Source organism: Amblyomma maculatum, chromosome 3 (genome assembly GCF_055883805.1).
Source record: "Amblyomma maculatum isolate TAMU_Amacu chromosome 3, ASM5588380v1, whole genome shotgun sequence".
NCBI classification, from domain to species: domain Eukaryota; kingdom Metazoa; phylum Arthropoda; class Arachnida; order Ixodida; family Ixodidae; genus Amblyomma; species Amblyomma maculatum.
Window position 1 is genome coordinate 121,861,065 of NC_139346.1, and position 71,918 is coordinate 121,932,982.

The 71,918-nt window shown below is 45.5% G+C and overlaps 2 protein-coding genes, 1 long non-coding RNA gene, 1 other non-coding gene and 1 pseudogene across 4 annotated transcripts; 3 read left to right on the top strand and 2 right to left on the bottom strand.

Annotated features, from left to right (window-relative positions):
* The first annotated feature begins 26,768 nt into the window (after positions 1–26,768).
* Positions 26,769–26,892, top strand: LOC146195884 (U5 spliceosomal RNA). The gene has a single exon (XR_014706250.1). It is a non-coding gene; the product is annotated as a U5 spliceosomal RNA (small nuclear RNA).
* A 1,744-nt stretch (positions 26,893–28,636) lies between these two features.
* Positions 28,637–29,392, top strand: LOC146195885 (uncharacterized; annotated as a pseudogene).
* A 15,814-nt stretch (positions 29,393–45,206) lies between these two features.
* On the bottom strand, positions 45,207–48,391 carry LOC146195886 (uncharacterized). The gene is made up of 3 exons (XR_014706050.1): positions 47,323–48,391; positions 45,352–45,480; positions 45,207–45,261 (listed from the first exon to the last, which is right to left on the bottom strand). It is a non-coding gene; the product is annotated as an uncharacterized LOC146195886 (long non-coding RNA).
* Positions 48,392–55,638: 7,247 nt separating this feature from the next.
* Positions 55,639–60,230, top strand: LOC146195887 (uncharacterized). The gene is made up of 4 exons (XM_084597937.1): positions 55,639–56,190; positions 56,250–56,357; positions 56,442–56,513; positions 57,205–60,230. The coding sequence occupies exons 1-4, from the start codon at positions 55,887–55,889 to the stop codon at positions 58,317–58,319; spliced, it is 1,599 nt and encodes a 532-aa protein (XP_084454063.1). The 5' UTR covers positions 55,639–55,886; the 3' UTR covers positions 58,320–60,230.
* Positions 60,231–63,839: 3,609 nt separating this feature from the next.
* Positions 63,840–66,908, bottom strand: LOC146195888 (uncharacterized). The gene is made up of 2 exons (XM_084597938.1): positions 66,773–66,908; positions 63,840–65,616 (listed from the first exon to the last, which is right to left on the bottom strand). The coding sequence occupies exons 1-2, from the start codon at positions 66,791–66,793 to the stop codon at positions 64,183–64,185; spliced, it is 1,455 nt and encodes a 484-aa protein (XP_084454064.1). The 5' UTR covers positions 66,794–66,908; the 3' UTR covers positions 63,840–64,182.
* Between the last annotated feature and the right edge of the window lie 5,010 nt (positions 66,909–71,918).

The following is a 71,918-nucleotide window of genomic DNA, read 5'->3' on the forward strand; positions in this document are numbered from 1 at the left end:
AATCTTTGAGAAGTTACGCCACGAGTCTGACATCACGGAATAGACTATACATGCAGCCTGAAAGTTAGTCGATGGGTCGCTCATAGTATGGCTTCATTCGTACCACATGCACAATGTCACTGCGCTTGCTGTTGTGCGATGAACGAGCTGGCAAGGCTGGTGCAAATTCATACGTTACGTCGCTGAGGCGGCGGACAACCAGGTAAGGGCCGAAGTAGCGGCGCAGTAACTTTTCAGACAGCCCGACGCAACGAACGGGTGTCCAGATCCACACATAGTGCCCACGGCGACTAATGGGTCTCCAGATCCACGCATAGTCACAGGGGTTGGAGGTAACTTAGCGGCGTCCAAGGTTGTAGCGGTCAGCATCGATCTGCAGCTGACGGTGAGTACGGTGTTTGGCCAGTTGCCGCGCTTCTTCTGCGTACTGAACATGTGTGGCGAGGTCAACGTCAAGTTCAGTCTCACTGTCAGGGGTATCCACGGCTAGCATAACATCCACGGGGGTGGTAACCTGGCGACCGAAGACTAATTCGAACGGAGTGAACCGCGTCGTTTCTTGCTGCGCGGTATTATACACGAATGCTGCGTATGGAAGAACTTGGTCCCATGTTCTGTGCTCGATACCAAGATACATTTAAAGTATGTCGGTCAAGGTACTGTTGAGGCGTTCCACCAAGCCATTTGTTTGCGGCTGTTGTATATCTATGGCTGGTGTGCGTAGCTTGAGCACAGCATGAGTGAAGCGGGCCGTAAATGCCGCTCCACGGTCAGTAACGATATCTGTAGGAGCGGCATGACGCAGAACGATGTTGTGGACAAAGAATTCGGCGACATCAGCAGCAGCTAGTTATGTGGTCTCAGCGTACCGCGTCAAGTAATCTGTCGCGACTACAATCCACCGTTTTCCTGTGGACGACTTCGGAAAAGGGCCAAGGAGGTCTATGCCAATTTACTGAAAATGGGTCTTGGGGTTCCTATGGGCTGCAGAAAGCCGGCTGGTTTCAGAGGAGGAGATTTGCGCCATTGGCAAACGCGGCATGTTGTTACGTATTTACGCACTGATGGTAGCAAACTGGGCCAGTAATACTTCAGCCGAATCTTTGCCAGCGTGCCACTGACTGCCCAGTGCCCGACGGATGGTTCATCGTGACAAGCGCTCAAGATTTCGAAGCGTAACTAGGATGGTACAACAAGCAGAAACGTATCTTTGTTGCTGTCAAAGTTGCGCTTGTAGAGGACTCTACGCCGCAGAATGAAGGACTGCAGTCCACGGCGAAACACACAACAGGTACAATAGTATTAAAGCCCCCCAGATACTTAATGAGTGGCGCGAACTCATGTCAGTCCGTTGAAGCTGCGCCATACGGGAGACGCTAATAGCACAAAGAATAGAACAATCTTTCGGTGATGTCTTGCGTAGCCGGTTCCACGGACGCTCGTGATACACAGTCCGCGTCTTGGTGCTACCGACCCGATTTATACACGACCGTCACATCGCACTCCTGCAAACGGAGGCTCCTCTGGCCAACGGGTGAGAAGGATCATTAATGCTGGCTAGCCGGCATAGCGAGTGATGATCGCTGACAGCACGAAACGGTCATCCGTAGATGTATGGTCGGAACTTACTTAGAGCCCAGATGACGGCAAGACACTTTTTCTGTCGTCGAATACTTCCGTGCCGATCGAGAAAGTGTGCTGCTCGCGAAGGCGATAACTCGTTCTGCGCCGTCCTGCCACTGTATGAGGATCGCTCCGAGGCCGACATTGTTGGCGTCAGTGTGGACATCAGTATCTGCTTTCTCGTCAAAATAAGATAGTATTGGTGGACATTGAAGGCGACAGCAGAGTGCCTCGAAGGCTTCGTCTTGGGCAGTTCCCCTTTATTGTAAACTCTCAAGATGAAAAAAAAAAACAACTAAATAAATGTGAGAGAAAACTAGCACCCAACCAGAAGTTATCGCAAGCAAAAACAAATTCAAATTAAAAGAAAATGGGAAACTCCCAAGAGGAAATTTAAGGAAAGCCAATCAGAAGAAGAAGAAAACTATGGCCCAAATGTCGGCCTGCAAAAGTGGTTTTTAGGGCAGAAATGCCACGCGACAAGTTCACTCAATATAGAGACTAAAAAAACACAAGGCTGGATCCAGCGTGCCAAGAAACGTCCGATGTGCTCGCAAGTGGCCACGATGAAGGAAGATGCGGGGAAATGTGGTAAGGAAGAGAAGTCAAGAAAAGACGAGGGTAATAAAAAAAAGGCAGAGAGAAGGGAAAGGGGGCTGCTCAGTGGGCTAAAGAATGCAGGTCCCAAGAACAGGTAAGATCAAGGGAACTGATGTGTAACTAGTGAAAAAAGAAAGTAAGGGAAAGAGTTCAGCTTACAGTCATTACGGAAGACATCTATGTATTAGAAGAGATAAACAATAAACGAGGACACCTCAGGACAAGCAAACAGGAAGCCACATGTCCACATGGCAGGGGCAGGGCTGCAGCCCACCAATATCGGTCATATGGCGCCCCCGACCACACAAGACATGTTGAAGACTTTGTAATGGCCAGCAGGGCTAGACACCATCGACGCGGAAATGAACACGAACGGCAATACGTATAAGAAGCGCATGAGAACGAGCGGAGGATAATACAAAAGGGAAGCCTTGAGGGGAAACAAACGTCGGATACCCAGGCAACATCTTTGCTATATCCGCGGTGAGTGGACAGGCGCGTATAGGTAATGACTCACGTCACCCTTAGCTTCACCGTATGGACAGGAAGGCGAAGCGAGAAGTGCAAAGCGATGGAAGTACGAAGGAAAGCGGCCGTGGCCGGTTAGTAGAGGAACAGCAGAACGGGACGGAGGAAAAGAGAGGTAGACGCAGAATGGAGGGGACAAAAATAGACAAGGGGGTGTCTGAGTGATCCGCGGTCCAGATGGGTGCTTAGAACAGTTGTGCGCATACGGGTGCGCACAGACAAAGGCGACAGCCACGACGGCCGTAAGAGGCCACGCGTCGAAGCGAGAGAGGCGGCCCTGTCTGCTAGCTCGTTGCCCCAGACAAAACAGTGGGCAGGGACATGGTACAAAAGGGCAGGACGGTGAAGAGAAATGGTGGCAAAGGTGCATTTTATGCCGCGGATGCGGAAAGTGTGGTTGGAAAGAGAATGGATAGCCTGGAGAAGAGAAAGGCAACCAGCGCATATATGCAAGTGTAAAGGAGAAGTTGCGTGCCGGGCATAACAACAAGCCTCGTGAAATACAACCTTTGCGCAGGAGGCACTGGAGGCGGTCTCAAGGCGAAACCGAGCTACTATACGTGGCGCGTCAGAAGATGAAAATGCAACAAAGGCAGCGCCCGCAAAGCGCGATGCATAGGAGCCGTCCGTGAAGATATGGAGGCCGGGAAGGGAGGACTGAGAAGGAAACTTAGAAGGGCGAAGACGGGTGAACGAGAAAGAAAAGGTAAGAGAGGGATAGTCAAACCAGGGCACTTCCAGATACAAAGGTTTTGTCATCTCGAGTCAAGGCAGTCAATGGCTCAGTTAGGCGAGAAAAATCTTTAACAAAGCGGCGGTAATACGAGCATAGGCCCAAAAAACATCGGATGGCCTTCTTGTCGGTTGGGCGTGGAAAACTGGAGACGGCGGAAGTACTATCGGGGTCTGGGAGAACACCTTGTGCGCTGACGTGCCGCAAGAAACGGAGCTCCTCCCAGGCGAAATTACATTTTTCTGGCTTGATAGGTGCGCGGACTAGAGCGCTTGAAGGACAATGCGCAATCACTGCAAGTGGTGTTCTAAGCTAGACGAAAATATGACCACGTCGTACAGGTACACAAGGCACGACTGCCACTTTAGACCTGCTAAAACAGTATACACCATGCGTTGAAACCTGGCCGGCGCGGTGCAAAGCCCAAAGGGGAGCACCTTAAATTCGTACAAAACGTCGGGTGTCGCAAAAGCCGTTTTCTCGCGGTCTCACTCGTCCACTTCCATCTGTCAATATCCGCTTTTCAGATCTAAGGAAGGGAAGAACCTGGCGTCTCGGAGTCGGTCAAGTGCATCATCAAACCGGGGGAGCGGTTATACGACCTGTTTAGTAACATTACTCAGTTTCCTGGAATCAACGCAAAATCGTAGCGTGTTGTCTTTCGTTTTCACCAAGAACACCGGCGACGCCCACGGACTTGTTGACGGCTGTATAATATCGTCCGCAAGCATTTCATCGACTTGCGTTCTAAAAGCCTCCCGCTGTTTAGGCGAAACGCGGTATGGACGCTGACAATCTGGTGGCGTGGCCGAATCGGTCACGATGCGATGCTTGGCTAGTGGCGTGCATCCGACCTTGGAGTTCGTCGCGAAGCAATCTTTGAAATCAACTAGTAGGGACGACAGAAGGTTCTGATGAAATGATAACCCCGGGTTGATTTTAACCTTCTGAAGGGCGTTACGTGGTGCGGCATCGTTGCGAAGATTTATCTCCACATGGCACAGATTCGGCAACCCATCCACGTCGTGGAGGAAGGCAACAGCCGCTCCCTTGCCGAGGTGCTGAATTTCATTTTTGAAATTCGTCAGGAAAACTGTCCCACAGCCGTTATTCCGTTCGACAATACCGCGCGAGATAACCACACCCGTCACGAGCAACAGCGAAGGTTGACTGTCTACAATACCTTTGCAGTCGTGAAACCAGTCGTTCCTCATTAACACCAGCACACTGGACCGTGGTTGCAGCATTACGTAGTTTTCAACAATACGCAGAGCGTTCACTCCTTGGTCTACCTGTGTCACTGTGCGCCACGACATGCTTTGTCGAAAATGTGACTCACGTCTCGTGTAGGTCGATCACAGCACCGTTTGCCTGCAGAAAATCGAAGCCCAGGATCAAATCTCTCGAACAGTCGCGTAAGACGACGAATTCACCGACGTAGACGAAACAGCGGATACCGATTCGGGCTGTGCACTTTCCGGCCGGGCTAATAAGGTGTCCTCCAGCCATGCGAATGCTAGGGCCCAAACATGGCATCAAATCTTTGCTCAATTCCTGAGTGAGGGCGTGGCTCATCATTGAATAGTCTGCACCAGTATCAAGCAAAGCGAAAGTAAAGCAACAGTATAAAGTAAAAGTTCCGTCAATTGTCACACACAAATCAGAGGTAGCGTGTCGGATGCTGTCGCTACTCACCCTTGTGAGATATCAGAGTATCGGTGTATCGGCGGCGGAGGAACTTCAGTTTTCTCGACAGCAGCGGCCTTGCATTCGGAGACCACTCGAATTAGTTTTCCCGGCGTGGTGGTGTGGCGAGGTGGCGTCTCGGCGAGGGCTTGGAGAACGGCCGTACGTCCCAGGTCATCGCGGCCGTATGTCCCAGGCCTCTGACGGGCTGACAGATGAACTTCAATTTGTAGAGGTCGTTCGCCGTTCGATGGGCAAGGGTCGTCGGGTGCGAAACCACGCAGACCGCAGACCGACTCGGTGGTATACGGGGAGGCCATGTAAAAATAACCGGCCTCACAAAAGAGCACAACTCCACCAGATGTGTAACAGTTGTTAGACTAAAGAATTAATGCAGCCGCCGAACCAGGGCACCGAGAGAGCAGAACCAGTAACGCGGGCAACGGGAACGGGCCGACACCAATACGTCCTATACTTCTACCTACTTCTACCTATTCTTCACCTCTAATGCACGTGTCAATGTTGCCTTTGTTGAATCTTCTTGTAAACGGTCAGTTGCAGTCGCGGTAGCAGAGTAGTTTCTAATGTATTGCACCTGCGACTACATTACGCACTCTAGCACTGGTCAGGGACGCCAGCGCGGATCGGGGAAGAGAGGTTTATATCTGATGCCCCTCGACCGCTGCTTAATTGTGATACCTCGATGCGATGCGAATCCGGGCGAAATCCGGGATCGTTCATTTGTGAAGTAACCGAAATGTTCCTGTTCACATGTTCGTTTGTGTTCAAAAGTTCGTGCTTAATACTGCAATTTTGTTATTTTCCACTATCACTAAATTTCGCATACCGAGCGGTGAAGTATGTAAGTTCGTAGTGCGGCCAGGCGCGTACGTGGTTAATTATGAATGGTGCCACATCATCATCACAGACCCCATCTTAGCAGACAAAAAAGGAAACGTATTATAAACTCGAGCTTCTTGAAGAGTACATTTGGAATTCGCATAGACTTGCCGGAAGTAAAAACGTATTTTCTTGCCTAACTCTGCTCGCTGTCATCAAAGATACAAAGCGCCCATACTCCTCAAATCTGACAGAAGCTCAGGCGGCTGCACGGTTCGACATTTTTCATGGATATCAGAGGGGCGTGATATGAAAATGGGAACAGAAAATGCAGGATTTTTGACGACAGCGGCTTTCCAGCCGTATAAATCGAACGAATTGATCACGTTCACAAAGTTGTTCCGCGTCGAAACATTGTTTTCAGCTTATATCGCGCGCACAACTTTATGAATAATAACGAACTGTTTCATAGCTGTTGGGAGAACCTTGCTTTTATAACGTCGTGATTCATTGTATGATTAGAGACACTTGTTCTGTGTTGTTTACCTGCATTTCTTGTTTATTATTACATAATTTGACCACTCCCCTACTTAATGCTTCTGGCCCTGAGAGTAAATAAACATAGCAATGAGAGCTAGGAATTCCGGGAAGAAAAAGGAGGCAGGAGAGAGGGCGGGGGTGTATCTTTTCTTCGTGAAAACGATAAAGAAAATTATGTCCTTTACAACAATCAAAAGGTCTGTTTTCTCTCAAACAGAAAATTCGACGCTAAGGTGAAAATTTTGCAGATTGGAAACATATTTGTTTGTATACTGTTCGCGCATTTTTTGTGTGCACGTGCAGCACGAAAGACGTTAGCGTCGCTATGCCATGGCCCTCAGAGATCGCTATGCGCTGTAGGCTACCGTCACCATCACTACATGGCGATGGCCGCACCCAAAAGCAAAACAAGCGAAAGCAATGTGTGTAGACCATGAAATGCTCCCGTTTCCAAGAACGCGCTAAACCTAGATCCGAATTTATAAAATATTTTCAATATTTTTACTAAAAAAAGAGCAACAGTGGTAATGGTACTTATATTCACAAGGTTCACAAGGGCACAATGTTCTTGGCTGCCTTCGAGCCAGTGGCCCAGGCAGCTAAGATGGCAGCAAGCGGATCGATTACGCTTGCGAACCTGCTTGTTCCTTCAGAACAAATGGGGTCGCCGGTGGTCCACATGACCGTGTATCGCCTGCCACCATGTATCAGCGACTAAGCTCTTGCCGGAGCCCTTGCACCTTACAGAAAATGCCACGGCGTCTGAGACGTCGTTTTCAAGAACAGCTCGGACATTGCTAATCGTACCAGGCTGTTCAAGATAGAAATGGTGAAACCCGCACCCAATTTCATTGTTGTCAATGGCTACCGCGTCATGATTGAGTACAAAGGTATGAAGAGAGTTTGTTCAAGGTGCGGTGTTAAAGGATATTTCAAAGTCACATGCAAGATGGCGAGGTGCGCGCGGAGCACGGTCTAAGGCCACGCAACCAGCGAGTGCAAGGAACCATGCCGACGCTGTAAAGGGAGTCACGCTACAGTCGACTGTGCCCAGCCACGCTCATACGCAGCTGCTGCCACTCCGCTCTCCCAACAGCCTTCATGCGCGCCGCAAGTGAAGGAGTACGGAATCCAGAAGGACCCCTTCAGCGAAACGCAGGAGAAATGAAAATGAAAAGACACAGGAGTCGTCGGTTACCACTCTAAACATAGAAGACGTTTCCTCGGTCGAAAGAAACACACCGACCACGACTGAGACAACGTCCAGTCACAACTACTCTTCCGAGCTGTCGGACTCAAGTTCATAGCAAGACCCGGAAGGAGAAAAACGAATACGTGCTGAAATAAAAAATATCCACAAAAACCCACGCTTTGTCAACCCAATGAGCCAAGTGACAGACAGACGTGCTGGAAGCAGCGCGAAATTCGGGCAGCATTCAATATGGCGCCACCAGCAGCCATGGTTTATTCAGCAGCCACGCCACCTTCACTGGTCATCTTGGCCTCCCTGACGACTTGCATAGTCGCAGTAATGTAACACAGCCATACTTCGGGGCCAAGACACGAAGAAAACACCAGTAGGAATAATGCAAGCACAGGGCGAAGTCGCCCTGAAGTGGAAGACTCAGATAGAAAACTGACCTCCTCGGACGGTAGCGCGGCTGCAAGGGAAGACTTTGCCCCGCTCAAGACGTCGAAAAGGACACCAGGGGAGCGCGCCATGGATTTCACCTCGGATGCGAAAGCACCTTAGATCCAGTTATCTTGCACCGCCGCGTGCGTTTTCTTTCCTTCAATATTTTTCCCCTTTCCTTTCAACAAAACTGAAATGCCCCGGCCAAAGCCCATCCAGTCTCTCCATAAAATATGCAGTTATCTTTACGCAACTGCTCGGATGTGTAACCAACTGGCTGCATCATGGACGCTGCTTCCGTTGCAATGTCTGCCGTCTGACATTTTTTTATTTTTTATTATTTGCACTTCTTCTGTACATGTGTGCATCGCATCATATTTCGCCTGTCAGCCGTTGGGCCCCAGCAACATTTGTTCAAGTCGGCAAGCCAGCTTTTCAATGCCCTTCATATCACTGGAAATGGCATATTTACACATAATGACACCTTAATGCACAAGACTTCACAAACAGAAATAAGTGAAGGGTTATAGTTCAATTAGCAAGAAAAAACAAAGTGGATCTCCTATTCCTGCTGGAATGTAGGCCTGCGTAGCTCTCAAGAAGGAAAAAGTTTCTGCGAGAAGTTCTCCGTTAAAGCCTTTTTTTTTTCTTATAGCCCAACATGGAGCCGTGGAGTGAGCGCAATTGTGTTTCACAAATCATTACTGCACGGTAGTTTTTGTTGATTTGACACGGAAAGCAGCGTGATTGCTTGTGACTTTTCTGGGGTGCCAAAAAAATTACGTGCACTGTACATTTACGCTCCAGTGACGCGGCCTAACTTGAAACATTTCTTCGCTGAGCTTGCTTCTTTCATTTTAGAGAACAATCCGTTTCTATTAGTCTGTGACTTCAACTGCGTCTGGATGCCAGGCGCGACATACGAGGACTTGGCCAGGATGGGGCCGTAGCACACGCAGCCGACCTAGCACGATTCGTTCGTGAATATCGATTGACAGACGTTTATGTGCATATGAAAGGCGACACCTTTGGAGGCACAAGGTACCAAATACGAACACAAACCAGGCTAGACAGCGTGTATCTTCCTCCTGAACTAGTCCCAGGTTTTATCCAGTGCAATGTCCTCGCATTCTCTCCTGACGCTGGTCACATCTCGGACCACCAGCCTTCTTCTGGCATCTTATATTTAGAAAGGAGGACCGGGGATCACGGTGATCTCTGGAGGCTATATGTAGCTTCTTTACGTGATCCCGCGGAATTAGCTGAAATCTGGGCAACACTAGCAGAATCATTCACTCCACAGAAGCGAGGCATCGACAAATCGCACGAATCAAAGCAAAGCTGGAGATGCGCAGCCATAAGAGCAAGCAGGAATAGGAAGAAAGCAGAGACGGAACAGATATGTGAAAGTTTACGACACATTCGCATAGTGAGAATGGGAGGTTCCAAGACACAACTCACGGAGGAATACCTTGAATGCCTGCGAGACCGATACAGCCGCCTTTTGTGCAGAAGCTCCCAGACGCAGGCAAAGATATGAGCCACTAATAGACCAGTTTCGGACCTAGAAGTGTTACGTTTGGCTCGCACACCCAGTTCCGCGCGCAGCGGTTCATCTTTCATAGAAAAGGTATTAGTTGAAAAAGGGAGCGAGAGCGGACTGCATCGTGATATCGAAATGATGTTCTTCAACTGGTTTAGTGGTGTTTTTATGTCGGAATGCACAAAAACTGCAGACAATCTCATGAATGAAGTCACTAAGTTTTGCTATAATCATCCACAATTGGAAGATGAAGAAGGAACTAATTTAACCTCCCCCACTGGCAGGCAACAACTCTGTTTTTTGTCCTGAAAATTATGAACAGCGGAGCAGCTTCCGGGACTGGTGGCCTACCTGTCGAATTTTACCGAGCCTGCTGGTCAGACATTAGCGACAGTTCAGTAGCTGTCTAAATGCAGTGCTGGAATGCAAAGGAATACCTAGATACTTTTCAAGAGGGCGTGTAAACCTGGCGCAGATCATGCAAAACCAGCATCATGGAGACCACTAACCCTTTCGAATGCAGATTACAAAATACTTGCAGCCCTACTAGTTCATCGTCTTAAAGGACCATTAAGCAAAATAGTATTGTCCTCTCCACACTTGCTGCATTCCTGAAAGGAGCATATTTTCCTCCCTCAACCTAACCCGAGAAATCAGAGTACACGAAGGCGCGCGATCAAGCGAAAGCTTTTGACCGACTTGAACATCAGTACCTATTCAAAGTATTGCGTTGTTGTAATTTTCCGAATGTGTTCATTCAAGTCTTGAGCTATTGTATTCGAAGATGACTACGGAACTGTTATTGAAAGGAATCGATCGTAACACCAACATTTAATGTCACAAGAGGTTTCCGGTAAGGATGCCCTCTTTCTCCTGTCCTTTTCGTGTTAGTAATTTAACCATTGTTAAGGCGCTGGAAAAACAACAGAACAATAATGGGTCTCCCAATTCCAAGCTACACCGCGTTTTTCTCTGCTTATGCTGATGACGTTACTTTTTACCTAGACGATGTTGACAGCTTTGTAGGTGTCTGTACAACTTACAATATTTACTCCATTTTGTGGAGTGCCCGAGTGAATATCGATAGTGCAAAGCACTAAATTTGGCAAGTAACAATATCACTTTACCTGATGGAATTACACAGGTAGATCACATGCGTATATTGGGCGCTTTGTCTTGCGCAAGTGGTGCATTCCCGCATATGTGGAGATATATTGTGAACGGGATACGACGGCAGACTGAAGCTGTGTCTGCAGGCTCCTTGGGTATCGAAGGAAAGAGCTTATTTAATTAACAGCGTAATGTGCGGCAAGCTTTGTTGCAGCACAAATGGCTTTAATCACCGTCATCAACAGCACGTGCAGTGAACACTCTTATATTTTCTTGGTTCTGGCTTAGTAAATCCCAGTACCTAACCCAAACGTCCCTCCGTCTTCCCAAGGAAACCGGAGGCTGGAGCCTGTCATGTGTTGCCACTTTCAGCAGAATTCTCTGCACAAAGTGCACTTCTAATTTTCTAGATGAGGAAGCTTACCAAGGAATGGTATGTTAAGACTGTACTGGTTAGGTCAATATAAGCGTACTCTAGTGCCTCGAGGTCTAGGTAACTTAGCACCAGCAGCTGTTGTGCCAGCGCCCCAGTATGCTGCAGCAGCACGTATGTATGCACAACTTGAAGCGCTTCCGAATGTGTTGTGGCGCTCAGCACCATTATCCAGGCTCTGTGAAGCCATGTGTATGTCAGCCCCGCCTTCGAACTCTTTACCAAGTCCCACACACAATTGGTAACCTGTTTCTTCGCGTGACTTGCTATCGACTGTCAGAGATGTCTACTGGCAGTACTCGTGGGGCATCTTGCCAACCAGGGACAGGCTGAATAGATGGGGCATGGGGCCAAATAATAAATGTTTAAATTGTGCTCAAGTAGAGACCAACAATCATTATATAAAAGAATGTGTAGTCGCGTGTACTATGTGGAAGTTTGTTGGAAAGGTTTTCGGTGTCACTTACAGAAGCCCCGTGACCACGGAAGAAATTTGAGTACTTAATTTATTATACGGCGATGTAAGTACTGTGGCGTTTCTGAAATGTGTCCGAGAAGACGAGAAGGCGCAATAGAGCAATGTTTCCTAGGTTGCGAAAATTGCGTACGATTATATATGCTCATTTGGAGGAACGACTGTTTTTTGGGGGAAACCAGAATTCCTCCGCCAATGGTCAATACGATATTTTCTTGTGTCTAAACCCTGAGTGCTTTTAACTGTTGGAAGCTCTGTGCTCGTAACATAACGACCAGTTCGGACCAACACTAGCAGCGGCGTAACCTGTATGGTTAGGTCTTTGTTGTTGCCTTTCGTAACTTTTGGGTACTTGCAACGTGATCATTTGCTGTTTGTCATTTGTTAACAATGTTCATGCTTACAATCAATTTTCGTTTGGAGTGTGGCGTCCTCCTGTAATCCAGCAATAAGCCCTGTTTTCACATGATTGTATTAACCCCATGTCATGGTGTGGACGGGTTTCTTTTCAACCGCTGGTCCTGAAATGTCACCTTCGAGAGTAATAAATAATTTTCTTTCGCCTTTTATTAAAGAATACCGTAGGGACGGACACTGCAATGAGCCAATAGGCCAATATTTGAGGGGCCTTATCCATTTCGGCGAGGCGTAATAACGGAATCTAAAATAAGAATTTATTGCCTTCGTTGAATGTTCTTGTAAACGGTCAGCTGCAGTTGCGGAAGCAGAATAGTTTATAATGTACTGCTCGTGCGGCTACATTACGCACTCTAGCACTGGTCAGGGACGGCAACGCGGATCAGGGAAGAGGTTACGTCTGATGCCGTTCGATCGCTGCTTATTTGTGATGCCTCGATGCAAATTAGGTCCTGGTTTCAGCGTACAATTGTCCCGTCCATCTGTGAAGTGTTCGAAATTTCCCTGTTCTTATATTTGTGTTCAAACGTTCGTGCTTAAATACTACAATTTAGTTATTTTCTACAATCACTAAATTTCGCAAACCGAGCGGTGAAGTCGGTAAGCTTCGTAGTGCGACCTGGTGCTTATACGAAAACAAGACTATATTGCCTTTGTTGAATGTTCTTGTCAACGGGGTCAGCTGCAGTAGCGGTACCAATTCACTGCACGTACGACTAGATTATACACTGTAGCACTGCTCAGGGGCGGCAACGCGGATCGGGGTAGAGAGGGTTACTCCTGATGCCACTCGGCCGCTTCCTAATTGTGATGCCTCGATACGAATTCGGGCGAAATCCGGAATTGCGCGTGAGATTGTTCCGTCCATTTTTCAAGTGTTCGAAATTTCCTTCTTCACATGTTCTTTTGTGTCAAAAGTTTGTGCTTAACTACTACAATTCAGTTACTTTCCACCAAAATTAAATTACGCAAACAGCGGTGAAGTCGGTCAGCTTCGTACTGCGGCCTGTCGCGTACGTGGTTCATTTTGAATGGTGCCACATCGTCATCACTAACCCCTGCTAAGTAGCAAAAAAGGAAAACGTATTATAACTCGTGCTGCTTGAAGTGTACATTAGGAATCCGAATAGATTCGCAGGAAGTAAACATACATTTTCTTGGCTAGCTCTTCTCGCCGGCATCGAAGCTACAAAACGCCCATACTCCTCAAATCTGACAGAAGCTCAGGCGGCTGCACGGTTCGACATTTTTCACGGATTTCAGGAGGGTGCGATATTAAAACGGGAGCATACAGAAAAGGCAGGATTTTGGGCGACAGTGGCTTTCCAGCCGCATAAATCCCGCGCCCTGATCACGTTCACAACGTTAGTCTGGGTCGCTGGAACACAAACTTTTTTCAGCCTTATATCGCGCGTACAACTGTTGAGTGGAACCATACTCCTGCTTAAATTTTATGCATCAATAATAACCAACTGTTTCATAACTAGCTCTTTAGCTAACATTGTATAATTGGGAGAATCTTACTTTTATAACGTCGTGATTCATTTTATGATTAGGAGATACTTGTTCTGTGTTATATGTTAAACGGTATTTCTTCTTTATTATTAGATAATTTGACCACTCCCCTCCTTAATGGCTCGGGCCCTGAGAGTAAATAAATATAGCATTGAGAGCTAAGAGTTCCGGGAAGACAAAGGAGGCAGGAGAGTTGGGGTATCTTTTCTTTGTGAAAACGATGAAGAAAATTGTCCTTTACATCAATCAATCGGGCTGTTTTCTCTCATACAGAAAATTTGACACCAAGGTCGAAATGTTATAGATTGGAAACATTTGTTTTTATACTGTTTGCACATTTTTTTTGTGTACACAAGCAGCGCGAAAAACATTAGCGTCGCTATGCGTTTTATGTTACCGTCACTAGATGGCGATGGCCGCTCCCAAAAACAAAAGAAGCAAAAGCATTGTGCGCAGACCCCCAAATGTTCCCATTTCCAACAACGCGTTGAGCCTAAGATCCGAATTTATACAATATCTGCAATATTTTTTACTAAAAGAGCAACTCTGATAATGGTGATAGCAGTGAAAGCTTCACCTTCTAGAATACGGGACCGCGAGCCATGGTCTCACCCGACAAGTGAACATTCGTCTTTCTTAAAAGATACCGGTTTTTTTTTTTCCGGATCAAGGGAAAAGCACTAAATAAAAAAGAAACAACGTTGGACAAAACTGCGCTGAAAACATGCCCTTGAGGTGCGCGACAATGGACTATCAATAATAAAACGGAACAAGAGTCAGGGCTTTACCGTGGCATCACAGAACACACTGCGGGGCGAATAGGGCGAGTAATACAAAGCCTTAATGATGGTACAAAAATATTGCTTCTCGCGTGGCGAAAACTCACGCTAATACTCATAAGCCAGTCTTGTGGGCACTGCTGCCGTGTTCGTCTGGCGGGACCCCGCTCCGTCGTCCGTGTACATCCAAAGGTATGCAAGTACATCCCGCCGGCCTGCGAAGCTCACTGGCCGCCGTTGTCTGGCCTGCTCTCAGGCGAAAAGCCACAAGCCTTGCTTCCGACGCGCTTATCTACCCTCGGTTTCGCGCCGACACATGCCGCCCCCGCCGCCGCGCCTGGCAGTTCGCTCATGCGTACTCGCGCTGCCCGGGCAAACACCAACACAAACAGGAAAAAGCGCTCGCGGTTTGAAATACTAAAAGGGGCTGTGCGGCCCCACAGCACTTATATTTTGCTTGAAACCCAGTTTGCGCTGTGATTAAACTATACTTTTATCACAGCATGCGCTCTTACCGAGCACATGCATACACAACTGCTGCAATGGAGTGGCGAGCGAAGCGGTTGTGAAATATGGCTCAGGTCTCTCCTCAAATCCACATACTAATCTTTCCCCTTTTGGGAAAATTTGGGGTTAGTGTAGTGCGTCGTCTCGGACGATGGTCAGCGGCATTTGCGGGTCCTAAGTGGTTACAAGGCACCGGCGCAGCGCGCAGCGTAGTTGCTTGGGCGTCACAGAGATGAACCGCCAATCGCCGGTACAGCGCCCGACAAAGGCGCAGTGCTTCTTTTTTAGTGCACCGGAGCATACGCCAGTCGATGTTATCATCGACGCAATCGAAGAAATCGCCGGAGCCGGTGGCCTGATCTACATGCAGCATCACGGTGGCACAAGGTTCTTGGCATGCCGTCTGGTAAGCGGCCCAGGCAATCCAAGATGGCAGCAAGCGGATCGATTACGCTTGCGAACCTGGTTGTTCCTCTAAAACAAATGGGGTCACCAGTGGCTCACGTGGCCGTGTATCGCCTGCGACCGTGTATCGGGGACGAAGCTCTTGTCGCAGCCCTTCCACTCTACGGGAAATGTCACGGCGTCTCAGACGTCGTTTTCGAGCACCGCTCGGACATTGCTAATGGTACCAGGCTTGTCAAGACAGAAATGGTGAAGCCCGCACCCAATTTCACCGTTGTCAATGGCTACCGCGTCATGATTGAGTACAAAGGTATGAAGAGAGTTTGTTCAAGGTGCGGTGTTGAAGGATATTTCAAAGCCGCATGCAATATGGCGAGGTGCGCGCGGAGCGCAGTCTTAGGCCACGCAACCAGCGAGTGCAAGGAACCATGCCGACGCTGTAAGGGAGTCACGCTGCAGTCGACTGTGCCCAGCCACGCTCATACGCAGCTGCTGCCACTCCGCTCTCCCAACAGCCTTCATGCACGCCGCAAGTGAAGGAGTACGGAATCCAGAAGGACCCCTTCAGCGAAACGCAGGAGAAATGAAAATGAAAAGACACAGGAGTCGTCGGTTACCACTCTAAACATAGAAGACGTTTCCTCGGTCGAAGGAAACGCACCGACCACGACTGAGACAGCGTCCACTGACTTACTCTTCCGAGCTGTCGGACTCGAGTTCGCAAGAAGAACCGGAAGTACAAAAACGCCCATGTGCTGAACGAAAGAATGTCCCCAAATACCCACGCCTTGCCAACCCAATAAGCCAAGTGTCAGACGTGCTGGAAGCAGCGCGAAATTCGGGCAGCATTCAACATGGCGCTACCAACAGCCATGGTTTATTCAGCGGTGACGCCCCCTTCAGTGGCCATTTTGGCTTCCCCTACAACTGTCATAGTCCCGTAATGTAACAGAGTCACATCTCGGATCAAGATTGGAAGAAAGCACAAACAGGAATAATGAAAGTACTGGGCGATGTCGACCTCAAACGAAAGCCTAAAAAAGAAAACTCTCCTCCTCGGACAGTAGCGCGGCGGCAAGAAAAGATGCTGTCCCGCTCAAGAAGCCGAAACGGACACCGGATGAGTGTGCCATGGATTTTACCTCGGATAAGAAAGCACCTCAGATACAGTCATCTTGCACCACTGTGCGCGCTTTCTCTTTCTTCATTCCTTTTCCCCCTTTCCTTTCAACAGAACTGGAATGCCCCGGTCAACGCCCACCCAGCCTCGCTATCAGCGACGCAGTTATCTTCACGCAACTGCTCGCACGCGCCACCAACCAGCTGCCTCTTGGACGCTGCTCGCTTTGCCATGTCTGCCGTCTGCCGTTTTTATTTTTTCTTCTCTTTTTTATTCTTTGCACTTTTTCAGCGTGTGTGTGTGCATCGCATCATACTTCGCCGTCAGCCGTTGGGCCCGAGCCACTTTTGTTCGGTCAACCAGCATTTCAATGCCCTTCATATAAATAAAAATTGCATATTTACTCATAGTGACATTCAATGCACAAGGCTTCAGAAACAGAAATAAGCAACCGGTAATAGTTCAATTAGCAAGAAAAATAAAGTGGATCTCCTATTTCTGCAGGAATGTAACATGTGGCGCTCTCAAGAAGGAAAAGGTTTCTGTGAAGAGTTCTCTATTACAACCTTTTTTCCTATAGCCCTTCACGGACCCGTGGAGTGGGCGTAGTTGTGTTTTGGAGATTACTGCATGGTAGTTTTCGTTTATTTGACACGGAATGCCGCGTGATTGCTTTTGATTTCTTCTGGGGTGAAAACAAAACTCGTGCACTGAACATTGCCCCGACGCGGCCTAACTTAAAACGTTTCGTCGCCGAGCTTTCCCCTTTCATTTTAGAGAACCTTCTGTTCTTGGTAGTCGGCTACTTCAACTACGTTCTGGATGCCAGGCGCGACATACCAGGACTTGGCCAGGATGGGTCTGTAGCACACGCGGCCGAACTACCACGATTCGTTCGTGCATATCGATTGACAGACGCTTGAGTGCACATGAAAGGCGACACCTTTGGAGGCGAACACAGATCAGTCCAGACCGCGTGTATCTTCCTCCTGAAGTAGTCCCCCGTCTTATCCAGTGCAATGTCCTCGCATTCTCTCCTGACGCTGGTCACATCTAGGACCGCCGGCCTTTTTTCTGTCATCCTACATTTAGTATTCAGGCCCGGGGATCGCGGTGATCTCTGAAGGCTATATGTAACTTCTTTACGTGATCCCGCGTAATTAGCTGAAATCTGGGCAGCACTAGCAAAATCATTCACTCTACAGAAGCGAGGCATCGACAAATCGTACGAATTAAAGCAAAGCTGGAGATGCGCATGCATAAGAGCAAACAGAAAGCGGAAGAAAGCAGAGACGGAACAGATATGTGAAAGTTTGCGACACATTTGCATAGTGCAAATGGGAGAGTCCAATTGACACAACTTATCATCATTTATAATTCCCTTAAAGATTCCTATCAGGGACATTACATAAGGGGGGGGGGAGCTAAAAACAAAGGAAAAGAATACAAAAATGCATAACATATTGAAAAATTAGAACAGAAAAAAGGAACGTTAAGAGAAGAAGAAAAGCCAGGCAACCGATACAGTTTACACAAAATACAGATAACCATGTAGCAAGGCATAACAAAATAACGATGTGTAGTGAAATGAACTATAGTAAAAAAAGTGACAAAAAGATGAAATACAGAAAATTAGACGTTGACACAACAGTGCACGCAAATCGGATTGCTAATAATAGACCGCAAGAAAAACTGTCTATGGCAGGTCGAAATAATCAGTAAGTAATGGCCTAAATTTGGAGGGATTAGACTCGGTAACAATGCTTTCGGGAAGTATGTTTCATTCCTCTAAGGCGATGGGGAGGAAGGATTTGTCGAAGGCGTTTGTGGAACCATGCAAACGTTGTATGCTACGGGAGTTAAATGCAGGAATACCTTGAATGCCAGCCTGACCGATATAGCCGCCTCTTGTACAGAAGCTCACAGACGTCGGCCAAGGCATGGGCAACTAACCGACCAGTCTCGGATCCAAAAGTGCTACGTTTGGCAACGTATCAAGTTCCACGTGCAGCAGTTCGTCTTTCATGCAACATTTGTTAGTTGAAGACGGGAGCGATAGCGGACTACGGCGTGATATCGAAAGGATGTTCTAGAACTGGTTTAGTAATGCTTTTATGTCGGAATGCACGCAAACTACAGACACACTCATGAATGGTCACTAAGTTTTGTTATAATCATCCACAATTGGAAGATGAAGAAGGAACAAATTTAACTTACCCCACTGACAGGTAAGAACTGTTTTTGTCCTGAAAAATATATGAACAGCGGAGCAGTTCCCGGAACTGATGGCCTACCTGTTGAATTTTACCTAGCCTGCTAGCCAGAAGTTAACGATGTTTTAGTAGCTCTGCTGAATGCAGTGCTGGAATGCAACGGAATACCTAGATCCTTTTCAAGAGAGCGTGTAACCCTCCTGCCTAGACCTGGCACAGACCTTGTAAAACCAGCATCATGAGACCAATAACTATTTTGAATGCAGATTACAAAATACTTGCTGCGCTACTGGTTCATCATCTTAAAAGACTCTTTGGTAAAATAGTCAGTTCTGCCCCGCTTGCTCCATTCCTGGGAGGAGCATATTTTCCTCCCTCAACATTACCCGAGATATCATACAGTACACGAAACGCGGGCAGCACCAGGTCTACTGGTTGCTTTAGATCAAGCGAAAGCTTTTGACCGCCTTGAATCAGTACCTATTCGAAGTTTTGCGTTGTTATAATTTTCCTAAAGAGTTTATCCAAGTTCTTGAGCTGTTGTATTCAAAAATGACTGGGAACCGTTGTTGAATGGATTCGTAACACCAACATTTATTGTCACAAGAGGAGTCCGGCAAGGATGCCCTCTTTCTCCTGTGCTTTTCGTGTTACCAGTTGACTTACAGGTAAGGCGTTGGTCAAACAACATAACAATAAAGGGTCTCCCAATTCCAAGCTCCAGCCGCATTAAAGTCTCTGCTTACGCGGATGATGTTACCATTTTCCTAGATGTTGACAGTCTTGTAGGTGTCTTTACAACTTGCAATGTTTATTCCACTTTGTCGGGCGCCAGAGTGAATATCGGTGTATGCGCCAAGCACTATACTTGGGAAGTAAAAACATCGCTTTACCAAATGTAATTAGACAGGTAGACCACATGCGTATATTGGGCGCTATTGTTTGCGCGAGGGTGTATCCCTGCTCATGTGGAGAGATATTGTGAGCGGGATACGACGAGACTGAAGCTGTGCATGCAGGCTCCCTACCTTTGGTGGAAAGAACTTATTTAATTAAGAACGTAAAGTGCATCAATCTCTGGTTTGCAACAAGCATGGCTTCACCACCATTATCAAAATACGTGCAGTGAACAGTCTTATTCTTTCTTGGTTCTGGCTTGTGAAATCACAGTACGTAACGCAAACAACCCTCCGTCTTCCCAAGGCAATGGGAGGCTGGAGCCTGCCATGTGTAGTCACTTTCAGCAGAATTCTCTGCACAAAGTGCACTTGTGATCTTCTAGATGACGAAGCGTACCAGGGAAGGGTATTGTTACTGTACTGCTAAAGTCATTATAAGCGTCCTCTAGTGCCTCGAGGTATAGGTAAGTTAGCACCAGCAGCTATTGTGCCAGCTCCCCAGTATGCTGCAGCAGCAATTATGTACGCACAACTTGAAGCGGTTGCGAATGTGTCGTGGCGCTCTGCATTAGTATCCAGGCTCTGTGAAGCCATGCGTATATCGGCCTCGCTTTCGAACTCATTGCCAGGACGGACACACAATTGGAAACCTGTTTCTGCGCGTGATCTCTCATCGTCTATCAGAGATGTCTACTGGCAGTACTCGTGGGGTATCTTGCCAACTAGGGACAGGCTGAATAGATGGGGCATGGTGCCAAATAATTATTGTATAAATTGTGCTCAAGTAGAGAGCAACCCATACAACGATGGTCTATGTATAGATAGATAGATGGATTTTGTGAAAGGAAAAGGCAGATAGGTTGGCCCGAATAATTCAAATCTGGCCTGCTACTCTGCACTGGGGAAGGGGAAGGAGAGAAGAAAGAAGGTCATGATGAGTGACGATGTGGGAGAAGGCATATGAAATATATATACAGACACAGCAGCTTGCTTTACAAGCGTGAATCAAGTCCGCTGGCGCTCAAATAACGGCAAAGAGCGCGCACTGCCTGGACGCCCTTCCCCTTGTCCTGCCAAGCGCCCAGCAGCAGTTCCTCCGACAGAGGCCTCTTGTCTAAATGCTTCAAGGAAGCAGCTAGCACATTTCTTTCGTTCGCATACTCTGGGCACACCAATAAGACATGGTCCACAGTCTCTGGGATGCCACAAGTTGAACATTCCGGTGAGTCCATCTGTCCAATTAAATGTAAGTACTTGCGCGTGAAAGCCACGTTTAAACGAAGTCTATGTATCAAGCATGTCTGATGACGCGGAATATCACGCGGAACATTAAATTTAAATGTTCGATCGAGTCTTCTTAGACGGATGTGTCGGGCGTCTGGTTGAGCCCAGTAAGCTGCTGTAGCAATATTCATATAACTATGTATAATTCAATGAAATAGGTTATGGTCAGCCATGTCTATCTGTGGACTTTTATAGTCGGCTATAAAGTGCCATTGAAATATCTATAGGCAGCTATAAAAAATTCGAGACCACTTTGTCTATTGCTTGTGGGCCATACAGAATCTATTCAGCTAACTATAGAAAACCACGTGTTCATAAAATTATGGATTATTAGTTATACAGTTATCTTTAGCTGTCTATAGAAATTTGAATGGCTCTAAAGCTACAGACTGCAAGCCACAGAAACAGTTTTAGCACGCTACAGAACATTTTATGTTCCTGAAGCTATAGTTTATTAGTCATGCAGTTATCTTTAGCTGTCTATAGAATTTTGAATGCATCTGAAGCTACAGACTGCAAGCCATAGAATCAGTTTTAGCAAGCTATAGAAATGTTTATGCTCCTGAAGCTATATATTATTAGTAACACGGATATCTCCACGTGTCTATAGATATTTGAATGTCTTTAAATCTTCAGACTACAAGCCATATAAAGCTGGTTTAGCTGGCTGCGGAAAAGTGTACGCTCCTGGAGCTATACACTAGTAGCCAAACAGTTATCTTTAGCCGTCTATAGAAATGTCAATGCCTCTAAAGCTACAGACTGTAAGCCATATAACCTGTTTTAGCTGACTATAGCATATTGTATATACTAAAAGCTATAGACCTGTAGGTGTACACCCTTATATGCAGGCGCATATATTATCGGTTCGAATCCCTCGTGCAACTTGTCCTCTAACTTGAGTTGTGCTCTGTATCCAACGAGAAACCCTGTGTCATCAACTAAAATTTTGTACGACAAATGGATTGCGTCACAATCATAGAAGTGCGCCTGCGGGGAGTACCTCCGACCCACGATAGATTTAATCGTGGGGACTGGTGGCCAATTTTCAGTTATTTAGGCACCGAATTGAAAATAAACGTCCGAATATATAGAGCATGACACACACGCACATACATACACGCGCTCGCTCGCTAATATTCTATAGCTGACCATAGAAAATGCTAAATATTCCAATATTTACATTCGGCCACCAGTATTAGTCCATAGGCTTATAGACTTCTATAGCAGGCTACAGGTTTTTGGGCTAAATATCTATAGACGACGATACAAGGGATTTTCTATAGCTGGCCATAAAATTTTGCACGTGACCAGAGATAATGTGGAAAAAATGCAGTACATAGAGAGCCATAAGTCTATAGAATAGGTTAAAGACTTCTATAGAACAGATAGAAAAACCTAAACACTACCATAGGAACGGCTATAGGTTTTTGGCCAGATATCAATAGCCGACCATACAAATGATTTTCTATAGCTGACCATAAATGGTTATACCTGACTATAGAAAATCTAAAGACTGCAGTAAATAGGGAGCCATAAGTCCATAGAACAAGTTTAAGACTTCTATAAAACAGACTATAGAAGAACCTAAAGACAGCCATATTAGCGGCTATAGATATTTGGGCCAAATATCTATAGCCCACCATACAAAGGATTTTCTATAGGTGACTATAGGAAATTTTTGTATGGGAATAATCATCCCATAAAAGAATGTGTAGTCGCGCGTAATATGTAAAAGCTTGAAGGGGAGGTTTTCAGTGTGTCTCTTACACAGGTCCCGAGACAGCGGAACAAAGTTGAAAACTATTCATTATACGGTGATGTATGTACTGTGGTATTTCCCAAATATATCTGAAAAAGAAGGCACAATAGAGCAATGTTTCCTAGGTTGCGCAAATTGCGTACAATTATATATGCTCATTTGGAGGAACGACACTTTCTTTTGGGGGAACAAGAATTCCTCCGCCAACGGTCAACGCGATGTTTTCTTACTTCTAAAAGCAGAGTGCTTTTAACTGTTTGAAGCTCTGTGATCGTAACATAACAACCAGTTCGGACCAACACAAGCAGCTGCGTAACCTGCAAGTAAGGTCTTTATTGTTCTCTTTCGTAACTTTCGGGTATGTCCAACGTGATCATTTGCTGTTTTGTTTATAATTTGTTAACAACATTCATGCTTACAGTCAATTTTAATTTGATGGGTGTTGTCCTCTTGTTGTAATCCAGCAATGTATCCTGTGTTCACATGATTGTATTAACCCCGTGCCACAATGTCGACGGGTTTGTTTTGCGCCGCTGGACCAGGCATGTCGCCTTCGTGTGTAGTAAAAAAATTTTCTTTCACCTCTTCTTAAATATTACCGTGAGGAGGGACACTCCAATGAGCCAATTGGCCAATTTTTGTAGAGCCTGGCCCGTTTGGGCGAGGCCTAAAATCTGAATTCAAAATAAGAATATATTGCCTTCATTGAATGTTCGTGTAAACGGTCAGCTGCAGTCACGGTAACAGAGTAATTTCTAATGTACTCCACGTGCAACGTGCACGGGTCAGGGAATACAGGGTTACGCATGATGCCACTCCACCGCTGCTTTATTGTGATGCCTCGATGCGAATTCCGGGGATTGTCCCACCCATTTTTGAAGAGTTCAAAATTTCCCTGTTCGCATATTCTCGTTTGTGTTCAAAATTTTGTGTTTATATATATATACTACAATTTAGTTATTTTCCACTATCACAAAATTTCGCAAACGGGCGGTGAAGTCAGTAAGCTCCGTAGTGCGGCCAGGCGCGTACGTGGTTCAATTTGAATGGTGCCACATCATCATCACAGGTCCCAGCTTAGCAGACAAAAATAACGTATTCTAACTCGTGCTTCTTGAAGTGTACATTTGGCATCCGCATAGACTCGCCGCAAGTAAACATACATTTTCTTGGCTAACTGCTAGTTCGTATCAAACTCTTCAAGTCTAACAGAAGCTCAGGCTGCTGCACGGTTCGACATTTTTCACGGATATCAGGCGATATGAAAACGGGAGCATACAGAAAAGGCAGGAATTTGGGCGACAGTGGCTTTTCAGCCGGATAAATTCAGCGCCCTGATCACGTTCACAAAGTTGGTCTGGGTCGCTGAAACATTAAAACCATTTTTCAGCCTTATATCGCGCGTACAACTCGTGATTGGAGCCATATTCGTGCTTAAATTGTATACATCAATGATAAAGAACTCTTTCATAGCTATTCAGCTAGCATTGTATAATATGAGAACCTTACTTTTATAACGTCGTGATCCATTGTATGATTAGGAGATACTTGTTCTGTGCTATATGTTTAACTGCATTACTTGTTTCTTATTACGTAATTTGACCACTCCCATCCTTTATGCCTCTGGCATTTAGAGTAAGGAAGTATAGAATTGAGAGCAAAGAGGTCCGGGAACAAAAACAAAAAAAAAGGGGGGGAGGGGGGCGTATATTTTCTTCAAGAAATATGGCCTTTATATCAATCAATCAGTCTGTTTTCTCCTAAACAGAAAATGTGAGGCTAAGCTAATGTCAAAATTATTCAGATTAGAAACATATTTGTTTGTAGACTGTGTGCACACTTGTGTGCACATGCAACGTGAGAGACGTTAGTGTCGCTATGCGTTGTATGTTAGCGTCACTAGATGGCGATGGCCGCGCACAAAATCAAAAGAAGCAAAAGCGATGTGCGTAGACCACCAAGTTTTCCCGTTTATAAGAACGCGTTGAGCCTAAGATCCGAATTTATACAATAATTTCAATATTTTTACTAAAAGAGCAACTCTAATGGGGTGATATATGTAGTACTTATACTTTGCTAGAAACCCAGTTTGCCGTGATTAAGCAATAATTTTATTATAGTATGCGCCGTTAACGAGCACATGTAGACACAACTGCTGCAATGGGGTGGCGATGCGAAACGGTTTTGGAGTATGGCTCAGGTCTCTCCTCAAATCCACGTACTAATTATTCGCCGTGGGCAGCACCAGGTCTTCTGGTTGCTTTAGATCAAGCGAAAGCTTTTGACCGCGTCGAACATGAATACCTTTTTGAAGTTTTGCTTTGTTATAATTTTCCCAAAGAGTTCATCCAAGTTCTTGAACTGTTCTATTCAAATATGACTGGGAACTGTTGTTGAACGGGATCGTAACACCAACATTTAATGTCACAAGAGGGTCCGGCAAGGGTGCCCTCTTTCTCCTGTGCTTTTCGTGTTGGCAACTGACCCATTGTTAAGGCGATGGCACACCAATACAACAAGGGGCCTCCCAATGCCAGGTTCAAGCCGCGTTAAAGTCTCTGCTTACGCGGATGATGTTACCCTTTTCCTAGAAGATGTGGACAGCCTCGCCGGTGTCTTTACAGCTTACAATGTTTACTCCTCTTTGTCGGGTGCCAGAGTGAATATCGATAAGTGCGAAACACTAAATTTGGGAAATAATGACATCGCTTTACCAGGTGGAACCAGACAAGTAAATCACATGCGTATAGTAAGCGCTATTTTTTGCTCAAGTGGTGTATCCCCGCACATGTGGAAAGATATTGTGAGCGGGATACGACGGACTGAAGCTATGTCGACAGGATCCTTGTCTTTGGAGAAAAGAGCTAATTTATTTAAGGACGTAATGTGTATCAAGCTTTGGTTTGCAGCACGAGTAGCCCTACCACCGTCATCAATGGTACGCACAGTGAACACTCTTATCTTCCCTTGGTTCTGGCTTGGAAAATAGCAGTACGTAACGCAAACATCCCTTCGTCTTCCTAAGGCAAAGGGAGTCTGGAGCCTACCATGTATAGTCACGTTCAGCAGAATTCTCTGTACAAAGTGCACTTGTGATCTTCTAGATGACGAAACTTACCAAGGAAGGGTATTATTACTGTACTGGTTAGGTCATTACAAGCGTACTCTAGTGCCTCGAGGTCCAGGTAACTTAGCCCCAACAGCTGTTGTGCCAGCGCCCCAGTATGCAGCAGCAGCACGTATGTATGCACAACTTGAAGCGCTTCCGAATGTGTTGTGGCGCTCAGCACCAGTATCCAGGCTGTGTGAAACCATGTGTATGTCGGCCCCGCCTTTGAACTCTTTGCCAAGTCCGACACACAATTGGAAACCTGTTTCTTCGCGTGACTTGCCATCGACTGTCAAAAATGTCTACTGGCAGTACTCGTGGGGCATCTTGCCAACCAGGGACAGGTTGAATAGATGGGGCATGGTGCCAAATAATAAATGCATAAACTGTGCTCAAGTAGAGACCAATAATCATCCTATAAAAGAATGTGTAGTCGCGTGTACTATGAGGAAGTTTGTAGGGAAGGTTTTCGGTGTGTTTCCTACACATGCCCCGAGACAGCGGAATAAATTTGAATACTTGGTGTACTATACAGTGATGTATTTACTGTGGCACTTCCGTAATGTGTGCGAGAGGTCGAGAAGACGAAACAGAGCAATGTTTCATAGGTTGCGCAAATTGCGTTTAATCATACATGCTCATTTATAGGAACGACTGTTTGTTTTGGGGGAACAAGAGTTCCTCCGTCAATGGCCAACACGGTATTTTCTTGTGTCCAAAAACAGTGTTTTTAACTGTTTGAGGGTCTTTGATGTAACATAGCGGCAAGCTCAGACCTTTACCAGCAGCTGTGTAACCTATATGGTTAGGTCTCTATTGTTGTCTGTTGTAACCTTTGGGTATGTGCAAAGTGATCATATGCTCTTTTGATTGTCCTTGTTAACATTAATGCTTACAGTTATTTTTTTGGAGGGTGTTGTCCTCTTGTTATCATCCAGCATCCTGTCATGCTTTCACATGATTGTATTGATCCCGTGCCATGGTGTTGACGGGCATGTTTTGTACTGCTGTACTTGACATGTCACCTTCGGGTGTAATAAAATTTTTCTTTCGCCTTTTACTAAAGATTACCGTGGGGAGGGACACTCCAATGAGCCTATAGGTAATTTTTGCGGGGCCTTGCTCGTTTGGGCGGGGCCTAATCACTGAATCGAAAACAAGACTATATTGCCCTTGTTGAATGTTCTTGTCAACGGGGTCAGCTGCAGTAGCGGTACCAATTCACTGCACGTACGACGATATTATACACTGTAGCACTGCTGAGGGGCGCCAACGCGGATCGGGGTAGAGAGGGTTACTCCTGATGCCGCTCGGCCGCTTCCTAATTCTGATAACTCGATACGAATTCGGGCGAAATCCGGAATTGCGCGCGAGATTGTTCCGTCCATTTTACAAGTGTTCGAAATTTCCCTCTTCACATGTTCGTTTGTGTCAAAAGTTTGTGCTTAAATACTACACTTCAGTTACTTTCCACCAAATTAAATTTCGCAAACAGCGGCGAAGTCGGTCAGCTTCGTACTGCGGCCTGGCGCGTACGTGGTTCATTTTGAATGGTGCCACATCATCATCACAAACCCCTGCTTAGTAGCAAAAAAGGAAAACGTATTATAACTCTTGCTGCTCGAAGTGTACATTAGGAATCCGAATAGACTCGCCGGAAGTAAACATACATTTTCTTGGCTAGCTCTTCTTGCCGGCATCGAAGCTACAAAACGCCCATACTCCTCAAATCTGACAGAAGCTCAGGCGGCTGCACGGTTCGACATTTTTCACGGATTTCAGGAGGGCGTGATATGAAAACGGGAACAAACAGAAAAGGCAGGATTTTGGGCGACAGTGGCTTTCCAGCCGGATAAATCCAGCGCCCTGATCACGTTCACAAAGTTGGTCTGGGTCGCTGGAACACTAAAAATTTTTTCAATCTTCATCGCACCTACAACTTGTGATTGGAACCATATTGCTGCTTAAATTGTATGCATCAATGATAACGAACTCTTTCATTGCTGTTTAGCTAACATTGTATAATTAGGAGCACCTTACTTTTATAACGTCGTGATTCATTGTATGATTATGAGATGCTTGTTCTGTGCGATATCTTTGACTGCATTACTTGTTTTTTATTACTTAAATTGACCACTCCCCTCCTTAATGCCTCTGGCATTTAGAGTAACGAAGTATAGAATTGAGAGCTCAGAGTTCCGGGAACAAAAATAAGGGGGGGGGGGGCGTATATTTTCTTCAAGAAATATGGCCTTGATATCAATCAATCAGTCTGTTTTCTCTCAAACAGAAAATGTGAGGCTAAGCCAATGTCAAAATGTTTCAGATTAGAAACATATTCGTTTGTAGAATTTGTGCACACTAATTGTTGTGTGCACATGCAACGTGAAAGACGTTAGCGTCGCTATGCGTTGTATGTTAGCGACACTAGATGGCGATCGCCGCGCCATAAAGCACAAGAAGCAAAAGCAATGTGCGTAGACCACCAAGTTTTCCCGTTTACAAAAATGCGTTGAGCCTAAGATCCGAATTTATACAATAATTTCAATATTTTTACTAAAAGAGCAACTCTAATGGGGTGATATAGTACTTATACTTTGCTAGGAACCCAGTTTGCGCTGTGATTAAGCAATAATTTTATCACAGTATGCGCCGTTAACGAGCACACGTAGACTTAACTGCTGCAATGGTGTGGCGAGCGAAACGGTTTTGGAGTATCGCTCAGGTCTCTCCTCAAATCCACGTACTAATCTTTCGCCTTTTACTAATTTAGGGTTAGTATAGTGCGTCATCCCGGACGCTGGATAGCGGCATTTGCTAATGAGAAGTGGTGATTAAGGCCCCGGCGCCGCGCGCAGCGTGGTTTCTTGGGCATCGCAGAGATGAACCGCCAATCGCCGGTACAGCGTCCGACATAGGCGCAGCGCTTCTTTTTTAGTGCACCGGAGCATACGGCAGTCGATGTTATCATCCACGCAATCGAAGAAATCGTCGGAGCCGGTGGGCTGATCTATCTGCAGCACCACGGGGGCACACGGTTCTTGGCTGCCGTGTGGTCAGCGGCCCAGGCAGCTAAGATGGCAGCAAGCGGATCTATTACACTTGCGAACAAGGTTGTTCCTCTGGAACAGATGGGTTCACCTGTGGTCTACGCGACCGTGTATCGCCTGCCATCGTGTATCAGCGATGAGGCTCTTGTAGCAGCCCTTGCTCCCTACGGGAAATGTCACGGCGTCTCAGGCGTCGTTTTCAAGGACCGCTCGGATATTTCCAATGGTACCAGGCTTGTCAAGTTAGAAATGGTGAAGCCGGCACCCAACTTCATCGGTGTGACTGGCTACCGCGTCATGATTGAGTGTAAAGGAATGAAGAGAGTGTGTTCCAGGTGTGGTGTCGAAGGACACTTCAAAGCCGCGTGAAAGACGGCGAGGTGCGCGCGGTGCGCGGTTTACGGCCACGCAACCAGCGAGTGTAAAGAGCCATACCGGCGCTATAAAGGAAGTCACGCTATAGTCGACTGTGCCCTGCCACGCTCATACGCTGCTGCCGCCACTCCGCTCTCCCAGCAACCCCCCACGCCCGCCGCAAGTGAAGGAATACAGAATCCCGAAGAACCCCTTCAGCGAGACGCAGGATAAGACACAACTGAGAAGACACAGGTCACGTCGCTCACCACTGGAAACACAGAAGGCGTTTCCTCTGTCGAAAGAAACACGCCGACCACGACTGAGACTATACGTCCACTGACTACGCTTCCGAGCTGTCAGACTCAAGTTCTCAGCAAGACCAGGAAGGAGAAAGACGCCTAAACACTGAAAGACAGAACATCCCCAAAGATCCTCGCCTTGTTAACCCAATAAGCCAAGTGTCAGACCTCCTGGAAGCAGCTCGAAAGTCGGGCAGCATTCAAAATGGCGCTACCAGCAGCCATGGTTTATACAGCGGCCTCGGCCCCTTCAGCAGCCATCTTGGCCTCTCCAACGACTCACACGGTCCCAGTAATATAACAGAGCCACACCTCGGGCCCAGACTGGAAGAAAACACCAGCAGGAGAAATGCAAGCACAGGGCAAAGTCGACCGTAAGCGGAAGATTCTAAAAGACAACTGTCCTCCTCAGACAGCAGCATGATGGCAAGAAAAGATATTGCCCCGCTCAAGAAATCGAAAAAGACACCGGACGAAAGCGCCATGAATTTCACTTCGGATACGGAATCGCCTTAGATTCAGTCATCTCGCACCGTTGGGCGCATTTTTTTTTCTTTCTCTCCTTTTTTCCCCCCTCTCCTTTCAACAGAACTGGAATGCCTCGTCGACACCCACCCAGCCTTGCTATCAACTGATTACCTTGTCAACGGCGCAGTCATCTTCCGGCAACCGCTCGGACGTGTCGCCAACCGTCTGCCACATCTGCCGTCTGCAGTTACTCCTCTATTTTTCTGTGCACTTCTTTCAGCGCGCGTGTGTGTATATGCATCGCATTATTCTCGCCTGTCAACCGTTGGGCCGCAGAAACTTGTGTTCAAGTCGATAAGTCAGCGTTTCAATGCCCTTGATATCAATAGAAATGGCATATTTACACATAGTGACTCTTAATGCACAAGGCTTCAGAAACAGAAACAAGCAAAGAGAAATAATTCATTTTGCAAAAGAAAACAAAGTGAATCTCCTGTTCTTGCAGGAATGTAACGTGCGGAACTCTCAAGAAGTCAAAAGATTCTGTGAAGAGTTCTCCGTTAAAGCTTTTTTTTCCTATAGCCCTTCACGGAGCCGTGGAGTGGGCGTAGTTGTTTTTTGGAGACCATTACTGCATGGCAGTTTTCGTTTGTTTGACAAGGAAGGCCAAGTGATTGCTTTTGATTTTTTCTGGGGTGAAAAAAAAAGTTTCATGCACTGAACATTTATGCTCCAGCGACGCGACCTAACTTGAAACGTTTCTTCAACGAGCTGGCCCCTTTCATTTTAGAAAACCATCCGTTTTTGTACTAGGTGACTTCAACTGCGTTCTGGATGCTAGGCGCGACATACGAGATCCCGGCCAGGATGGGTCCATATCACACGCGGCCGAATTAGCGCGATTCGTTCGCGAATATCGACTGACCGACGCTTGGGTGCATATGAAAGGCGACACTTTTGGTGGCACATGGCGACAAAGGCGAACACAGACCAGGCTAGACCGCGTGTATCTTCCTCCTGAACTAGTCCCCCGTCTTGTACAATGCAATGTCCTATCGTCCTCTCCTGACGCTGGTCACATCTCGGACCACCAGCCGTTTTCTGTCATCCTGCATTTCGAAGGGAGACCCGGGGATTGTGGAGATCTCTGGAGGCTAGACGTAGCTTCTTTACGTGATCCCGCGGCATTAGCTGAATTCAAGGCAGCAGTAGCAGAATCGCTTACTCCGCAGAAGCGAGACATTGACAAATGGGACGATTTAAAACAAAGCTGGAGATCCTCATGCATAAGAGCAAGCAGGAAGAGGAAGAAAGCAGAGACGGAGCAGATCTGTGAAAGTTTGCGAGGCATTCGCATAGAGCGAATGGGAGGTTCAAAGTCTCAACTTTTCCAGGAATACCTCGAATGCCAGCGCGACCGATACAGCCGCCTTTTGTGCAGAAGCTCACAGATGTCGGCAAAGGCATGGGAAACAAATCGACCAGTCTCTGATCCAGAGGTGCTACGATTGGCACGCACGTCAAGTTCCGCTCGCAGTAGTTCATCGTTTATAGAAAAAGTATTAGCTGAAGATGGGAGCGAGAGCGGACTGCGTCGTGACATCGAAAGGATGTTCTACAACTGGTTTAGTGATGCTTTTATGTCGAAATGCACGCAAACTGCAGAAACACTCAAGTATGAAGTCACTAAATTTCGTTGTAATCTTCCACAATTAGATGATGCAGAAGGACCAAATTTAACCTCCTCCACTGACAAGCAAGAACTGTTTTTTGTCCTGAAGACTATGAACAGTGGAGCAGCTCCCGGAACGGATGGCCAGCTAGTCGAATTTTACCGAGTCTGCTGGTAAGAATGTAGTGACGCTTTAGTAGCCCTATTAAATGAAGTGCTGGAATGCAAAGGAATGCCTAGATCTTTTTCATGAGGGCTTGTAACCCTCCTGCCTAAACCCGGGGCAGATCCTCCAAAACCAGCATCATGAAGACCAATAACTCTTTTGAATGCAGATTACATATTATTTGCAGCCCTACTCGTCCAGCGTCTTAAAGGACTATTAAGTAAAATAGTTAGTCCTCTCCAGATCTGCTCCAATCCTGGGAGGAGCATATTTTCCTCTCTCAACCTTACTCGAGACATGATACAATACACGAAAGCGCGGGCAGCACCAGGTCTTCTGGTTGCTTTAGATCATGTTAAAGATTTTGACCGCCTCAAACATCAATACCTTTTCGAAGTTTTGCGCTATAATTTTTCCAGAGAGTTCATCCAAGTTCTTGAACTGTTGTATTCAAATATGACTGGGGAACTGTTGTTGAACGGAATCGTAACACCAACATTTAATGTCACAAGAGGGGTCCGGCAAGGATGCCCTCTTTCTCCTGTGTTCTTGGTGTTGGAAATTGACCCATTTTTAAGTCGTTGGCACAACAATACAACAATAAGGGGCCTCTCAATGCCAGGTTCCAGCCGCGATAAAGTATGTGCTTACGCGGATGATGTTACCCTTTTCCTAGAAGATGTTGACAGCCTTGTAGGTGTCTGTACAATTTTCAATGTTTACTCCTCTTTGTCGGGTGCCAGAGTGAATATCGATAAGTACAAAGCACTGAATTTGCAAAACAATGACATCGCTTTACCAGGTGGAATCAGACAGGTAGATCACATGCGTATATTGGGCGCTATTTGTTGCGGAAATGGTGTATCCCCACACATGTGGAAAGATTTTGTGAGCGGGATATGACGACAGACTGAAGCTGTGTCGGTAGGATCCTTGTCTTTGGAGGAAAGAGCTTATATTATTAAGAACGTAATGTGTAGCAAGCTTTGATTTGCGCACGAGTGGCCCTATCACCGACATCAACGGTACGCACAGTGAACACTTATCTTCTTTTGGTTCTGGCTTGGGAAATCGCAGTACGTAACACTAACATCCCTCCGCATTCCTAAGGCAAAGGGAGGCTGGAGCCTACCTTGCGTAGTCACGTTCAGTAGAATTCTCTGTACAAAGTGCACTTGTGCTCTTCTAGAAGACGAATCTTACCAAGGAAGGGTGTTATTATTGTACTGATTAGGTCATTACAAGCGTACTCTAGTGCCTCGAGGTCTGGGTAACTTAGCACCAGCAGCTGTTGTGTCAGCGCCCCAGTATGCTGCAGCAGCATGTATGTATGCACAACTTGAAGCGCTTCCGAATGTGTTGTGGCGCTCAGCACCAGCATCCAGGCTCTGTGAAACCATGTGTATGTCGGCCCCGCCTTTGAACTCTTTGCCAAATCCGACACACAATTGGAAACCTGTTTCTTTACGTGACTTGCCATCGACTGTCAGAGATGTGTACTGGCAGTACTCGTGGGGCATCTTGCCAACCAGGAACAGGCTGAATATGATGATGATGATGGATTTTAATGGCGCAAGGGCGACTCAGGCCAAAGAGCGCCAGACTCAAGGTTAACGGTGTACTCAAGTTTATATAATGGAATAGTTGTGATTTTTCATGAAGGAATAAAAAACAGTGGTTTATAGGGCCTAAAAATGTATTCGCTCTGTAACATTGCTAAAAACAATGGTGTATAGGGCCTAAAATTCATTTGCGATATATAATGGATGTGCAATGTATAAGTAGATGTTTTAAAGGATCTCATTCGTCCTCTCAAGGAGCAGCGGGCTGAGACCCACGTCGATAAGAAATTTCATGTAAAAAGCCTACTTGTGATAAAAATTTAAGCACCTGTTTTAAAGGAAACATTGGGTTGTCGCCAATAAAAATGGATGGGTGTGCAGGTTTTTGATGAGTGAACAAGGAGGGAAAATGACGTCTTCTTTCTTGTTCCAGTTGTACACATATGATTAAAACATGTATGTAAGTGAGCCGATCACCACATCTTGAGCAGTGCGGTGCAGGAGAGTTTGTTAAAGGATATGTATGGGTTACGTATGTGTGACCAATTCTCAGCCTGCACAGGGCTACTTCTTTAAATCTGTCTTGTTTTTCTGTGGTGTATCTGCCTATCCTTGGCTTTATTGTGTGTAGTTTATTTTCTGATGCTGCGTCCCATTCCTCTTGCCATTGTTGTCGAATCATGTTTTTTATGTGTGGTTTGAGGTCATGATAAGTTATCTTATCAATGTCTGTGCCATTTCGAAGGGCAGTTGACGCAGCTAGCCTATCAGCTGCCTCATTACCCGGTATACAGCGGTGGCCTGGCACCCAACACAGTGTAATTTTAATTTCTAGTTCATGGGCAAACATAAGGGTGTTATAAAGAGAGTTCAGGACTGGGTTCTTATTATGCCATTTTCAAAGGGATAGGGACGTTAAAACTCTGAGGGAGTCTGTGTAGATGACTGATGTCTGTATTTTATTTTCTATAATGTGTCTCACAGCTAAAAGGATACCATGGCATTCAGCGGTAAATATACTAGTATGTCTGTTCAGGGTTTTTGACTGTGAAAACTGTGGTCCATGTGCTGCACAGGAGACTTGAGCAGACTTCGAAGCATCAGTGTAATATTCATCACAAGTGTACTTCTCCTGAAGTGACATGAAGTGTTGCTGTATTGCAATAGGGGATGCATGTTTGCCCACTTCAAGAAACGACAGGTCACAATTAACACCGTGCATTTTCCAAGGAGCAATTAGGTCTTTTATGGAAGTTGTATGAAGACTGGTAACCGAAACATTCAGATATTCAATATGCGTGGCAACTCTGATTGGATATGGTGGTGTTAGAGATGGTTTTTTTTTAGAAAAGTGCTGTGCCAGTTTTGTCAAGCAGGAGCCGACGACATGGATGGTCCAGTTGGCATAGTACCTTCATAGCATAAGTTAGAGAAGTAAATTGTCTCCTTCGTTGCAGTGACCATCGGTTCGCCTCGACATAGAGGCTAGCAACTGGGCTAGTTCGGAAAGCGCCCGTAGCGAGGCGAAGGCCGAGGTGGTGCACGGGATCGAGCAATTTTAGCGCAGAGGATGATGCTGACCCATAAACCATCGAGAAATAGTCAATGCGTGATAGAACTACACTATTCAGAAGGTTCAGAAGGCAGTCGCGGTCTGTGCCCCATGATCGGTGAGAGAGAATTTTTAGCAAATTCATTGCTTTGAGACACTTAAGTCGCAACTGTTTTATGTGGGGAATGAAGGAAAGTTTTTCGTCAACAACTACGCCAAGAAATTTATGTTCTTTTTTAAAGGCAAGGCTCTGACCATTCAGTGTAATGTTGAGGTCAGGCCTGATGCCACGCTGCTTAGAGAAAAGTACACAAACACTCTTTCCAGAGTTAAATTTAAACCCATTGTCATCAGCCCACCTGGACAATTTGTTTACACCTAGCTGAATCTGTCGTTCACAGATGGCCAAGTTGCAAGATTTGAAGCTTATCTGGACGTCATCAACATATACAGAACAAGAAATAGTTTTTGGCAGCACGCTTTTTAAAGAGTTCATTTTGACTACGAAAAGTGTGCAACTGAGAACACCACCTTGAGGGACACCATTTTCCTGAATGTACTGCTTTGAATATGCATTGCCAACACGAACTTTGAAGGTCCGTTCAGACAAGTAACTTCGAATTGTGTTCAACATGTTTCCTGTGATGCCAAGAGAGAAGAGGTCGCGGATGATACCATAGCGCCAAGTGGTATCATAGGCTTTTTCAAGATCGAAAGACCGATAAACAATGTTGTTTATGTACAAAAGCATCCCTTGCATAAGACTCAAAGGCAATGAGCTGATCAGCTGTTGATCGCCCAGCTCTAAAACCAGCTTGGTTTTGATGAAGAAGACCATTGTATTCAAGGAAATGAAGTCGACGATTTACCATTTTCTCAAAAAGCTTGCATAGACAGCTGGTTAGTGCGATAGGCCGATAACTAGCAGCAAGTGTGGGTTCTTTTCCGGGTTTTAATATTAGGATGATGATCGCTTCCTTCCATGCTTTAGGAAAGCGTCATGTGGCCCATGCTTTATTATACAGGGAGAGTAGGGTTTCAAGAGTGTTCACATGCAGATGCCTGAGCATTTTATATGTGATCCTGTCAGGACCTGGTGCTGTGTTCCCACATGTGCCAAGTGCAATCTTCAGCTCCTGCATGGTGAAAGGGCTATTGTACCCTCCTGTGCACGGTCTTTTATCACATATAGGCTTCCTCTCCTCAGTTACCTTGCGCCGCAAAAAAGAATCTGTATAGTGCGCTGAGCTGAATACATATTCGAAGTGTTGCCCTAGTGTGTCTGCTTGATGTTCAAGAGAGTCACCACTGGTGCTGACAAGGGGCGTTGGGATTGTGCTATATCCTTTAAGTACTCTTATCCTGTTGTGAACTTTGTGTGCATCAGAATAAGAGTTCACGGAAGAAAGGAATGATGACCAGCTTTCTCTCTTGGAGATGCGTCGAACACGCCTGCCATTTGCCTTTGCTCGCTTAAAGGCAATTAAGTTTTCAGCTGTGGGGTGTCGTCGCAAGTTCGACCATGCCTTGTTCTGAGCTTCACGAGCAGTCTTACATTCTGCATTCCACCAGGGTCTTCGTTTGTTTCGTGGCTTATTTGACGTTTGTGGGATGCATTTTTCTGCAGCTTCTATAATGTGCAGTGTGATCAAGCGCTGAGTTTCATGTACATCTAGACCACTAATGGATGAACAAGGCAGTGATGAGTGTTCCCTGAACATCTTCCAGTTGGCTGCATTTTCTTTGAATTTTCTGGGATTCGAGACATTTTCATTTCCGTTCCCAATATATTTTATTAAGATCGGAAAATGGTCACTTCCGTATAGATTGTTAATGACAGTCCACTCTGTAGCTGCCAGGAACATCGAGGAGACAATGGCTAGATCTATGGATGTGTAAGAGTTATGTGCTATATTGTAGTAAGTTGGCTGTTTCGTGTTTAGTAAGCATGACCCCGAGGACAATAAGAATTTTTCGATTAGAACACCTCGGGAGTCCGTTCTTGTACATCCCCATAATGGGTGGTGAGCATTAAAGTCTCCGACCAGCAACCAAGGTTCCGGAAGTTGATCAATCAATTTTTCAAAACTTTCGCTACTTAGCTTATAAGTTGGAGCAATATACAGGGAACATACCGTTGTTATTTTACTATAAACTAAGCTTCTGATTGTCACTGCCTCTAAGTCTGTGTTGAGTGAAATGTTTCGAGAGGGGATTGATTTTTGTGTTACAATGGCAACGCCACCAGAGGAGTGAGAGCTGCCTTGCCTGTCGTTCCTGAATACATTATATTGCTTAAGGAAATTTGAGTCTGCTTGTTTTAAATGGGTTTCTAGCAAACAAAGTATGTTTGGTTGATAGTCCGCAAGAATTTCATATATATCATCTAAATTTTTAAAGAGTCCTCGGCAGTTCCAATAAATGAGGAGCGCCATAATTAAAAGTTATTTAGGGGACGAGTTTAAACTTAGGCTTGTAGGTCCTTGGGACCTGTTATTGGGACTTTTCCCCTTCTTTTTCGCTCCAATGAGCTTTGCCGCCTAGGCAGCTGGGGTGAAGAAGTTGTGTCCATCGCATCTTCAGATGCGGTGGTCGACTGTGCAGAAAGCACAGGATTGTCAGTTTTAGGCCTCGACTCATGGGTCGAGGCCTTTGGGCCGGCTGACCTGGGGGTCCGCGCAGCCAGCTTTGCGGATGGTGGTGGAGTAGCGCTAGCTGACTACACCGAGGGCGCAGGTGGCGCTGCCCTGGAAGAACTCTGTGCTTCCTGGGCAGGTGCCGACGACCGCTGTGATGCCGCGCCCTGCTGCGTCACAACGGAGTAGTGTGGCTGTTGAGGAAGAGAAAGCCGCTTTCGTGCCTCTCCGTAAGATATGTTTTCGGTGACTTTCAGTGTAATTATTTCTTTTTCTTTTTTCCAGTACGGGCATGAGCGTGAATAAGCTGGGTGGTTACCTTCACAGTTTGAACAGAGAAGCGGCTGTTCTTCGCAGTTGTCTGTAGAGTGTTCGTGCGAGGCACACTTTGCACATGTGAGTTGTCCACGGCAACTATGAGAGCCATGGCCATATTTCTGACATTTGAAGCAACAGCGTGGGTTAGGGATGTAGGGCCTCAGTTTTATCTTTGTGTAGCCTACTTCGACAGATTCTGGGAGAGTGCTTGCAGCAAAGGTGAGTACAATGTGCTTTGTTTCTATCTCTTTGTTATCTCGTCTGATCTTTATCCGGTAAGCGTCTGTGACATTTTGTTCCTTCAGACCTTCAAGAAGTTCTTGTTCACTCAAGTACCTAAGGTCATCATCAGAGATGACTCCTCGGGCAGTGTTTAGTGATCGGTGTGGGCTAATCTGTACCGGTATTTCTCCAAATGATTCGACTGCACTGAGCTTCTGATACTGATGATTGTATATTAATTCTAGTAGCAGGTCACCGTTTCCAAGTTTCTTTATCTTATAGCCCTGGCCAATGGCCTCAGTCAACGTTCGAGAAACAACAAATGGGGACACAAGTCGTGCAGTGATTTCCTCGTGGTCACTGTGGACCACGTGGAAACGAGGAAAGTTGTTTATGTTCTTTGAGAAGAACATGGTGGTCTCGGTGCGCCCCCTTTTAGAAGGAGGACGATCGGGGTTAAGGAGTTTAGATGCCATAGAAAAGTATATTGTTTGGCTGCAGTGCCAGCCACCCACCATGGAGCCCAACGAGGGGACGGGACAGAAATTGTCAATTCCTGCCCACGCCAGCTGTACACCGTAACTATAACCCAATATGGCGTAACTCAGGGTAGCTAGCCACAGAAGGTTAACCCTCGCCGCCTGGAAGTAGGAAGAAATGAAGAAGGTAAGAGAGGACATGACAGTTCTAAGAAAGAAAATAGGAAAGTGAAAGATGGAGGGGAGAACAGGAAAAGGCGACTGCCGATTTCCCCCGGGTGGGTCAGCCCGGAGGTGCCGTCTACGTGAAGCTGGGGCCAAAGTGGTGTGTTGCCTCCGCCGAGGGGCCTTAAAGGTCCGAACACTCGGCATCGGCTCAACCACCAGGATCCCCTTTTCCCCGGACACGGCGATGCCACGCACGGCTAAGCGTGGGTGCTGGGGTCCGTGCTGTCGCACAAAACACACAAACACCTGCTTTAACAGGTGCCCCCTGAGGGGAGGAACAGGCTGAATAGATGGGGAATGGTGCCAAATAATAAATGCATAAACTGTGCTCAAATAGACACCAATAATCATCTTATAAAATAATGTGTAGTTGCGTGTACTATGTGGAAGTTTGTTGGGAAGGTTTTCGGTGTGTTTCCTACACATACCCCGAGACAGCGGAATAAATTTGAATACTTCGTGTACTATACAGTGATATATGTACTGTGGCACTTCCGTAATATGTCTGAGAGGTCGAGAAGACGAAACAGAGCAATGTTTCCTAGGTTGCGCAAATTGCGTACAATCATACACGCTCATTTGGAAGAACGACTGTTTGTTTTGGGGGAACAAGAGTTTCTCCGTCAATGGTCTACACGACATTTTCTGTATCTAAAAACAGAGGGCTTTTAACTGTTTGAGGGTCTTTTTGATGTAACATAACGGCTAGCTCGGACCTACACTAGCAGTTGCGTGACCTATATGGTTAGGTCTCTTTTGTTGTCTGTCGTAATTTATGGGTATGTGCAAAGTGGAGGCTGTCATTCTTGGTTGTCATTTGTTAGCAATAGTCATGCTTACAGCCAATTTTAATTTGGAGGGTGTTGTCCTCTTGTTGTCATCCAGCATCGTGTCATGTTTTTCACATGATTGTATTGACCCCGTGTCATGGTGTTGACGGGTCTGTTTTGTACTGCGGTACTTGTAATGTCACCTTCGGGTGTAATAAAACATTTTCTTTCGCCTTTTACTAAAGATTACCGTGGGGAGGGACACTCCAATGAGCCTATAGGCCAATTTTTGTGGGGCCTTGCCCGTTTGGGCGGGGCCTAATCACTGAATCGAAAACAAGACTATATAGCCTTTGTTGAATGTTCTTGTCAACGGGGTCAGCTTCAGTTGCGGTACCAATTCACTGCACGAACGACTACATTATACACTGTAGCACTGCTCAGGGGCGCCAACGCGGATCGGGGTAGAGAGGGTTACTCCTGATGCCGCTCGACCGTCGCTTACTTGTGATACCTCGATTTGAATTCGGGTGAAATCCGGGATTGCGCGCAAAATTGTTCCGTCCATTTTTCAAGTTTTCGAAATTTTCCTCTTCACATGTTCGTTTGCGGTCAAAAGTCTGTGCCTAAATACTACAATTCAGTTACTTTCCACCAAAATTAAATTTCGCAAACCGAGCGGTGAAGTCGGTAAGCTTCGTACTGTGGCCTGGCGCGTACGTGGTTCATTTTGAATGATGCCACATCATCATCACAAACCCCTGCTTAGTAGCAAAAAAGGAAAACGTATTATAACTCGTGCTGCTTGAAGTGTACATTAGGAATCCGAATAGACTCGCCGGAAGTAAACATACATTTTCTTTGCTAGCTCTTCTTGCGGGCATCGAAGCTACAAAACGCCCATACTCCTCAAATCTGACAGAAGCTCAGGCGGCTGCACGGTTCGACATTTTTCACGGATTTCAGGAGGGCGCGATATGAAAACGGGAGCATACAGAAAAGGCAGGATTTTGGGCGACAGTGGCTTTCCAGCCGGATAAATCCAGCGCCCTGATCACGTTCACAAAGTTGGTCTGGGTCGCTGGAACACTAAAACTTTTTTTCAGCCTTCATCGCGCGTACAACTTGTGATTGGAACCATATCCCTGCTTAAATTGTATGCATCAATGATAACGATCTGTTTCATAGCTGTTTAGCTAATATTGTATAATTAGGAGAACCTTACTTTTATAACGCCGTGAATCATTGTATGATTAGGAGATACTTGTTCTGTGCTATATGTTTAACTGCATGGCTTGTTTATTATTACATAATTTGACCCCTCCCCTCTTTAATGTCTCTTACCTTGAGAGTAAAGAAATATAAAATTGAGAGCTAAGAGTTCCGGGAAGAAAAGAAAAATGGGGGGGGGGGGGAGTATATTTGGTTTTTAGGACTGCTGCAGCTGAGGCTCCAAGGGAGCACTTCAGGTGAGGCTCAAAGGACGTACCTTTGCAAGACAAACTGAACCACCTTTGCAGGCTGCGAGGTTCGAAACTGGGTTTGGGCCCACTGCGGAGGAGGGGCGCGCAGCGGGGTTTACGGAGCTTCTCCCAAACGCACACCCCTAGAAAAGCCGAGCGCCTGGCCGGGGGACGCTTGTACCCATTTTTACTGGTGGGTGTCCGGCGGTGGGTTTCGAACTAACCACCTCCCGCAGAAATATGGCCTTTACATCAATGATTCAGTCTGTTTTCTCTCAAACAGAAAATGTGACGATAAGGTCAAAATGTTTCAGATTAGAAACATATTTGTTGGTATATTGTTTGCACATTTTTTTTGTGTGCACATGCAACGCGAAAGACGTTAGCGTCTCTATGCGTTGTATGGTAGCGTCACTAGATGGCGATGGCCGCGCCCAAAAGCAAAAGAAGCAAAGGCAATGTGCGTAGTCCACCAAATGTTTCCGTTTGCAAGAACGCGTTGATTCTAAGATTCGAATTTATATAATATTTTCAAAAATTTTACTAAAAGAGCAACACTAATGGGGTGATATAGTACTTTGCTATAAACCTAGTTTGCGCTGTGATTAAGAAATGCCTTTATCATAGTACCCAGTAAACACCAACCCATCTATGAGACGGCTATAAACTGTCTTGCCAAGACAAGCAAGATGCCTGATAGATGTCTCAGTAGACCTCTGAGATGGCTACTAAACGTATATAATATGTCTCGACAAGATATGCAAGACATTGCCAGATGTCTTGATATTTCTTGTAGTGATCTTGTAGCTCAGCTAACGCACCCACTTTTTTAGGCTACAAGACGTCTTGCAAGATATCTCCTAGAAATCTGGAAGACACATAACATACTAAACATAAGTCAGTCTAGTAGATAGCTATAAGGCATCTTGCCCAAGATAAACAAGTCAACTTATAGACATCTGAAGTGGCACCCAAGATAGCTGATAGGCATTTAAAAGATGCTTTGACAAGATATGAAAGACGTTTTTATATGTCTTGGTACATCTTGTAGCTGCCTTCTAGCTCAGCTAATGCACCCACTTTTTTAAGCTGCAAGACGTCTTGCAAGTCATCATCTAGAAATCATTAAAATAGATTCTGAATGTCTTAAATGAGCTCTTGAACCTCCTGCAATGCTCTAAATTATTTATTCCCTACTATTTCTCGCAAAACTTTCTGAAATGCTTATGTATTTGCAGAGGTTTTCAACACCACTGCCAGACAAAATATAGTCTCGTCAGATGCTACTACAACTAAAGCTGCATTGCCGTCACACACCCACAGTGCTCTTTCACACATTCAGTTATGATGCAAGCTAAACTGATGTACAATTGTAAATCATTAATTCTCACGCACTACAACTGTTGTCTAGTAATGAGAACTGTATGTTTTTATTACAAAGCGTGCCACATTTCACTGTAAATGGCCATCAGGTGCTCTTTGGAAAGTTTGGTAGTAACTGCACCCAATGCTAGAAAATGACATGAGTAAACTACAAAACTCTTTCATTTCCTCAACATTATACATTGCAAATAGGCAACTTCAACAATCTCACGGACGTTAAATGCAAGGAAAACCACAAGCAACAGTATGCAAATGAAAAAATGTGGTTCTCTGAAGCCTAATATTGTACCAAGGAAGAAAACACCAGAAAGAGCCAACTCATGAACACCTGACATGTAAAGAATGATGCACATTGTCATTCATTCTCACAGACATTAAAACGGTAAACAGTAAGTGAGATCTGTACACATTCTTTGTTACAAAACATTCCAAACTGCACGGTGGACAGCCATGGTTGGGTGCTCTTTGGGAGATTCGGCAGTAACTGCAAAAGGTGCTAGGAAACAAAATGTGTAAATCATATATTTGATTTTTTACAACAATGCACTACGAAGTTGAAAGCACAGAAACTAGACACTACAAGTGGTATGAAAATGACAAAATAATAATGCAGTTCTCTCCAAGCTTAAAATGATCTGTTTGCAAAAACAATGAAAACAACCATACTCCAAACAAGAATAGGAAATGACTAGAAATAAACAGGGATAGGTATGCAAAAGTATACAAAATTGGTTGAGCGGTTGAACGAACTATCTGCATAATGTTTGCACAAAATAAAACAAAGCAACAAATTCGAATGAAAAAGCTTCAGTATACAGAAAAATGTTCTTTCACAAAGGACCATCATCATCAGTGTTGCATTTCATAATACTATATGTGCATGCATGTCACCAACTGAATGCTGGTCAAACATACATATTGTAGAAACTGCATAAACACTTGAGCATTACGCATGACATCAAATCCATTAAAAAATCTACACTGCAAAAAAGAAGCCAAGACTGCTTCACTGCTGCTGTTCCTGTTAGCATGACTAGAATGCACTGCAAAAAAAATGCAATGGCTGCATGCCTGTCATAGTTACATTCTACTATCATAACTAAAAAGCACTAAGAAAAAGGTAGCAGGTAAGGGTTATACATCACTTTACAAGAAACACTAGAAGGCACCATAAGAAAAAAAAGGAAGGAGCAAAAGGTTTGCATCCCTGTCACTGTATATACCAACCACTATATTCCATCTCAAAAGCTGTTTGCAGCACTACAAAAGATAAGGGCAGCATGAACCAGCCATGATGGCACAAACTGCCCTTATAGTGCAGCAAACAGCTTGCGAGGAGTACAGAAGGCACAGCAAAAAAAAAAGAGAGAGAGGATAAAATTCAGTGTCGCACACGGTGCTGCTCTTCACATTCTGCTGGTATAAAAAGAAGGAAGTTAACTGCTGAGATAGTTGGTTTCCAGAAATAAAAAAGGTATTTAGCATAACACAGACACACACAAGAAAGAAGACACCACGTGTACTTACTACAACTGTTTATTTAGGGGAAAGCAGTCGATGCATAGCTTTCACTGCTGATGTGCACATGTACAAGGCAACAGGAAAACAGCACCAATCTTATCAAAGCAGATATGAGAAATATCTGTTCAGCCTCAAAGAAAAGCTGAAGTGTCGCTGACACAGCTCAAACCTGTTTAATGTATAGATGGTATCCTCTGCTCCCTGAAAGCTTGCTCAGCTAAGCCATCACATAAGCTACGAAAGCAAACGGGTCGGCTGTCAGAAGAGACATGGCCAGCATTTCGTAAAGTGCACCACCGTCTATAAAATTCTACTGTCATGTAGAAAAATCTTATTTTGCACAGGCAGGATTCTGCGTCAATGGCCAACTTAGGGAACATTCAAAAGACATTAACAATGAAGGTGAGCGACATGTCTTGCACCGTAGGGTTTGCACCAATTGTGAAAACTGTGGGTAATTGCTCTTGAAACACTAGAAGCCCTTCATATAAAAAAGCAGGTTACAGCTGTGTCAGTAGCAAATTGGTTTTTTTTATGAGACTGAAGAAAAATTTCTCATGCATAGTTTGACAAAATTGGTGCTGTTTCCATGTTGCCTTGTACCTGTGCGCATCACCTGGGTAGGCTATGTATATCGGCTGCTTTTTGCTGAACAGTTGTAAGTGCTGATGGTGTCCTCTGTCTTGTGTGCGACTGTGTTATGCTAAATAGCCTGTTATTATGCATGGAGAAAAGGCATTGAAAAAAAAAAACAAACAAGGTCTGAATACCACTGCCAACATTCTGGCATGAAAGCATTGTAAAATGAGAGAGCTGGCATGGGTTGTGCATCTGTTATCCTGTACAACCCCTAGAGGGCAGAGAAAATTGAAAAAAAAAAAAACTTCCGGGGCTATCAGATCCACTGCAGTCAGTTAAAAATTAAGAATGAAGGGCGAATATCCCCCAAAGGAGGCTTTTCTGCCAATCAGATCGTTCTCAACACCGGTACCACTCCAGCCCTTGTCAACAGCTAACTAGGCTGGGCAGATTTTTCTTTATCGGTACTGAATACCAGCTGCACTGCCTCTTTTTTGTCACCTACTGCCATGAAAGGGGGAATTCCTTTGTGGCTCAGTTGATTGGGAGGCTCCTCTCTGTCAACTGTTGGAGGCCTACCTTTGCAAAATTACAAAGCTTCAAACTTGAGTTGTAAATGAGTACAGAAGGTGCCTTGATCCCAGCTGCTTGCTATTGTGGCACTGTTCATGGTGTCTGCACAGCGCCTTTAGATGTGGACTTGGTCTCTGTCACAAGGCAAACACCAACCACTCTTTTGTGACGTCGGCAAAACTAAGTTTCATTGGCTTTCCATGTCACACCTGCCAGGATTAAAATCAAAAGCACGATTTAGATATATGAGCTCCCAAACAGAAGGAAAAAGTCCCACTGTTGGCACAGTCAAACCATACCTGTGTATTCAGTCAGTAGCCCGCGACTGCCCAGTGAGATGTCAGTCCTGTGGCCCTCATCGCTAAGTTGTGTTTGCAGCACAGACAGGAAAAGGATAGTTGCTGGGCAGCCGTGGAGGTGGTGGCAACCTGCAAGGCGTTCAATGCTTTAAAGATTTCTTGTGAAGTTTAATAAAGCAGATCACTGACTACAAAACACTGGCACAAATTCCACTATAGGATAAGAATTTAACCTCAAAAAATGTCACATAAGGTTAAATGTACTGAGTACACAATAGAAATATGTTTAACCAAGACTCGCACTAGCAGCACAAAATAGTGCTGAGTATAATATATGTATATTAATAACTCCTTGATGACCTCGAAAACCACCATTTTCCTGATTTATACACTCCTTTTTTTTTTATTGAGAGTCACTTTCTATGCTGGGTAAGGTTTCTGTCTCTGAGTTTGCCAAGTGTTTCATTCGACATATGTAGAGAAAAAATAAATCTATGTATCATGTATCTATGTATGGATGCATTACCTATGTATGTATCTATGCATGTATATATGTAGGTACCTGTGTATGTATGCATCACCAGTTTTTCCTAGAAGCAATGAAAGCAATATTTTAAACAGCGAGCATGCACCCAGAGCAAAAAAAAAAAAGAATGCATAGCTCACTTGCTTGAGCTGTTGGGTAAGTGTTTTGTTTACATGAAAATTCGCGCATACACAAAATAACAAGAGCACCAAACACAGACACAACAGCACAATATGAAAAAGAGCATTAAATTAAATGAAGGCATTTCGCCTTCGATGCCAAACACCTTCACTTCGGGAGTCCATATGCTATCAAAAGGTTTGCATGGAGTCACAGCTTTGTTGAGGACAGCCAGAAGGCATACACTGAACCCATATTATAACATGGCTACATTCTATATGCCTTAAAAGTAAGTTAAGATTCAGTACTCTATTTTCTTTTCCCAGTTCTGGATAGGAAGAGTCTATTGGCCCTGAAGCAAGAAAACAAATGAAATTGATATGTTTTTGTGTATTAATAATAGGCTTTTCGTTATACGAGGTCCCTCCGAAAGATTTGCTTTTGACTTCTTTCTGTACCAATTGAACTGAAGCTTAATTTCTTAAAACATTTCCGCCAATAAAAAAGAAACCTGAGGACCGAAGCAACTAGAGCACAAGCACATCACACAGCATACAGTTCAGGAACTTAAAAAGAACTAAATTGTGCTTTTTGACTATATGAAAATGTAAAATCACTTAATCACTGAATATATACGGACTATAGTATTGTTGTGGCAATGTAATGGCTGACTGTAAACATTTTATGAACTATTAAAATTAAATCACTGCAGAATGTTTGTACGCCCTTCCTATCTCGCCATGTGTTTCAACTTGTGCCTGTGAACTGGCCGAGAGTATTTTGCTAGCAGTTGGGAGAGTCAAGGCGGCTTATTGAGATCGTTCTTTTTCTTTTTCGCAACCGCGGCATAACGCGCGTATAGAGCTCTGCAGGCTGCCATAAACAATGCACGGCTTCCACTCGACGGTGCGTATTTTCTGTATCTTGCTGCAGAGTGAAGGCCACGCTAAGCATGCAGACTTTCGTGCTCAGTTATGTTTCCTGGGAAAGTTTTAGAACCAGCGGCAATCAACGAAAGACGTCGGATGGCCAAGCTCATTTTGAATTACATCGCGAGGTTCCGCCGCCAATGGCAGTTCACGAAACGCAGCGAGTGGAATTACAAGCGCAAAACCTTCCTGCATGCACAAAACTATAGATGCGCCATAAAACACCGCCTTTCGTACTGACTAAACGGTCCGCGCGCGCTATCTTGCTCGCCCTACAGCCTGCGCCGGCGGATGCAAAGAACGGTCCTTGCAGCATTTTTATCGGAAAAAGAAAACACTCAGTCACTTTACTGCTCCATTAAGTAACTCATTTAGAAGAACCAATTTCTTACTCACCCAGCGAAGCTTGCCTTGAAGCCAGAAGTAGCAGCCGCTGTGCGGAATACATTTTCAACGCAGTCACAAACCAACGGCCTCACGTGCAGACACGACTAGACACGACGAAATGGCCAGCGGCCGAGCAGTGCATTGATACATTAACTTTAAAAACAATAGAAATCTGAAATATATTTCATAAAACAAGCTATACAAGCAAAATGTAACTGTTGCTTATGACGTATTTGTTTCAAAACGGTAAATACAACCTGCGTCTTGAGTAATTATTTTGGCGCACTATTTTCTATCTCGCTGTAAAGAGGAGGGGTGCAAAACGGCCACGGCGCGCGAAGTTTGGGAATGGCGCATCGTGCATAGCTGGCGTTCCGTATTAAAATCAGCGCAGCAAATCGTTCCTCTGTGCGAACTACTGGCTTCTATCACACACGGATACATCGCTCGCTGACTTTGTCGTAGTGAACACTCGGAGTTTGGAGTCTTCCGACGGACTGGACTGCGCCCAGCGAGGTCGAACACAGTACGCGTGTGGCTATGGGCTGCACCAATTAAACGATGCAGAAATGAAGGTGTCAGCGGCTTTTGTACATTATGTTCAGATACCCATCGCCTAAACAGCATTTCTTGGTGCCATATTGGTCCTGCATGCTGGAATCAGCCCAGATTGCATGCTTAATTCAAAAGCGCAGGCACTTTGGATACAGCATTTTGCAAGCTGAAAAATTGCTAGAACAAACCTTCGACAATTTATACTTAGAGTATGCAGAACAGTGTCGTCCAGTTAAATTGTGTACATATTGCACTATAGGCGCACATGTGACCCTGAAACGTCTTGTGCAGAAGTATGCTAGACTTCTGAAGCAGAACTCTAGAAGACATCTGGCGTAAGCCGGCTAATAACTGTCTTGCGTAGCTGAAGACATAAAAATTCTTCACAGGACAGATTCCAGACATCTTGCCAATGATGTCTTCTAGACTAGCACCAAGCGACGTCTTGTAGATGTCCTTGATAGCTCAAGATATATGTGACCAATATAGACATATCAAGACAGCTACAAGATATTCTGTGCTCAGTGGGGTATGCGCTGTTAACGAGCACATGTAGACATAACTGCTGCAATTGGGTGGCGAGCGAAACGGTTTTTGAGTATCGCTTAGCTCTCTTCTAAAATTGTACTAATCTTGCAGCCCTACTGAAGTTGGGAGAAGCATTATACATCACGCCTGTAATTGTTTGCCTCTTTTCGGTGGCTAGACAACTGCCATCTCACCGTTTTCTTATGAGCTCGAGTTTCGTTTTGTGCTGGTGGTGCAGCGGAGCATCTCGGCCTGGCGTCTGGCCTGCTGCCTGGCGTCCGGGGCGCATTTTCCTCGGCGGGCGTTCGCTTGAGGTTCGGCTGCCCGGATCCCGCCTGCTGTCATTCCCGGTAGTCCTGTTGCCCCTGCGTCCGAGGCCGGGCTATATGCCTGGCATATTGGTCCCGGGAAGATGGACCAACCACCACCATGTAATAGGCCTTCCAACGCCCAGTGCTTCACTTTCGAGTTGCCGGAGCCTGCTCCGGCAGACGACCTGAATGATGTGTTCGAGAAGGTCGTCGGTGTCGGGGGGGGGGGGGGGGGGACGGTTGCAGTATTTGCATCACCTCGGTGGAACTAAGTTCCTCGCTGCTGTTGCATCGATGGCGCAAGCGACGAATTTTGTTGCCGCGGGAGCTCTGCCTGTCGGAAATCACCATGTGCCGTCGGTGCAGCTCGCTGCGCCAGTGGTTTTTGTCAGCGTTTTCAGGCTTCCGCCGTGCTTCGGCGACGATGTCCTGGTTGCAGCTCTGGCGCCATATGGCAAAGTGCGGGCAGTCACGGAGCCCGTGTTCAAGGGAAAGAGCCACGTCCGCAATGTGTCCCGACTTGTAAAATTGGACATGGCACGAGCACCTCCGAACTTCCTCTCCATCGTGGGCCATCGGGTCATGCTAGAATATCGCGGCATGAAACGGGCCTGTTCGCGGTGCGGACAGGAAGGCCACATGGGCGCTGCTTGCCGGGCGACCAAGTGTGGGCTATGCTCCACCTACGGACATGAGACAAAACCTATATATAGGAACTATTCATATCGGGTTATTGAACATGGGAGTTGTGGGAGTTGAGGGAGTGGTAGGAGTAAAAGGAGTAGTAGGAGTCGCAGGCTACGCTATGTGCGTTGTAGAATGTGGTCAGCGCCCCTCGTTGTGGGGAAAATGAGGATGCAGGCTAAAAAGACGTTCAGGTAAATAAGAAAATATATGTAAATAACCTTCCTTCCTTCCTTCCTTCCTTCCTTCCTTCCTTCCTTCCTTCCTTCCTTCCTTCCTTCCTTCCTTCCTTCCTTCCTTCCTGCCTTCCTTCCTTCCTTCCTTCCTTCCGTCCTTCCTTTTTTCGAGTACTGTCAGTAGACATCTCTGACGGTCGATGTCAGGTTACGCGAAGAAAGAAGTTTCCATTTGTGTGTCGGACTTGGCGAGAGTTAGAATGTGGGGCCGACATATGCATGATTTCACACAGCCTGGATAATGATACTGACTGCCACAACACATTCGGAAGCGCTTCAAGTTGTGCATACATACGTACTGCTGCAGCATACTCGGGTGCTGGCTCAACAGCTGCTGGTGCTAAGTTACCTAGATATCGAGGCACTAGAGTACGCTAGTAGTGGGGCATCTTGCCAACCAGGGAAAGGCTGAGTAGATGGCGCATGGTGCCAAATAATAAATGTATACATTGTGCTCAAGTAGAGACCAATAATCATCCTATAAAAGAATGTGTAGTCGCGTGTACTATGTGGAAGCTTGTTGAAAAGGTTTTCGTAGTGTCTCTTACAATTGCTCTGAGACAGCGGAACAAATTTGAATACTTGGTTTACTATACGGTGATGTATGTACTGTGGAATTTCCGAAATGTGTTCGAGAAGTCGAGAAGCCGCAATAGAGAAATGTTTTCTAGGTTGCGCAAATTGCGTACAATCATACACGCTCATTTGGAGGAACGACTGTTTGTTTTGGGGGAACAAGAGTTCCTCCATCAATGGTCTACACTATATTTTTTTGTGTCCAAAAACAGAGTGTTTTTAACTGTTTGAGGGTCTTTTTGATGTAACATAACGGCTAGCTCGGACCTACACTAGCAGTTGTGTAACCTATATGGTTAGGTCTCTTTTGTTGTCTGTCGTAACTTTTGGGTATCTGCAAAGTGATCATTTGCTCTTTTGGTTGTCATTTGTTAGCAATAGTCATGCTTACAGCCAATTTTAATTTGGAGGGTGTTGTTCTCTTGTTGTAATCCAGCATTGTGTCCTGTTTTCAGATGAGTTTATTAACACCGTGGCATGGTGTTGACGGGCTTGTTTTGTACCGCTGGACCTAACTTATCAGCTTCGGATGTAATAAAATGTTTTCTTTCGCCTTTTACTAAAGCTTCCCGTAGGGAGGGACACTCCAATGAGCCTATAGGCCAATTTTTGTGGGGCCTTGCCCGTTTGGGCGAGGCCTAATCACAGAATCCAAAACAATATTGTAGGGCCGCGCCCAAGGATAATCACTTGCAGGTGCGCGTCTCTGCACGGCACCGCCACCCGACTGTCTGCTTCTGATATTGTAAAAGCGGTTCCCTTTCTACAAGCGTGCCGCGGGTGGGGAGAGCCGACCGGACCGTCGGCGCCGGATTTGCGGGACCGTTTTTGGCCGGAAGGTCATTCATGGGAAGAGGCGTAGCGGAACGTGCTACTGGGTGCTCGCATGTATGGCACTCTTCGTACTGGCCGGTAGCAAGCACCCAAATGATCCTTCGGCCTTTTTTGTTACACTGCGACATTGAGCAGTGCGAAAGGAATTTTATCCTGTCTGCAGATGCGACAAAAGAGCGCCCGAAGAAGCATTCAGGAGTTGACTCGGGTATTATGCTCAGAGCGGGCAAGCCAGCCTGCAGAATGGCGGCTGGTTGATCTTTCCCTTTCCATGTCGTTGCTCGTAGTGGTAAACACGGGTGGCGCGGGGCAATGCACTGTGGAAAGGATTCAGTCAGCAGCGGCAGCGTGGATGGGGCGGCGGTGTGCGGGAGACAAATGGGAAGAAAGTCTCCTAAGTGGAGAGGGTTCGACACCCTCACTGGGGAAAGAGTTTTCGCTGTCCTTTGTTTTAATTTGTATTGCTAGTGGGGCCCTGGGTTAGAGGCTAAGGCCAACCCATGGGGCTGGACCCATCTAGCATATTTTCTTATTGGACAGTTGATGTGTGGGGCTGGCCTCTGTTTCTTTGTTTTTTGAATGTGTAAAATGAGACGTGATCCAAGAGAGTTGAGTCCAGTCTGAGCGGGGGCTCCATGCGTAGGCATGTAACGCGGCTGTTCGGCTTAGGTTCTAACCAGTTAGGTCGAATAGTAAAGTAGCGCAGAGTGTTGTTTTTGTAAATTCATTTCATGTTCCAGTTTTACTCTGTATATATATATGTCATGCTGTAAATATATGCTCTACCATTATCACCTTCAAGTATGCCTCCTGGTCTTCTCTACGCCGAACCACATAACAGGAAGGGTTTAAAGAACCTTCCGACAAGGAACGAACGACATAAATTCTACTAATATTATATTGCCTTTGTTGAATGTTCTTGTCAACGGGGTCAGCTGTAGTTGCTGTACCAATTCACTGCACGTACGACTAGATTATACACTGTAGCACTGCTCAGGGGTGCCAACGCGGATCGGGGTAGAGAGGGTTACTCCTGATGCCACTCGGCCGCTTCCTAAGCGTGATACCTCGATACGAATTCGGGCGAAGTCCGGAATTGCGCGTGAGATTGTTCTGTTCATTTTTCAAGTGTTCGAAATTTCCCTTTTCACACGTTCGTTTGTGTTCAAAAGTTTGTGCTTAAATACTACAATTCAGTTATTTTTCACTAAAATTAAATTTCCGCAAACAGAGCGGTGAAGTCGGTCAGCTTCGTACCGCGGCTAGGCGCGTACGTGGTTCATTTTGAATAGTGCCACATCATCATCACAGACCCCTGCTTAGTATAAAAAAAACGTATTATAGCTCGTGTTTCTTAAAGTCTACATTAGGAATCCGCATAGACTCGCCGGAAGTAAACATGCATTTTATTGGCTAGCTCTGCTCGTCGACATTAGAGCTACAAAACGCCCATACTCCTCAAATCTGACAGAAGCTGAGGCGGCTGCACGGTTGGACATTTTTCACGGATATCAGAAGGGCACGATATGAAAACGGGAGCATACAGAAAAGGGAGGATTTTGGGCGACAGTGGCTTTCCAGCCGGATAAATCCAGCGCTTTGATCACGTTCACAAAGGTGGTCTGTGTAGCTGAAACACAAACTTTTTTCAGCCTTATATAGCGCGTACAACTCGGGATTGGAACCATATTCTTGCTTAAATTGCATCCACCAATGATGACGAACTGTTTCATAGCTGTTTATCTAACATTGTATAATTAGAAGAACCTTACTTTTATAACGTCGTGAAGGAGGTACTTGTTCTGTGTTATATGTTTATCTGCATTACGTGTTTATTATTACACAATTTGACCACTCCCCTCCTTAATGCCTCTAGACCGTAGAGTAAAGAAGTATAGAATTGAGAGCGAAGAGTTCCGGGAAGAAAAACAAAAAGGTGGGGTGGGGGAGGGGGTATATTTCTTTACATCAATCAATCAGTCTGTTTTCTCTCAAACAGAAAATGTGAGGCTAAGCTAATGTCAAAATGTTGCAGATTGGAAACATATTAGCTTGAATACTGTTTGTACATTTTTTTGTGTGCACATGCAACGCGCTGTAAGTTAGCGTCGCTATGCGTTGTATGTTAGCGTCACTAGATGGCGATGGCCGCGCCCCCAAAAAAAAAGAAGCAAATGCAATGTGCGAAGACCACAAAATGTTCTCGTTTACAAGAACGCGTTGAGCCTAACATCCGAATTTATACAATATTTTCAATATTTTTCTAAACGAGCAGCTCTAATAGGGACGATAGTACTTATACTTTGCTAGAAACCCAGTTTTCGCTGTGATTAAGCAATTCTTTTTTCATAGTAGGCGCTGTTAACGAGCACATGTATACAAAACTCTGCAATGGGGTGGCGAGCGAAACGTTTGTGGAGTGTCGCTCAAGTGTCTCCTCAAATGCACGTACTTATCTTTCGCATTTTTGGTCAACACGATATTTTCTTGCATCTAAAAGCAGATTGCTTTTAACCGTTTGAAGCTCTGTGATCGTAACATAGCGGCCGGTTCGGACCTACACTAGCACCTGTGCAACCTATAGGGTTAGGTCTCTATTGTTGTCTTTCGTAACTTTTGGGTATGTGCAACGTGATCATTTGCTCTTTTGTTTGTCATTTGTTAACAACACATGCTTACAGTCAATTTTAATTTGGAAGGTGTTGTCCTCTGGTTGTCATCCAGCATGGTGTCCTGTTTTCACATGATTGTATTAACCCCGTGCCATGATGTTGACTGGTTTGTTTTGTGCCGCTGGACCTGACATGTCACCTTCGGGTGTAATAAAAAGTTTTCTTTTGCCTTTTGCTAACGTCGTGTGATTAGGATATACTTGTTCTGTATTTTATGTTTAACTGCATTTCTTGTTTATTATTACTATAAAGAGAAAGATTTTCATTCGAGGACGAAGAACTAGCTTCTGTGCGCTGTCGCCAGTGGCATCGCTATCGGTGTGTGCTCTGGACCTACGCGTACGTTGACCGTTCCTGACGGCCTTCTAGTTCGCCCAGTACCTCTAATAAACCCTTATCCTACATTTGGTGGAGTTGCGGGTTAGAAACGTCGGTCCTGGAGCTCCGTAGGCACACTATTCCTGAGCCTGCCATGCCAGACGACGTCCAACATCAAGGCACGCAGGCCGATCCAACTGTCATCTGCGCCGGCTCCCTTCGCCAGCGGGACCCGGCTATCTTCAGCGGGACCGATGAGCAAGATGTCGAAGACTGACTCATTTCTTAGGAACGGGTGAGCCTCTACAATAAATGGGACGACGAAACTAAATTGAACAACGTCATATTTCATCTCACAGGCGTGGCAAACTTGTGGTATACCGTAACCATAAAAGCGACATCCGTACTTGGCCTTCATTTAAAACAACGCTCGGTGAAGCTCTTGGTCGTCCGGCTGTCAGCAAATTGCGCGCCGAGGAGCGCTTGCGTGAGCGGAAGCAGCAGGTCGGCGAACGCTTTACAAGCTATATCGAAGATATCGTCGAACTGTGCAAGCATGTGGACGCGAATATGTCAGAGGCTGCAAAATTAAAATACGTCTTGATGGTATTGACGATGACGCCTTCCAGATGTTATCAGCGCGCGACTTGCGCACCGTGAATGAAGTCTTTCCACTCTGCTAGAGCTTCGAGGAGCTGCGCAAACAGAGGGTATTAACGCGTCAGCCCCAAACACAGGTTGAATCGTTTGCCGGACTGACGCCTGCAGCCGACAATCCATCATTGCTGCTGCAAATTAAAGCCTTTATTCGTGAAGAAGTGGCGTGTCAACTTTCCCTGCTTGCTAGCCCTAAAGAGCAGCCACACCATTTGGCTCCGGCATTGCGTCAGGCTATCCAAGAGCAGGTTGCTGAGGCGCTTCCACCTATACACCCGCCATCAGTTGTCGCTGCTGCTCCCTGACTTACGCCGGCGCCGCTCCAAGACCTGTCGCCGCTCCTATGACATATGACGATGTCACCCCAAAGCCTGTCGCCGGTCCTCTGACTTATGCCGAAACAGTTGCACGACCTCGGCAGCCAACTTACACTCTACTGTCAGTGCATGTGCAAGCGCCAGCACCCTATTTTCGACCGGCTCCAGACCACGCAATCCCTGGCGCACGACAGACAATCGGCCAGTTTACTGCATTTGCAGGCTGGCTGGGCATATTTCCCGCAATTGACGAAACCGTCTCCCGGTATCACCAGCAACTACCCAAGGGTCCGGGTAGTGGTCTTCGACGCCTCAGTATTCCGCGCCTACTGAGCTTCCAGCAAGCCGTCATTTCTCACCTGACCGCTCAGCCAACTCCGACCGTCGTTCACCGTCGCCGCGACGCCGCTCTATCTCCCCGATGTGACGTCGGCCGAATGCTTCACGTGAGGAAAACTAGAGGCCGCAGTTCCTGAGGGGAGAACTGCGACCCCATCGAACTTTCCAAGCCCTCATCTATCGCCAGCCAATCTCATTGAAGTTTTCGTCGAAGATGTTTCTGTCATGGCCCTAATTGACACTGGTGCTGCGCAAAACTTTGTAGCTCTTTAAAGAAAGTGAAGACACCAATGCACCATTTCGGAAATCGCAGCGCCGCGAAAAAACCTAGCGGGCGCGCGACGCATTATGGGAAAAGTGAGCGAACGCCGACCGACCGCCCGTCTTTCCTGCCTCCTGCGTTCGCATAGCTGCGGTGTGTGTGTGTACGTGCTTCGATTGCTTTAAGATTTCGTGTATTTTTTGGTGGTGGGCGGTTGCAGGTGCGTTATATAAAGTGTTACGTGCCTGTGGGTTACTTAGTGGCCGCTGCCACTACTGCGCGCGATGTCGTCGAAGTGCCGAGGCGGTGGTCAGACTTGTTGTGTGCCTGGCTGCGACAACAACACGCTGAAAGACAAGAACGTTTCATTTCACGCGTTCCCTGCAAATGAAAAAGAAAAAAAGGAGTGGGTGAGAAGAATCAACCGCCAGGGAAGTGCTGGTCGCTTCTCTTTGTGGCAACCTTCTAAGCACCACCGGATCTGCGGAGCTCACTTCAACGCAAGTGGACGCCGTGGCTATATGGACCGGTTGCCGACAATTTTCCCTCATAAAGTCATCAGTCAACTATCTCCTTCCTTTAATACCGGTAAATATATATATTCAGGCAGTTATCGCATATTATCATTACTGCCAAATCTCTTCCAGTCGCGAAACGCAAGAAGACGAGCTCCCAAACTGCCTCTGCCAGCCCTGTGCTCGTCCTGAACGAGTTGGAGATCGGCTACGTAGTTGACGTGCCCCAATGCGATCAACGTAAGAGACGCTTTAACTGTGCCATCTTTTTTCTGAGGCTTCGATTTTGTGTGTTCGCATTTTCATCAAAGCGTTTGTACGCAGAGAGCGACGTAGTTTCCCAGGAGCCCACCCAGCTGACCTTCGGTGCACCGGCTTCGTCTCGCACGGAAACAGGTTAGTGATGGTTCAAAATTCTCACTTTCTCCATTCCACTATGAAAACTTATTTTTCGCATTTAACGGACCCCTATCGCGCCCACTCATTGTGAGGTCCACGGGTGCTGTGGCGACCGGTATATTAATAAATGGACCAAACTTTTTTCCCGCGAAGCCAGTTTTTCGCAAGCTTTTGCAGCTAGCCATGGGAAGTCTACATGTTATGAGTTGCATAACCTCATGTATTCTGTGACATGTCATCAGTGATTTGTACCGTGCATGTGTTATTACTTCAGCGAGTTTTCTGATAAACGCGGTACCTCTTCCACCAGTGCACGCATTGTGAAACTTACCCATTTCATTTCTTTCACCGCGACATTATTCCCTTCACCACAGCTTGTAAAAATGACACAAAAGTCAGGCTATCCAAATGCATATACAGTGTAGATTTGGCTGATGTGCTGGGTGCATGAAACCTATGGTTCCATGCTGGTTGGTAAGCTGCTTGCACAGGTGGATCAGTGGAGTGAAAGAGAGTTGGGCTCTATGGCTTTGTCATCCTAGTTCTTTGTTGTCTGTATATCAGTGTAAGCTGAGAGCAAGGGTTCAGAACACACATTGTGGGCTGAAGTGACTATTTCAAGCCCTGAAATCTGTATTAAAGCACGGCCTAACTGTTCGCAAATCAATAAACAGTTTTTATTTTCTAGGTGCCGAGCATTCATACTCCATGGGGCCTCCAGACACAGCATCTGCTGCCGCACTAAGGAAAGTCAACCACCTTCTCGAAGTATGTGGAAAACTGGAGCATGAAAATAACTTGCTTCGAAAAGAGAAATCTGTGCTCCAGAAAACGGTTGAGGATCTGGAGGCTCAGTTGCACCATGTGAAAGTTGAGGCGCTTAAAGAGAAGCTAAAAACAAAAAACCTTGTCTCAAAAGTTCACGGTTTTGTTTCAGATCAAAAGCGACTAGTGTTTTATACAGGGTTTAACTCCTTTGAAAAATTTGATGCGTTTCTGGAACATGTTGAAGGCATGTACCAGACACTGAAAACAGGTGCTGGCAGGCCACCAGCACTGAAAATGAAAGAACAGGTCATTGCAGTGCTTTGCAGGCTCCGGGTTGGGTTACTGGAGCAGGATTTGGCATATCGCCTGAAAGTGTCTGTGTCAACCGTGAGTGCAATGTTCACATTTTGGGTAAATTTTTTGTTTGAAATGTTAATCCAGATACCAATGTGGCCATCCCGTAACACAGTGGACATGTTCATGCCAGACAATTTTAAAGAATTGTACCCATCGACACGCATTGTACTGGACTGCACAGAAATTTTTATCGAGAACCCGTCTGATTACAGTACGCAAAGCGACACTTTCAGCTCGTACAAAGGACACAACACTGCAAAAGGACTCATTGGCATCACTCCAAACGGCTTCGTTTCTTTCGTGTCAAATCTTGCACCTGGGAGACTTTCCGATCGAGAAATCACGAGACACAGTGGCCTCTATGAGTTGCTCGAGGAAGGGGACAGCGTAATGGCGGATAGAGGATTCCTCATTGAAGATGACCTCCGTCAGCTTGGAGTCGAATTAAACATGCCACCTATGTTGAATGGCCGCTCGCAGTTGTCACTGGCAGATGAGATAGCAACACGGCAGATAGCGAGTTTGCGAATTCATGTTGAGCGTGTCATCAGGGAAGTTAAAAACTTCAGAATACTCCGTGCTGTCTTTCCTAATGTTATGGCAGAGAAGCTGAACAAGATATGGAAAATTTGTTGTTATCTCAATAATTTCATGCATGAGCCCATTCTAAACCGATGAGCGATGGTAGTGTTCTTAATGTTTTGTATGTTATGCATGATCTACTGTAATGCAGGGGTGCTCAAACTCTTTAGCCTTCTCATTTGAAGACCAAATCATTTCGCTAAAATGCAGTCGGCTTCTAACATGTTTCATTTGTGTTCTGGCCAGCTTTGGTCACGGAGCCTGTCTTGAAAATATTTGTTTTATGGGGGATTAACGTCCGAAAGCGACTCAGGCTATGAGAGACGCCGTAGTGAAGGGCTCAGGAAATTTCGATCACCTGAGGTTCTTTAACGTGCACTGACATCGCACTGTACACTGGCCTCTAAAATTTTGCCTCCATCGAAATTCGACCGCTGCGGCTGAGGCTTGAAAAGGTGCTGGCCGACATATGTAAAAGGGGTATGCAAGCTGCGCAGCACATGAACAAGTACTTAAATTCTGTTATGACTGACTGTATAGTGAGATAGCTGTAAGCAGCTACAGCATTAGTCCCAAAATAACTGGCTAAAGTGGATGAAGACATGCATGAACATAGGTGCTTGGGGATTCTAGGAACTGTTCCAAGAACCCCTAGAGTTCCCCAAAATGCAGTTTGAGAATCCCTGCTGCAGTGCAAGGCATCGAACTTGCACTGAATTACACTATTTCATGTACAGCAGACTAGAGGAGCCTTTCTTTCTCTGCTGAAGTAAATCTGAAGTCAATGTACAGGCTATATAGAGCTGCAACGCCTTATTTCTCTGTCGGTGTTGTGCAAATGATTTGAGCATAGATTGTGGCAGTACTATATCCAAGTCATGACTGGAAACGAAATCACCAGTCTCATTGCTGATCTACACAGACAAGATGGAAAGTTGGTGTTTGCAGCCATTGTCTTTTCTACGACAGATTGTCTTTCCTAACTTTTTGGAATGAAATCTGTAAAGTGAATTTCACTTTGTCATTTTTACATGTGTTAGTGATGTACTCATTTTAAAAAAAAGTGATATGTATTGTATATATGTGTACTGTATATGTAAAAAATTTGTACATGTATGCGAGTATTTCATGGCACTGAAATTTGAAAGCTTTATTACCAACTCTCATGTAATGTCTTGCATGGAATCCTTCAGAAAGAACTTATATCAGCTACAATACCCGAGATGCGACAGATTTGAGCTTGTAGTCAAAGAAGTGCGAGCTCAGTGCTACTCGAAACTTGTGCATTAACCCCTCAAAGCAGAGATTAAGTATGCTGAATCTGCACCTTGGGCACTGTCTATGACGGCACATTGATTTACTGTAAAGCATAAGCCTTCATTGGTTCACTTCACATATGTTACAAGTCGTACCGAGTGCAAGAGTATCTACAATACGGACAACACACTTGTCACTTTGCAAAGATTTTGCTTGCAACTTTCATTGCGGTTTCCTTACAGAGACCAATGTGAAGTATGTAGCTGCCCATGTGCTTGTGACTGTAGCTGTGTTCCTAGTGACTGGAAGGTGGGCAAGGTGGTTCCCCTGCACAAGTCTGGGGACAAACATTCTCCTAATAACTACCGACCCATTTCACTTACTAGCATCCCATGTAAGATCATGGAACATGTCATCTGCTCTCATCTCGCCAATTTTCTTGAATCAAATTCGTTCTTCAGTCATTCCCACCACGGGTTTCGTAAAACATTCTCATGCGAGACTCAGCTTCTATGCTTGTCACAAGACCTTCATTTCATTCTTGACCGGGGTTCCATAGCAGGCTGTATATTCCTCGATTTCTCCAAAGCTTTCGATAAAGTTTCTCACCAATTACTACTTTTCAAATTAAGTAACCTCAAACTCGACCCTAGCATCGTTTCGTGGCTTGAGTCTTTCCTCACTAACCGTTCTCAATACGTGACAGCAAATAAATGGAACTCTCGTTCCTCTCCAGTGGGCGCAGGCATTCCCCAGTGCTCCGTACCAGGGCCCCTACTTTTTCTAATTTATATTAATGATTTGCCTAACACCATTGCTTCTTCTGTGTGTCTCTTTGCTGACGATTGTGTAATTTACCGTGAAATTAACAGTGACTCTGACATTTCTGTTCTTCAGTCTGATATTAACCAAGTTTCAGAGTGATGTAAATTATGGCACATGAAGCTTAACATTAACAAGTGCAAACATATGCGTATTTCTCGTCGTAACAATGAAGTAGCTAATTACAACCTCAATAATACTCCTCTTGAAACTGTGTCTTCGTATAGATACCTTGGTGTGCACATAACTTCTAATCTTTCTTGGAATCTGCATGTGGAATCTATTACTAACAATGCTAACCGCATGTTGGGGTACCTGCGCCGAAACTTTAACCTTTCTTTTAGTTCAATAAAACTGCTTCTTTATAAAACCCTTGTTCGTCCCCTGGCCTTGCATCTCTAGAATCTGAAATCGAATCTGTTCAAAACCGCGCGTCACGTTTTATACTTTCCAACTATAACCGTAACTCCAGTGTTACCGTTATGAAAACAACATTATCATTGCCACCGCTTTCACTACGCAGAAATATTTCCCGCTTATGTCTATTTCACAAAATCTATTACCACAATCCTGCCCTTAAGAGCCGGCTACTAACTACCCCCACATATGTTTCAGGTCGCATTGATCATCTTCACAAAGTAGGTGTTCCGTCATGTCGTACTAAACACACCTCTTGTTCTTTCGTTCCAAACACTTCTGTCAGTTGGAACCACCTTCCTAGGCACATTGCTGATATTACGGACCCAAATTCTTTTAAGACTGCCGTATGTAATCTATATTTATAAATGGTAGTCAAATGTTTTTGTTCGTTTTCGGTGACATTGTTGACTGTCGGAAATGATTTTTTTTTGTCTCACCTGCTTTTCTCTTTTTTTTTCCGCCAATACTTTTTTTTTTTGATCACTTTTCGCCGTGTTATTGTTTCTCCTATGATGCTTTATGCTGCACTGTACCCTGTACCAATGTATCTTTCCCACTCCCCTCTTTAATGCCTTCGGGCCCTGAGGGTATATGAATAAATAAATAAATAAATAAATAAAAGGCTTTCTTACAAAGAAAGGCTCTTGTATTGCACAGCTCACTTAAACATCTTGTGCCAATATATTTTAAGAGCATAACACAAAAGCATGCTAAGCAATGCATCTCTATGTATAAGCACGTTGCAGAAAAATTTTTTTAATACAGTCTTGTTCAAACATAAGTGTAACGAAATAAATAACTTCAATTATCAAAATCTCAAGCAACTCCGTTGGTGTGAAAAAATGAACAAAACATTGCAATGCGTGACATTATGCAAGAGGTATTTGTGTTCTTAACAATTAGTAGTTAGGCTTTCCTACTAGCCTCACTACGGTGCTGAGCTCTGGTTTGGTTTGAGAGGTTATTGGGTTATGCCATGATCATTCTTTTTGGTGCTTTGAATTCCCTACAATTAGATGGTGGGTCAATGAAATTGGTTCAAAAGTGTAGTGGAGTCCATTAATCACAGAAGAGGATGCACAGCTAAATGACAGTTTGGAGAACAAGAGTGCATGCATCTTCCAGGATACTGCTTCCATTTTGAATGTAAAATTTTAGATGCAGCACCTACCGAGCACTCGCTTGTAATTTGGCTACTTTTATGCGCACATGGGAGTTTTTTTCCTACCTATTACGTTTAAAAAACAAAATGTTGCTTTGAATCAAGAATATATAGTATGTAATGTGGCAGTCTTACAAAATACAATAACAAAAAAGAAGTACGCAAAACTGTCTTGACGCCTTAAGTGCAGAAATGAAGAAAGCCAAGCAACCAATATGAGCATATAAACTGTGCACCTCCCAAAGAACGTATTTCTGCAAGGAAGAAAGAAGGACTTTCATATGTTTCTGAAGTGCTGGTTCCAAATGAGCAATAATGATGAAGCAAAAACAAACTGTTAAATTAATGATCTCAATACACTCATTTTGCATCGAATGAAGTGCTGGTTCCAAATGAGCAATAATGATGAAGCAAAAACAAACTGTTAAATTAATGATCTCAATACACTCATTTTGCATCGAAGCATATACATCAGCTTGCAAGTACATAGTAAAACCTTGCACAAGAATTACCTTTCTTACGGCAACAAGTCATCCTAAAAAGTACAAATACTACGCCAGACACAAAATCAAAATGTTCACAGATTTCGCTTGCACAGCAATGATTGCAGTACACAAGCAAGAACTTGCACACAACTCTCAATCACAGCTACACAGCAAGTAGACATACTGAACCTGTGTATGCCAACTAGCAACTAACCGCCGCATTTGCAAATTCTTCTTTGATTTTATATAGAAGATGAAAGTAACCATGAGAAAACATGGTGTGAACAGAATTAAACATCATATTTCAAATATAAATGACTATCATCAAGTCGGTAGTTTGCCCAAATTAACCACACGCGAACCTGCTAGACAGCAACACATCAATCAGTGCGTGTGTCCTGACATCCAGAAAGTGTAGCAGGAAGGATTTAACATGCAGGCACATGAACTTCATAGGATCAGGTAGCAGAACCTATACAGAGTCACACTCATGAATTCTAGCTCGTACAAATGACAAGAAAAAAAGCGTCGGGGACACCAAAACAAATGAAGCATAGGACGACTCGCACCAAAACGCAGACAGACAAGATGCGTCTACCTCCACAGTAGAGGGGCACATTGTTTGGCAGTGGTTTTGACACTCGCATTTCTAGACGTTAAATCCAAAGCCTCGACAGCTTTCCCTTCTTTCTATTTAGGTTTTCAGTACAAGGGGAGAAGGATGCCGCCAATAGAAAGTAACAAAAAAAAAGGTAAAGGAAGCACAGGGTCAGTGTAAACATGGTTCAGCAGTCCAAATCTCAGTCCTCCTTTCTTTAGACACAGCAGCACACAAAGTGAGAAACGATTTTTACATTCCATACTTCCGCTATGGGCACACAGTTGTCAAGGGCTCCAGACCAGATGAAACCATGTGAAGCCTATTATCACGCACAAAACTTTTTACATACAAGCATTTCTGCACCTTGCCTTGATCAAGATGTATCAAAGCGCCTGTGTACCAAATCAATTGATCTGTCTTCAGCAGAAGGACCCCACATCTTCCGAATCAAAGTGGCCGATCTGTTCATTAGAAGTTGCCGTTTTGTCTTTATTAGGCATGACACGAGACCACCAAGGAATGTCATCTCCGTCCGCAAAGAGTTAAGCATCCACCACGATGGCTCTGCGACTATGGAATTTGGCTGCTTGACCCAATGTCATGGGATGAAATCACAGACATGAAAGTCCCATTTTGGTGGAGGCAAAATATAATGTGCACATTAAAAATCCACGATGGTCAAAGCTGTTTGGGAGCCCTCCATCCCCATGTCCCTCGTTGCCTACAGGATGTTAAACCAGAAAAACGTAGGGTGGGAAAATCAAGTGGCAGGAAACGACAGTGGACAAGGAATCCAAAAAATACCTTTCCTCTGTCTGCCAAGAGAGCACGACTTTCTTATCGACAAGCAACACGAGAAAAAAAGTTGGTTCAAAAAAAAAAATTCAGGCAAAGGACAAGGGAAAAATCACAAGGAAGGTAGCCGACAAATGTAGAGACAGGAACTTGGAGGACAAGGCAGCAAGACGTGTGGTGCTTGACATTTACTTTTTACACACAGATTAGTGGCACACACATTTAAATGGGTTGTGGCACAACGTGCACATCGCCATAACGATATTACGCAGAAAAACACTTTCTTCATGGAAAAAAATGCAATACAAGATATTTAAGAAACAAATATACATAAGTATGAACACATGCCAAAGCATGTTACGAGTCCGAGCATCTTTGTCCTGCAGACCAATGTAACATAAAATAAGTCATTGAAATTCACACACAAGCACAGTGCTCTTGGTAGTTCTTGTGACATTCCAGGAGACGTGGCAGCATTTTGGAAATCCAAAGCGAGCTGTCAAAAGTGATCCTCTGAAGAGTGCAGTCTGTGCCATTATCAACCACAAAATCACACCAGGAGAGTCCAGTCAAAGCCATTTGCCCCTGGACCTGGTAAAAGTACTTGTGCGTTGGTTTAAGAACTCCATTCTTCAGGTAGGGTGCCGTATTCACAGCATTTTCTAATTCCTCACCCCGTTCCTTGGCAGCTGAGAGGGTCTTAACTTCAAGGAGACCAAAATCTCCTCCCTGCTCTACAACACGGTCAGGCGTTGCACCAAGAACAGGGACACCAGGGTTGACGCACAACCCACAACAGTAAATCCTAACTGGGACCTTTTTCTTGTCTATGTAACGCTGCACGGCTGCATCTTCATTCCTTAAACCATCAGCCATGTATTTGGTCTGCATCTGGCTAGACCCGAACAACCTCTTAAAAAACTTCTCATCAGCTGGCTTCTTCCGTGACACCACATCTCCAAAGTGTGAAGCAGTCAGGCGCTTGGATCTCTCGAAGCTCCATGTTGTAGAGCCGCTCTGCATCCTAGTCGCTTGCTCAAGGGCCCATGAGTCTTCTAAAGTAAGCTCACAGGAGCCGAACGTGTACCCAGCTGGCACATGCTCAACCCACAGGGCTTGCACCGGCAACCTGATTGGCATCTGGCTGAGAGCCTCCTCCTGACGTGTTCTTTTCACTTGTACGGGCTGAAAGTGGTTGTCCTCCAGCGTCTTGCATAGCATGGCGTTTGGAATATTTTTCTGTGTCTGATACATTCTCTTAATATGGTCTTCTGTTACTGTCAGAGAAACTGTGGTTTCTTGAGTTGCATACCTGCCAGCTTTCATTGGCATATGTTTCACAAAACGCAGTTTTGAGAACTCGCGTGTGTGCACGTTGGCCTTCTTTGCCCCAGTACCCCATGCTCTGGGTTTGTCTGTACACGACTGTGTGTCTTGCACGTAGGCTGCCCCAGAGCGCTTCAGGTCTAATACAAACCATAGAATTGCTACTACATGTTTACAAACACCTGCAGCTCCAGCCCGGCAGTTGCAGGTTCCTTCGTCCACAGTTCCATTTGACGAGAGCACAGCAGCAGTGTTATATAATTTTGCCAAAGAGAATGATGCCTCCACTGTTGCTTTAAGAAAAGTGGATCTGTCAGCCTTGCAAATAAGAACATTGTGCACCTTCTCTGCTTTGAACATCCTGTATCCGCTTACAGTATGCTTCTGAGCACCACGTGAATTCTGATGTGCCAAGATTCCTTGCTCTGAGAACCCATCTGGAACGTCTTTTAACTGTTTTGTCCATGGCCCTTTCGGTAGCCTTGCTTGGAGAGGAAGTGCATTATGAATGGCTTGCAGTGGTACCTGCAACATGGGTATAAGCAAGTGTCAAAATGTTTTCTTTGGCACTCCACATATAAACAGAGCATGGAAGCATACACAGCTGATCATGGCATCACCAATGCGATCTTGAAATAAAGTATTCATTCATTGTGTCTTGGTTACTTGTGGCAAGCATGCTTGAAAAGCAACGCTGAACCCATTTCATTTACTACGCGCGGTCGTGAAGAATGTTGCACAAGGACGGCCTCGGTAAACCACCAGCTAACTAAAACTCCGAGGCCGCCCAAGTACAAGGTACTGGCGCGTCCATGTTTTTCACGTTAGCAAAATATCCGCCGCAGTTTTTTTCGACCGCGTTCGCGTTACTTGTAGCCACCGAGGCACGTTCATATTTTGGCTGCGCCTATCTGCACTCCACGGTAGTAACAAATGGACACCGCGACCGAGATAGTACGAGCCGTCAAACTCGTTGAATATGGCACAGACAGCAACTACTATTTGTATCGCAAAAATATGCTCAGCTACACACAATGTAACAGTGCTTGTTGGTTCTGCTTCGCACTTGCTGCGTGCTATTCGAACAACACTATAGGCAAGAAAATGCGCTCGCACAAGCTAAGCACCAACTCAACTACTACTTTCTTCCAAGATGTACTCATTGAACGAATGCGCTGTCCGTTTCTTTCGACGATATACTTGTTTCAGACTCGTCCGTAGACTAAATAGCACGCTATAACCAAAAGATTGAATGGGCAGTGCGCGATAACGACGTATTTTGCTAAAATATAGCGCGTACATTCTCACAAGACTATGTCGCACTGTTGCAACAAACATGAATGCGTACGCTACGTACTACGCCTGCCGCCGGGACAGCCGCAGAAACTTTGAAGGTTCGCGACGGGCGACCAGTAAATAAATGCACTGTTAGCGCGCGCTTACCAGCAAAACACGCCTGCTAGCCGTAGGATCGCGCTCGTGCCTTCTGAAGCATAGCTAAAACTATACACTGGCACATGTGCGCGCTTCACGAGCGCTCACGTGCGAAAATACTCGCTTCGCGCTCGTAGCGTCGGCTGCAAAACCACAAAAAAAGTTGTACGGCAATGCAAAGATCACTTGCGCGGCGCAAGCATGCTACAAAAGCATTGCTAGCATCCCAAAAAAAAGTTTTGTTTACCTGCTTTTGCGCGACGTCCATGTCGAACCACTCCTGCGCCGGATCCTGCCCGGCAAGCCACGCTCACAATTCCCAGCCTGCTTTGCGGCGGTCGCGTAGGGGGCGCGCGCAACTTTCCGAAATGGTCCATTGCAGGACTTTCGTTGCGAACGACCAGCTCTCAGCAAATCAAGCCTTTAGCAGCGTGCACCGCTCAAGTAGTGATCGAGAATCGCCGTTATATAATTGAGTTCGTTGAGCTGCCAAGTTGCTCACACGCTGTAATTTTAGGCAGAGGTTTTCTGTCGCATCATGCCGCTATAATCGATTGCGCTCGCGCTGAAGTCGGATTTTCTGCATTGACGAGCCTGGGTCAGACAACGCTCCTTCTAGTCAATCCGCTAAAGTCCTCTTCGCCGAAGGCATCGACATTCCTCCTTCTTCGTCCCTGCTTGTAAATATCACTTGTGACTGTGTGCGATGAAACTGTCCTCTCCACGCCAGCACATTTCTGCACCGAAAGTGCCTTCCGTTACCCTATGCTTTACTCACTATTTCCGCTGGCTCCTCTACGCTCTGGCTCTCTAACCCGTTTAATTACCCCACTGCTTTGCGCCACGGGGAATGGCTCGGGAGCCTACAACCCATCGCATCTCTTCTTCATGAAGAGACTGACGACGCGCCGCGCCTCGCCATGGCTGCACTCAGCCTTCCACTTTCTGTATCACCTCCCTCTTCCATAGACTTGTTCCGGCCACTCCATCGACACCAGTCTTCCTCAGCGTCAGCGAGAACCACTTCTTGCCCTCCTTCAACAGTTCGGCTCCTTCTTCAAAATTCCCTGTCCCAAAGCTCAACTTTCACTCATCGGATCGACACTAGAGACCCCACCACTGCGACAGCGGCCCTACCGTGTCTCTGCAACAGAGCGCCAGGTTATTGAAGAGCAAGTAGACCAGATGCTCCGGAACGGTGTCATTCAGCCCTCAAACAACCCTTGGGCCTCGCCTGTTGTGCTCGTCAAAAAAAAAAAGGATGGTTCCATCCGCTTCTGTATAGATTACCGCCGACGTGATAAGGTTACAAATCAAGACGTCTATCCTCTTCCGCGCATAGACGGCGCACAGGACTGCTTGCAAGGGGCTGAATTTTTTTCCTCCCTAGAATTACGTTCCGGATACTAGCAGGTCCCGATGGAAGCGGCCGACCGCTCTAAAACCGCTTTTGTTACTCCAGACGGCCTGCATGAATTTACTGTTATGCCGTTCGGTGTTTGCAATGCTCCTGCGACATTTGAGAAAATGATAGACACCATTTTAAGTGGACTGAAATGGAAGACTTGCCTCTGCTATCTCGACGACATCATCGTCTTCTTTCTTGACTTCGACACTCATCTCTACTGCCTGAAACATGTTTTGACCTACCTTTCTGATGCCGGATTGCAGCTCAACTTAAAGAAGTGTCGTTTTGCAGCCCGTCAACTGGCCATTTTGACGGCCAGTGGTGTCGGTCTCGGCACTGTACTCGCTCAGCGGAAATCAGGAATTTCTGAATACGTCGTCGCCTATGCAAGTCGAACGCTCACGAAGGTGGAGTAAATTTACTCGGTCGCTGAAAAAGAGTGTTTGGCAATAGTTTGGGCTCTGACCAAACTCCGCCCTTACTTTTAGGCCCCTCTTTGAGGTTGTGACCGACCACCATGCGCTGTGCTGGGTGGCTTTCCTCCTTGAAAGACCCATCCGGCCGTCTTGGTAGGTGGGCTCTTCGTCTACAGGAATTTGATGTAAACGTAGACTACCGCTCTGGCCGCAAGCATCAAGACGCCGATGCCCTTTCTCGCTGCCCCCTTCCAACTGATATCGACAGCCTTTCCATCTTGGATGCCTCAGCAACGTCACTTCGAATCAGTGACATGCGCAGTGAGCAGCGCAGAGACCCCTGGGCTGCTTCTCTTATCGAGCTTCTCTCAGATCCATCGGCTGCTTCTCCATCGAGTGCGTTTCGCCGCTAAGCATCGCACTTCGCCATTCGCGACAACCTTCTTTATCGCCGCAACTACATTACTGATGGCCGCAAATGGTTGCTAGTCATTCCTCGCCACTTACGCTCGCAAGTCTGCGACTGCTTTGACGCTGACTCACAATGCGGCCATGTGAGGGTGTTCAAGACATACCATCGCCTACACTTGCGATACTACTGAATGGGCATGTACAACGTTGTCCTCAAATACGTCCGCTCATGCCTAGTCTGTCAACGTCGCAAGTCCCCTACTCACCTTTCTGCTGGCAAGTTCCAGCCGTTACCTTGCCTATCACGCCCCTTTGATCGCGTCGATATTGATATATACGGCCCGCTCCCGCACACGGCCGCTAGAATCCGTTGGGTCATCGTCGCAGTTGATCCCCTGACGAAATATGCAGAAACCACTGCCATTCCATCGTCCACAGTGTCAGACGTAGCCTCATTCATTTTGCAGCGATTTTTCCTACGCCACGGCGCACCTCGTGAACTACTCAGTGACAAAGAACGCGTATTTTTATCTTACGTTAAAGCTCTGCTGAACAAGTGCCACATACTTCATCGAACATCTACCGCCTATCATCCGCAGAATAACGGACTCACCGAACGCCTCAACTGTACCCTTGGTGACATGCTTTCTAAGTACGGCTCCTACGACCACTCTGACTGGGATCTCCTCCTTCCATATGTGACATATGCATACAATACTGCTACAAGTCAACTACAGGTCTCTCCATTCTATCTTCTTTATGGCCGTCACCCCTCTGCTCCACTAGATACCATTCTTCCGTACCAATCAGACCCATATGACTATACCGCTGCTTCTGAAGCTGCCCGATATGCAGAGGAGTGCCGCCAAATTTCCCGGTCTCTCACAACTGAAACCCAGTCCCACCAGAAATCCCGCCACAATGACCATCAGACGACACCGCAATTCTCTTTTGGCAGTCTTGTGTGGCTGTGGATTCCATGAGGTACTCCCGGATTATCTTCTAAATTTATTTTCATGTATCACGGTCCCTACCGTGTCCTGGAGCGCAACTCTCCTGTCAATTACATTGTTGTTGTGTGTTGTGTTTTATGGCGCATAAGCATCTAAGGCTATCATGCGCCAAACACATGAGATCTGCTGTCCATGCAGCAGATGTATTGAATATGGTTAAAAAAAAAACTCATAATTTGTTAAGAAGGTTGGCATCTTTTAAGAACATAAAAACGCATGATATATTAACAAGAGCATTTTCTCCTATGAGTAAGCTAGGGTGAAGAGGAATATATTCTGAATAAAATATTGGAAAATGCTTCTTTCTTAGTTCTTCTAGCTTTGTACAGGAATATAAAATGTGATTAATTGTGATTGTTTCTCCGCAAAGGTCGCATGTTGGTATTTCCTCTTTTCTAAAAATATAACAATGTGTAAGGTGTGTATGTCCAATACGGAGGCGACATAAAATGACTTCAGTGAATCGTTCTTGGTGTGTGCATGACTTCCATTCAGATATGACAGGTTTTACTAGGTGTAGCTTATTATTTTCTTCATTATTCCATTTAGACTGCCATCTATCTCTTAGCTTAGACTGCATTAATTTGACTGCTTCTTTGCAGGGAACGTGCACTTTCTTCATTTCTATATGTCGAGCTTGTGCAGCGCATATATCAGCGCTTTCATTTCCATCAATTCCTATGTGACTCGGAACCCAGCAAAGCTTTACAGTATGTCCCTTGTTGTGGCTGCTTTTATGCTGTGTATGATGTCACCAATAAGCGATTCGCCTGCATTTTTATGATTATATGCTCTTAGTATGCTCAAAGAATCAGTGTAAATGACACTATTCTCTATGTTTTCAATTTTAATTTTTTCTAGGGCCATGAGGACTGCATAACACTCGGCAGTGAAAATGGATGCACACTGTGGTAGCCGTACTGTTCTATTCCAATTGTTTTGGACCACTGCGCTTCCGACGTATTGTGCAGATTTTGAACCATCTGTATAGAATGCCACATATTCTCTGTACTTTTCACTTAGGGCTAAAAATTCCTGCAATATGTGTTCATGTGGTGTATGTGACTTCACATTAAACCAATTCCAGAAAAAACATACAGACGGCAGGAGTACCATGGTGGAAGTGGATCAGGTTTTCGGGTAATGTTAGGTAATGAGTCTATTAAGTCTGAAACTTGACATTTCTCTTCAAAGCGGATCAGAAGTGGTTTTATTTTTTGAGGTTTGTTTATGAACAGTGTTCGTGACTGGCACTTTGTAACTATTGGGTAACAGATATGGTTTGGCAGTGAACGGATCTTTAGAATGTATGAGCATGTGAGCATGTTTCTTCGGCTTGTAAGTGATGGTTCATTGGTTTCTACATATAAGCTGTTTATGGGGGATGTCCTGTATGCACCAGTTGAAATACCCAAGCCTGAATTGTGTACGGAGTCCAGTCGTTTTAAATATGACGGCCTTGCAGATCCATATATTATGCAACCATAATCTAAACATGAGCGAACCACAGAGCGGTAAATTTTTAAAAGACATGTTCTGTCAGATCCCCAGTGTTTATGTGAAGGGACTTTCAATATATTGAGAGATTTTGAAGCTTTCTTTTTTAGGTTGCTTATGTGGGGAAGGAATGAACGCTTTCTGTCAAAAGTTAGCCCTAGAAATTTATGTTCGTGCTTTACAGGTAGCTTAACATCATTAAGGTGGATGGTGGGATCAATGTGCAGTCCTCTTCTGAGAGAGAACAAAACAACTACCGACTTTTGAGTAGAAACCCTGAAGCCATTCCTATCTGCCCACGTTGCCAGTCTATTTACTGTGAGCTGTATTTGCCTCTCACATATTGACACATTGGAGGATGTACATGCAATCTGAAGGTCGTCTACGTAGACAGAGTACATAACGGACTTTGGGATTATTTTTGCTGTACTGTTAATTTTTTCTATAAACAGAGTAGTAGTTAAAATACATCCTTGAGGCACACCATTTTCTTGTATGAAGGTTTTAGAAAGGGTAGAACCGAGACGTACTTTAAATGGGCGTTGAGAGAGAAAGTCGCTTATACATTTTAGCATCCTGCCGCGAATGCCAAGCTCTCCCAAATCACGCAGGATCCCAAACCTCCACGTGGTGTCATAGGATTTTTCG

What these genes read in the sequence shown, in the direction of transcription:
- LOC146195887 (XM_084597937.1), top strand. Translation starts at nt 55,887, where the DNA reads ATGTCGTCGAAGTGCCGAGGCGGTGGTCAGACTTGTTGTGTGCCTGGC. An exon ending in CGTGCCCCAATGCGATCAAC is followed by an intron (nt 56,358 to 56,441) that starts GTAAGAGACGCT and finishes GTTTGTACGCAG; the next exon opens with AGAGCGACGTAGTTTCCCAG. An exon ending in TTCGTCTCGCACGGAAACAG is followed by an intron (nt 56,514 to 57,204) that starts GTTAGTGATGGT and finishes TTTATTTTCTAG; the next exon opens with GTGCCGAGCATTCATACTCC.
- LOC146195888 (XM_084597938.1), bottom strand. Translation starts at nt 66,793, where the DNA reads ATGGACGTCGCGCAAAAGCAG. An exon ending in TGGACGTCGCGCAAAAGCAG is followed by an intron (nt 65,617 to 66,772) that starts GTAAACAAAACT and finishes CCCATGTTGCAG; the next exon opens with GTACCACTGCAAGCCATTCA.